This window comes from Saccoglossus kowalevskii, chromosome 3 (assembly GCF_978046115.1).
Source record: "Saccoglossus kowalevskii chromosome 3, keSacKowa6.1, whole genome shotgun sequence".
NCBI classification, from domain to species: domain Eukaryota; kingdom Metazoa; phylum Hemichordata; class Enteropneusta; family Harrimaniidae; genus Saccoglossus; species Saccoglossus kowalevskii.
The window spans coordinates 28,063,110-28,135,198 of NC_140643.1; the positions used below are offsets into that span (position 1 = coordinate 28,063,110).

Genomic DNA, 72,089 nt, shown 5'->3' on the forward strand with positions numbered 1-72,089 from the left:
ACACAGCTATTTGGGCAGAAAATCTGCAAACTAGATTGATTGATCTTGGTCATATAACAAACGCTCAAATAACCAAAAATGTATCAATTAATTGAAAATTTTTAATATAGAAAACATTAATATTTACTATACACTGACTAATTACTATGTAATATTCAGCATGTTTGCTCTAAGGACTCATTGATGCAAATTATCAGTCTCAAATAAAAATTGAAAATCCTTGAGTTCGCACAATTGTATCAAGGTAAAATATTGTGTATTGTCTACAATGTGCCAACATATTACATGCACAATATATTGTCACTAACAATTTAGTGAGTGTTATTTAAAAATAATTATGATTATTGTCTGTTTAGATGATTCCCATGTCAACTTTTAAACACAATTTAATTACAATTAAATCTTGCTCAACTTAACTACCAATAACATTAAAATTGTATTCTACATTATATTCATGAAGGAATCGGTGCATTCTAATCGTCTAAAACATCGATTTCACAGAGTATTCCAACCAGATGCATCATCATAGAGTGTGATCTGCATATTGAAATCCGATTGCCATCTTGTCTTTTATACGCCCATTGCTTACCGATCTCAAGAATGTTCATCATTTCTTACATGCATATTCAGTAGTATGTAAATAACTAAATCATGGTCAATATTCAGATTTTAAAAATTTCTATTTCATAAAAAAATAAGATAGTTTGAATTTTTCATATTCAGTACTTCCATAATGAATATGATCAATGTTTGAATTTCAGAAACGCGTGATTTTTTCCCAAAATGAACAGTGTTTTTTTTAGCTCCGCTGTCGACTTTGTCGAGCGGAGCTTATCATATGAGTGATTGAGCGTCGTCGTCCGTGTCAATGTTTTACTTTTTTCGACTTCTTCTTGAAAACTACAAGCCTGAATGCTTTGATACTTGGTGTATATGTACCTTGGGTAGACCTCTCTCAGATTTGTTCATTTCATGATCATATCTTCAATTCTGTAATTTTGGTGAATATTTTTGTCATTTTTGGTAAAAAGTGATATTTTCGACTTCTTGTTAAAAACCGCAAGTCCAATTGCTTTGATATTACATATATACATGTAGGTACTACATGTGGACCTCTCTCAGATTTGTTCATTTTGTAATGATATCTTTAATTCTCTAATTTTGGTGAATATTTTTGTCATTTTTGGTAAAAAGAGATATTTTCAACTTCTTGTTAAAAACCGCAAGTCCAATTGCTTTGATATTACATATATAGGTACTACATGTGGACCTCTCTCAGATTTGTTCATTTTGTAATGATATCTTCAATTCACTAATTTGGGTGAATATTTTTGTCAGTTTTGGTTAAAAGTGATATTTTCAACTTCTTGTTAAAAACCGCAAGTCGAAATGCTTTAATATTACATATATAGGTACTACATGTAGACCTTTCTCAGATTTGTTCATTTTGTAATGATATCTTTAATTCTCTAATTTTGGTGAATATTTTTGTCATTTTTGGTAAAAAGTGATATTTTCAACTTCTTGTTAAAAACCGCAAGTCCAATTGCTTTGATATTACATATATAGGTACTACCGGTACATGTGGACCTTTCTCAGATTTGTTCATTTTGTAATGATATCTTTAATTCTCTGATTTTGGTGAATATTTTTGTAATTTTTGGTAAAAAGTGACATTTTCAACTTCTTGTTAAAAACCACAAGTCCAATTGCTTTGATATTACGTATATAGCTACTACATGTGGACCACTCTCAAATTTGTTCATTTTGTAATGATATCGTCAATTCTCTAATTTGTCATTTTTGGTAAAAAGTGATATTTTCTTCTTGTTAAAAACCACAATTATTTATGGTGAAAAATGATATTTTTGAATTCTTGTTGAAAACAGCAAGTCTCATTGCATTGATACTATGCATATTGTTCATTTTCTAATGATATCTTCTGTTCTTTAATTGAAATGTGCATTGCTAACAGCGTAGCTTTCTCAGCCAGGAGGCCGCTTGTTATATTATTTATTCCAATAATATGTAAATTAATGAAATATGTTTCATGACAAACCAATATTTCCCCTAATGCTGATTCAGCAGCAGCTGACCCAAAAATGTCATTGGTCTGACCCTAATGCTAATTCAGCAGCTAACTCACTGAATTTATACATCATCTGACCCGAAAATGTCATTGGTCTGACCCTAATGCTAATTCAGCAGCTAACTCACTGAATTTATACATCATCTGACTCGAAAATGTCATTGGTCTGACCCTAATGCTAATTCAGCAGCTAACTCACTGAATTTATGCATCATCTGACCCGAAAATGTCATTGGTCTGACCCTAATGCTAATTCAGCAGCTAACTCACTGAATTTATACATCATCTGACCCGAAAATGTCATTGGTCTGACCCTAATGCTAATTCAGCAGCTAACTCACTGAATTTATGCATCATCTGATCCGAAAATGTCATTGGTCTGACCCTAATGCTAATTCAGCAGCTAACTCACTGAATTTATGCATCATCTGACCCGAAAATGTCATTGGTCTGACCCTAATGCTAATTCAGCAGCTAACTCACTGAATTTATGCATCATCTGACCCGAAAATGTCATTGGTCTGACCCTAATGCTAATTCAGCAGCCAACTCACTGAATTTATACATCATCTGACCCGAAAATGTCATTGGTCTGACCCTAATGCTAATTCAGCAGCTAAATCACTGAATTTATGCATCATCTGACCCGAAAATGTCATTGGTCTGACCCTAATGCTAATTCAGCAGCTAAATCACTGAATTTATGCATCATCTGACCCGAAAATGTCATTAGTCTGACGCTGATTCAGCAGTTAACTCTATTTATGCATCGTCTGACTCAAAAATGTCATTGGTCTGACCCTAATGCTAATTCAGCAGCTAACTCACTGAATTTATGCATCATCTGACCCGAAAATGTCATTGGTCTGACGCTGATTCAGCAGTTAACTCTATTTATGCATCGTCTGACCCGAAAATGTCATTGGTCTGACGCTGATTCAGCAGTTAACTCTATTTATGCATCATCTGACTCAAATGTCATTGGTCTGACCCTAATGCTAATTCAGCAGCTAAATCACTGAATTTATGCATCATCTGACCCGAAAATGTCATTGGTCTGACCCTAATGCTAATTCAGCAGCTAACTCACTGAATTTATGCATCATCTGACCCGAAAATGTCATTGGTCTGACCCTAATGCTAATTCAGCAGCTAACTCACTGAATTTATATGTCATTGGTCTGACCCTAATGCTAATTCAGCAGCTAACTCACTGAATTTATACATCATCTGACCCGAAAATGTCATTGGTCTGACCCTAATGCTAATTCAGCAGCTAACTCACTGAATTTATGCATCATCTGACCCGAAAATGTCATTGGTCTGACCCTAATGCTAATTCAGCAGCTAACTCACTGAATTTATACATCATCTGACTCGAAAATGTCATTGGTCTGACCCTAATGCTAATTCAGCAGCTAACTCACTGAATTTATGCATCATCTGACCCGAAAATGTCATTGGTCTGACCCTAATGCTAATTCAGCAGCTAACTCACTGAATTTATACATCATCTGACCCGAAAATGTCATTGGTCTGACCCTAATGCTAATTCAGCAGCTAACTCACTGAATTTATACATCATCTGACTCGAAAATGTCATTGGTCTGACCCTAATGCTAATTCAGCAGCTAACTCACTGAATTTATGCATTGTCATTGGTCTGACCCTAGTGCTAATTCAGCAGCTAACTCACTGAATTTATACATCATCTGACTCGAAAATGTCATTGGTCTGACCCTAATGCTAATTCAGCAGCTAACTCACTGAATTTATGCATCATCTGACCCGAAAATGTCATTGGTCTGACCCTAATGCTAATTCAGCAGCTAACTCACTGAATTTATACATCATCTGACCCGAAAATGTCATTGGTCTGACCCTAATGCTAATTCAGCAGCTAACTCACTGAATTTATGCATTGTCATTGGTCTGACCCTAATGCTTAATTCAGCAGCTAACTCACTGAATTTATACATCATCTGACCCGAAAATGTCATTGGTCTGACCCTAATGCTTAATTCAGCAGCTAACTCACTGAATTTATGCATTGTCATTGGTCTGACCCTAATGCTAATTCAGCAGCTAACTCACTGAATTTATACATCATCTGACTCGAAAATGTCATTGGTCTGACCCTAATGCTAATTCAGCAGCTAACTCACTGAATTTATGCATCATCTGACTCGAAAATGTCATTGGTCTGACCCTAATGCTAATTCAGCAGCTAACTCACTGAATTTATGCATCATCTGACCCGAAAATGTCATTGGTCTGACCCTAGTGCTAATTCAGCAGCTAACTCACTGAATTTATGCATCATCTGACCTGAAAATGTCATTGGTCTGACCCTAATGCTAATTCAGCAGCTAACTCACTGAATTTATGCATCATCTGACCCGAAAATGTCATTGGTCTGACCCTAATGCTAATTCAGCAGCTAACTCACTGAATTTATGCATCATCTGACCCGAAAATGTCATTGGTCTGACCCTAATGCTAATTCAGCAGCTAACTCACTGAATTTATGCATCATCTGACCCGAAAATGTCATTGGTCTGACCCTAATGCTAATTCAGCAGCTAACTCACTGAATTTATGCATCATCTGACCCGAAAATGTCATTGGTCTGACCCTAATGCTGACTCGCAGCAGCTAACAACATATGATTTAATATGCACATGAAATTGAAAATGTCCTCCCTGCAGCTGATCTACCTATATTCATTTGACTTGTAGTAATCAACAAACAGAATTTACAGACACCAGAATGTGAATGTCTACCTAAGAATTTCATTGGTTCATCCCTGACACCTACCTCTAAGCATGATGCGGTAATACTACGGTACATGCCATGATAGGCTCACTGTCTACAAATAAACAATCGGATGATCTTAAATAGAAATCTAAAATAGTTCCACATTTATTTATTGGGCATCAAATCTAAACTGAATTTAGAGATACAAAGGAAACCTACATTACATGTATGTACCCCGGTACTTCAAAAAGGGTCAAGATTTGTTTCTAATGTAATTTGTTACGTTGAACATAGGTCAAAGGTTACAAATTTAATTTTTAAATGCAGTTATTTGATATAAATCATTCATGTACGCGTCTTATTTATTATAACACAACTGTATCTGCGGTATATGTAACCAATATTATCTGCTTTGGGACCAACATTTATTAGACTAGAGTTCAAACTGAATTTTAATTCAAAGATTTAAAAAAAAACCATACAATGCTCCGAATGTAACAAAGTGATTGAAAAAACAGACAGATGTTCAGTGAAGGGATACATTTACTATATTGACAGGCATAACATCTATACATATCAAAGACCCTTTTATAGGGTTTATATGGACAGATATATGAATGTGATTTCTGATGTTGATACTTTCTGGCAGCTTAAGTCATGTGATTTCTAGTGTCATGATTGTCAGATTTTGATATCTCCTGTCAGTGTCAAGGTGGCTGATTAGCATAATAACCTGTTGTAAAATACTAGTACTTTATTTTAGCTGGAATTTGTTTTCACTGTTTTTTGTTTTTGGGTGTTTTGTATGGACTTTTTTTTCACTGATTATGCATGTGTTGAATGTAAAATATAGGAAAAAGGTAAATGCACTGTATTTTATTTCTACTAAATCATCCCTTTAGTGAAAATGAATTCTAAGCTAAAAATAAAGTATTTAAAAATACCACGTCAATTCCCCCTTTTATAATGGCCGTTGACAAAATAATAGTACTCGTAAGACAAAAAATTTGCTGTTGCATACATGTACATCGACTGAAGACATTATGGCTACACACCATTATACCTTGTATATCCATAACACTACAGTGGTGCATACTGCAATTGACCAATCACATAGGTTGGATACGCACATGTGACTTCATTTACATAATAAAGATTATTCATTCAGTCAGTCTTGTCACTCTTGCATTTTGATTTTCTCTTGTTGTTTCTTCCAGGTGCACAAACCTAATTGGATGATAAGTGAGTGCAGCTTTTTTTTCACTGACAGATCACCATGAATATAGCAGGAATGTGCACAGTGGTTGGGATGTTACTGGTCGCCCTGCTTCCGTATGCAAATTCCTGTATGCTGAACTGTACCTGTGGATCACGCCATACTATGACGTGTGACAATATGACAAGCATTCCAGAAACCATAACCAATGGAATTAAAACTCTGATATTCCGGGATATCCAATTGACACCTGCGGTGCATGCCAACTTGTTTTCTGATGCAAGCTATCAGGCGGTCGAAACGCTAAAGTTTATCGGGGGGCATTTTGATTTAATTGACGGCCTAGCTTTTCAGAAGTTGCAGGAACTTAAGACATTAACGCTAGAGAAAAGCTTTATTCGACAGCTGCAGCCTGATGCTTTTGATAACACTCCGAAAATGTCGCATCTGATTTTAGTGGGGAATAACTTTTATGAACTGACTCCTGGACTGTTCCAGGGACTAACTGATCTAACTTCTCTGGATTTCACGGACCACAATTCAATGGAGATCAAACCGAATGCTTTTCGTGGATTGAATAGCTTGAAAAATCTTAGGCTAGGAAGAAACCACTTAAGAAGTGTGACAGATGGGAATATCTGGAATGGATTAAATTCTCTGGTGCAACTGGATTTATCTAGTAATGAAATAGAGGAAATCGGTGATGAAGTCTTCAGTCAGCTTCAAACTCTTAAGTTTCTTGACCTTGGAAATAACAGCATGGAAAGTTTCACTCAGGCTAAACTTGCTGGTTTAAACAAACTTGAGCATCTGAGTTTACAAAGAAATCCACTGCAATTCATTCCTAAGTCTGCGCTGCGTGCACTTCCCCAACTCCTCATCCTAGAGTTACAACATTCAGACATCAAAATGATCAAACTTGATGATTTTCAGAATGTTCCAAATCTGAACGGATTGAATCTAGATTACAATGATTTGAATGAAATGCCGATTGAAGCATTGTCGATACTTAGTAATCTCAAATCTTTGCTCATGCGTGGTGTAAAAACGACAACTTTACAGAAGGATGCTTTCAAAAATCTCGGCAACTTGACTGAACTGATAATGTCCCATGGCGAGTGGTCAGAAATTCATGCAGAAGCATTTAATGGTTTGGTGAAACTGCAAAAGTTAGATATCTCGTACAACAAACTGGAGTATCTTCCATCTAAAGTATTTGACATGATTACCGTCAGTGACAAAACCGTGATCAATTTGTCTCACAATCCATGGATGTGTGACTGTCACTTTGGTGATTTCGCTCACTGGTCTTTATACTATTACTCAAATGCAACATTACACAACGTCTTCAAAGATTTGATCTGCGAGACTCCCCCTCAGTTAGAGGGCTACTACATATGGAATGTACCTGCCGACAATTTCACATGTCCACCACCGCGTCCAAAACCAGCAATGAGTCAGATGGAGATTGATGTCATCATTGGCAGCATCGTCGGATGTGTTTTAGTTGTCACCGTTCTAGCCATCGCTGGAACCAAATACTATAAAAGGCGAAGAACCAAAGTGAGGCGACAACGACAACGAAGTGTAAACCTTGTTGTGTGGGATGACAATTCTGAAGAACAAGACCAGGGTATGAACAACCACGATAATAGATCAACAACATCAGTTATCAGTCTATAGCATTATGCTAACACACTTGTGTTATATAAAATTTCCTCCCTGCTGTAAACCATTTATTTTTGTACAGTTTTCACAGAGCTTTGTATTATATTAAGTTTGGTACCTACAATGTACTACTACACCCATTTGCAGTATAAAGTACTTGTATACATCTGGGAACTAGGAACTGAAAATTATGATAATTCCAAATAAGAAATGATGATATTATCAAGATGGCAGATAGATATATCCTACCTTATTAGGAAATAAAAATTCCAAATAAGGAATACTTTAAGGAGTACTGTAAAATCTGTATTAGACACTGTGGCTTTTATTAAAATGGTAAAATGCAACAGAGGGGATGCGGCTTCTATTAAAACATCTACACATATGAGAAATGATGAATTTTTGGTTCTCAATTATTCAAAAATACTGGGTGTGACTTATATCAGAGATGTGGCTTCTAATACAGATTTTACAGTACATGTATGTCATATTGCCAATACAGTGGGACATATTTCAAAACAAAGCTCACGTTGAGAATTTTCCATCTCTTAAATCAGACTAAGACCACTACAGTTGTCACAAATTCTTTTTTAGTTAATTTTAAAGAAAATAAAAAAAAAAATCAGAATTGAAAAGTATTTTAGAAATAAAAAGCCCCCTGCGCGGGATTCTAAAAAAGAAATTGATCAGAAACATTTCTTTTTTTGTTCTTGTCCTGATATAAATAAGGTTTTTGTAAGGATATGGGATAATTGCCTTAACCTCTGCACTGTGCAGGTCAATACTCTTGTTGCAACATGTGCACTCTAATAATAACTTAATTAACAAATTATTGCATGTGGAACTACTCAAACTTTAACTCAATCAGTAGTTTTGTACTCTAAAATGACAAAACACTCAATTGTAACATGTCATACAGTAAAAATACTTTATCTTAGCTGGAATTAATTTTCGCTAAAAAGAGTTTTTGTGTGTTTTGTATGAATTTATTTTCATTGATTATTGATGAGTTGAAGTTAGGATCAATATAGGAAAAAAGGTTTATTCGCTAGATTTTATTTTCACTTCATCAACGAAAATTAATTCCAAGCAAAAATAAAGTATTTTTAATGTAGTAACTATTCGTGATTGAATGTTGGTATTGATTAGATTTATTCAAATAATACTTCAGGTATAAAATACCACCCATCCTACAGGAATAGCCTTATTTTTAAATGCATGTTCAGTTTTAGTTGATATTCAGGTCATTTTATTGATAGGATCGTAACAGATCTTTTTATGTTGTTACTAGCAACTATCAAAAAACAGGATTCTTATCGTCTTGGCTCATCAAATTCCAGGCATTTATATGGACTTTTTACAACTATTTGTTATTTGAATTTAAGATCTGTTTTAAGGTAGCTCGCTACCATTAAGTTAAATTACTCAGAAATCCTAGAAGAGCAAGAGTGGTTGGGTTACTGTAATGTTCATAATTCTGAAACATGTTCACTGAACTAAGTTTTCCACAAAACAACCTTGAAAATTGATAAAAAATGCGTGTTTTGAGTAGTTTACAATTGGTTCCTATGACAGAAACATTCCATCATACCTCAACTTTTTGTTCGGTTACCTATGCTGACAAATTATATGTAGCATTATGAGGGCTAGATATGGCGGTCACAAAAAATTAAGGAATTTTGAATATTAGTATAAATTATCAATGGAATACTATGATTACATGGCCATGGAAAATGTCCCAAAATGGACATTTTTGGATTATTTTTCTTGAAAACACGTCTATTTTTCCTCTATTAAAACTTTTAACTTGACTTGCATGTGTGTGAATTATCACACAACTATTTTTGGTTGATTGGTGTGATAAATTGTTGCTGTGTTTTAATGACAGTGAACTACCTTAACAATAAATTCACACAAATATTACAAGAAAAGGCCAGTAAATCACGAATATATCTCCTTGAATATATAATATATCACATCATTCATTACAAAGCACACTTGATGTCGTCGTTTTGTCGTGTTTAAAGTAAATAGAATGATCGTAGTAAAAATTTAGCACGACTGGTTTAAAATTTCAAATAGTAGGGATATAATTTTTGCTGACCTCATTAAAAAAAAAGTCTCTTATTTTGTATCCAAAGCAGGGTTAGGAACAATAAATAGGCACTGCTAAATTATGTGGTCCTTTAAGAATGCAGGAGTTTCTGGAAGTAAAATTCACACTAACTATTTTCATAAAAAACCCATATCAAACTATATTTCATGAAAGCTCATAATTCGCACTCATAAAAAAAATTGATGTTGCAACAACCTTCATGTGGTCATGTGACTTCTAAGAACATAAATGCTTTATTGAAGATGCATAGAAACTAAAAAGGATACCACAATTTTGTTTATAGAAAAATGTAGAATCATAAAAGTCGCAGCTTTTTTTGAAAAATTTCTAATTTTGCATTTTCACTAGAAAATTTGGTTTGCTTTTTTACATTTGGATAGGGAAATCTTTAGAATGCATAAATTTAACAAAAATTGCTACAAACATGTATGTTCATATATATTACAATCTCTGAAAAAACTGAAAGGGTCTGATGAGTGCTTGGTGGTTAGTACTCGTATGATTGATCATTTTGAAGTCAGAATTAAAACAAATATTCTAATTTGCATATGAATAGTGGAGTTGCTGCGTTACCGGTATTTCTATTAAATGGTCACAAATCGTCTGTAACTATAATGTTTTGACACCCAGTAAATTGTAGATGGTGGGGAAATATCAAAAGATGTTCTAAAATTATTTCATACTGTGCTTTATTTAAAATGCGTGGAAATATGCAAATCTAGTCAGCAAAACAATGTAGGTTGGCAATTTTGACTACTGTTTCAAAAAATGATCAATTTATGATAGAGCTCTGAAATTTTATGGAATAATTAGATATACCGGTACTTATAGATTCTATAAAATATAAAAAGTTCATTTTGACTATTATAATGTGCCAAAAAAAAAACCCTCTTACTACATACTTCAATTAAGGAAGGACCATTCGACATGCAAGTAGCCATGAATGAACAAAATGTGTAAATATTATTAAAATATCCTCACCGCTATCCTCAAAGTGTCCCTGCACAAAGAATAATTCTATGAAATGTCTTTGAAGATTTAAAGTAAAAGTAAATTCCATTCAGGCATGAATGTTTTTAATAGAAATTGATTAAATATTTATAAAACATTTCCCTTGGAAGACTCATTTACCGGTACTTCATTTAGATCCAGTGATTATGCTTTCATTGGCTACAGAAGCCATTAGGTAATGCCTGTTACCTGTGAGTCTCCTTCAATCATTGGCTGATTTTTTGCTAGGCTCATCGTGATTGGCCAAGATCTAATTTATAAATATTTTAATTGAAAAAAAACAACAGTCATGTCTTTATGAAATTAACTAGTGTTTTCTTTCATAATAAAAAAAGGGGGGTATAAATATGCCTTCATGAAATTAACTAGTGTTTTTTTCATTATAAAAAGAAAGTGGGGGTTTCAAATGGTAGACATGGATGCTTAATTAAAGGGACACAACCTGTATTTTTGATTCTATATACCCGGTAGTCAAAAAAATTAAAGAAAGACTGAGGCCAAGCTACTAGTCTTTCTTTTTTCTTTATAAATTCCCACCAAATATTTGCCAGACATAAATCATGCTCAGGACTCAAAATTGTTAGCTCTGATGATAGTGACAGGGGGCTTCATCAAAGTAAAGTTCAGGAATCACAGGAACTTGTAGTTCAATTATTCAATAGTAGTTCAATAAAAATTCAATTATTTTTATATATCTATATCGTCCATTCCATATTTTAAAGCGGGGCAGTCGTCACCTGCGCATGCGTCAGATGGCCATAACATGTCATTGTTTACAAACAAGCGTCTACCCATGAGCCTTTGCATTTTTAGCGTATGTTGTCATCGTCACTTGGGACTCAATTTCTGTGCATGTGCAGGTGACTACCCTCCTGCTTTAAGGTCCTTGGGCAATTCCACCATTATTACGATTATTATTTGACTTATTTGTCAAGTGCCAGAATTTTGTGTAAATGAACAAAGTATTTTACATGTTGAGTTTTACGTATTGTCGCATGGGACCCATATCGAACATGACGTATTGAGATGCTTTATAATGTTAACCATGTGACATGCATTTGTTGGAATATTTCATTCTTCCCATAATGCACTGCAGGGATATTGATCAGGGCTGCAACATTGCTGGGAAATCAAACGAAGGGTAGATGACTGCAAATTTTATTGTGAAACTCATTTATAAAAGCACATCACTTCTAGCTATGTATTATATATATATATTGAGTTTAGTCATCTGTAATTACTGAGTATTTTTTAGAGTACATGTACTTTTGTAATAAAAAAAAATTTTTTACATAGAAAATTGAATGTCATGCAATGTGACATACATCGCACAATATGCTGTAATAGACGCATATTTCGGGATAATTGTGTCTTCTGTGAAGATTTTATACTGACTTGGTTTTTACCTTGCCCATACCATCAAAGATGGAAGGGAAAGGTATATTAAGGGAAAGATTTTGTCCGGCGTTGTCGTCGTCGTCGTCGTTAATAATTGTTATTGTGTGCATGATAACTTTACTAATTCTATTCCGAACTTCATCAAACTTGGTCACCTTGTTCATCTGTGTAAAGTCTTCCCTGAGTTTGAACAACAGATGTCCTGTATGAAAATATCATGCAAAAATTGAGAAAAACTGATAAAATATTTCGACTGTTTCTACTTGACTGATCACTGGTGATACACATCAAAGGTCACTGATCTCAGTGGAAATATGCATTGTTGTATGTGTTCAATGAAGCAAATGATTTATCTTGTAATAATATCCTTGGTAATGTATCTCAGAATCCCTTACTGGGTTTCAAAACCAACTCATGGAGAGATTGCACAGTCTGATACACATTTGCAAACCTACCAATAAATCTTTACAGAAAACAAGATGTCAGAAAATCAATATAAGCACTCCTAAGAACTGGGTACCAAACTTTGATCAAGATCTGAAGCTAATAGAAAATCTGTTTAGTTCAAAGTTATCAAATCAAAAACAATACATAAAAAATACATAAAAAGCAAAACATTTCATCCACATTTTAAAAAGAAAATTGTTCAAAAATATATGTATTCTGTATTTGACAAACAGTTCATTCGACATATGAAAACTCACAGGAATATGTTTCAGCTATTAGAACAGAATGATAGAGTTTTTATAATACTAGTTTAAAAACTCACTTCAAACAAAGATTGCAGTGTTTGAAGATGTAGGTTCTCAGGAGGCAACAGTACTGTTGACTTCTCCCGCCACTGGACACCAACTAACTATTTAAAGCAGAGCTTGCAACATGATAGCTATTCATAAAAGGTGTTTTTTTTTTTTTTTACTTTTCATATAATACAGTAGTCACACAATGAGGCAGTTCATATTTGTCTCAGTGAATCATTAATTTTTGACAGACACCTGTACAAAATACTTGGACAAAAGCCAGCTAAGATTTTCTGTTATCTTGCATGTTTTATGAATCTATTCACGTCTAAATGCAGCACTTTTTTTTTGCAATGAGGCATTTGTTTTTATACTAAAATATCTGAATTACTTTGAATAAAGCTGAAAATTATGTCCCTTAAAATAATTAAACAAATAAGGCACCAATGTTTTTGTAAGATATTTACATCTTTAAAGGACATTCGGTAGACTGATTCCCCACTGTTAGTTCAACCCCAAAACTTTTTTGTATTCAAAATTAATTATGACAATGTATATTTATATTGAAACAAACTATGTTAAAGGGAATTATATTATATAACAAAGGGCAAGGTCACCAGAGTTCAACTATGTTTATGTAAAGCTAGCATGCGAATATTACATACACACTGTTCTATTGACACCTAAGGTTTGTTGCAGTTGTTACTCTTTAAACCATCTGGTATCAATTTGAGTGAAGAAATCTCAATATATGGGAAATTGATGCATTCCTCTAGAAATGCGAGAATATGGAATTATACAAACAAAAAAAATATGGTATTTATTGTACAATTTCACCTCAAGAGTTGATGTTATATGCAAATCTGAAATAAAGCATTTTTTTTTTTTTTACTAGAAAATTCTGGAGTATAGCCCCATGCATGATTTAGATCTAGAGAGCTGCAAGAAGGCTATTGTGTACAAGCTTCATTTGAATATGCCTTGGGTATATGCATGGGAAAAGAGTATGATGGATGGATGGATGGATGGATGAATGATGGATGGATGGATGGATGGATGGATGGATGGATTCCCTTGGATTGGTAGATATTATGCTTGGGTGTCTGCATTGAAAGGGTGATGGATGGATAAATGTTTGGGTGTCTGCATGGGGAGAGAAATGGGTGGATAAATGTCCTTGTTGTTGGTAGATGTGTCTGAATGGGTGTCTGCTTGGGGAGAGAAATGGGTGGATAAATGTCCTTGTTGTTGGTAGATGTGTCTGAATGGGTGTCTGCATGGGGAGAGAAATGGGTGGATAAATGTCCTTGTTGTTGGATGTGTCTGAATGGGTGTCTGCTTGGGGAGAGAAATGGGTGGATAAATGTCCTTGTTGTTGGTAGATGTGTCTGAATGGGTGTCTGCATGGGGAGAGAAATGGGTGGATAAATGTCCTTGTTGTTGGTAGATGTGTCTGAATGGGTGTCTGCATGGGGAGAGAAATGGGTGGATAAATGTCCCTGTTGTTGGTAGATGCGTATGCTTGGGCGTCTGCATGGGAAAAGTGATGGATGGATAAATGTTTGGGTGTCTGCATGGGGAGAGAAATGGGTAGATAAATGTCCTTGTGTTGGTAGATGTGTTTGAATGGGTGTCTGCATGGGGAGAGAAATGGGTGGATAAATGTCCTTGTTGTTGGTAGATGTGTCTGAATGGGTGTCTGCATGGGGAGAGAAATGGGTGGATAAATGTCCTTGTTGTTGGTAGATGTGTCTGAATGGGTGTCTGCATGGGGAGAGAAATGGGTGGATAAATGTCCCTGTTGGTAGATGCGTATGCTTGGGCGTCTGCATGGGAAAAGTGATGAATAGATTGATGAATGCTTGGGGAGAATAGTGAGCGTATAAATGCTTTTTGTGCTTGTGTTTACTCATTTCACACCATAAGGTAATTAATTTTAATAAACTCAGTATTGCATGAATTAACGAGATATTGTCAATGACATAGTCCCTGTATTGGACTGAATTGACACTTGATGACACATAATTATGTTTTTTCTTGTAATATCTTCCAACAACAGTTAAGACATGTATGTCCAAGAAGACTTTCAGCTAGGACAGATAAAAGTAAAACTAACACAGCCACCAGTTGAACATCATGAATAGAATGAAATCACTAAAACTAAGTGTGTGTTGTTCATATCACGTTTCAAATAAAATTACCCAAGGCATGGCTCAGAAACAGTTGATGACATACTAAAAGTTTGTAATTTGAGGTTTCGGGACAAAAATAATTATTTCATCAAAATCCAAAACAACAGAAGAGAGGATTCATACCATCATGTCTTTGTACCAAAATTCAAACATAATCAACTGAAGTATATCTGAGAAGTATATCTAGGATAGTATGCATGAGAAAAAAAAAATAGCTAGTGTCAATCATCAATCAAATTGCACAGCAAAACGACATGCTTAAGTATAACCCACCATGGGTTATGTCGTTACCAAGTTTGAATGAAATCTGCCAAGGCATACCTCAGAAATGGTTGATGACATGTTCAAATGTTGATTTTTGGTATTAGGTGGTACAAAAATATTAACAAATTACAAAGGCAGCTCTTAATTGACACAATAATTTATGCAGAAGATTCCAAACATTTCACCCTGTGACACTGCAAAACAATTACTAATTTAAAGAGTGCAGAATTGTTTTTTTTAACTTTTGAAAATTGTACTAATTTATCCTCTGATAAATTTGATATCAACATCAGTAAAAATTGAATTATAATGATCTGTATGCGCTTGAAACAAATATGAAAACAGCTAACGTCATAAAAATAAAGAGGTACAATAAAAATGCTTTTATTGAAATCATACCCTGTTCAGGATTTTTAAAATACAATAAAGTTTCAGATACATAAAAAAATGGCAAGAATCAGATCGTAAAGCAAAATGATGTACATCAAGGTCCTATAATGTCCAATGTATATACAAGGTTTGAACAAAATCCATCTGTAAACAACCGGGAAATGCTCGATTTTGATGATTTTGAAGGTAGTGTGAAATACTTTATTTTCGCTGGAATTAATTTTTGCTGAAAAGACATTTTGGGCGTTTTGTATAGAATTTATTTTTACTGATTTTTGATAAGTTTAATGTGAAATATAGGAAAAAAAGTATATTCGCTAGATTTTATTTTCACGTAATCATCCCTTCAGCGGAAATAACGAAAATAAATTCCAAGCGAAAATAAAGTATACACATGGCTTGGAGTGAAGTGAATATTTGTTTATTGTTGTGAGTTTTCATTAATATTCCAAATCCCAATGAGAATAACAATGTCAATATTGTTGGATTAATAATCAACCTTTAATCTAATGATTATAAACAAGGCGTTTAATTAAAAACAGCTGTCCAGAATTCAATTCTCCTTTGTGACACAGCGACCCCCAACAAAGAATACATAGAGGTCAACAAACATTTGCATTGACTTTCCATATGAATGAACAAAAGCGTGAAATCAGTCTACCTGAAAAGATTTCCTTTTAGATCTAGGGCAGCAAAGAAAAGCTGGCACTACTGACATCTGAGGTTGTCCTAAGCACTTACAGTAAGTAATAGATCAATTCAGTACATTTGTGAAGGGACATTGGACAATGAACTTTACATGGGTGTATGTCTTTATAAAGTTTAATAATAATATATTGTCTCTGTAGCATTCATAAAAAATTCACAGTTCACTACCTATCATTTGTTTCCCAGGTAAGATGGGAAAATAGTTTATAATTCGGACCATAGCAACTGCATTCTATCTTACATATTATAAAACTTGTTTTTATCTTTATGCTCTATAGCACAGGGAGCACTGTGGCACTCTGGCAATATGCATGCTTATACATAGAATTGGAAATCAGTTTTTTAGGAGCACTCAGTCCCAGGTTGAACAAAGAGAATGAAGCTCAGTAGTGATCAATACTTCCCGACTTCTCCTTTCGTTCAAATTGATCTAACTTAAATAGTGCATATGTTTATCTGGTACTTTAGGGGTGACCTTTATGCCATCCTGGGATCAAGATACAAAGAATTAAGGGTCAACTAAAAGTCAGTAAGTGAATTAAATCTTTCACTTAAAGCACAAAAGTCTTTTATTGAATGCTAAAAAAGAAAAAGTAACTCTATATGTAACCAGTATGAAAAGATGAGAATTACAATTGTGTAATCTATGCCATGTAGAGGTATACATGTACATGCATGTGACCTACAGTTGTTGTTTTCAATTGACTTGTCCACCACACTGAGGAGTAATCTAATATTGGAAAGTTATATTTTCCAGTGACTGCATGGGTGACTTAATTTGTATTGACTGTATTATGAACATTGCTATTTTATTCACATATTCCAATGGCCCATAAAACTCAAACATTCAGTGTGAAATTAACTTTAGGATTATACACTATACATGTCCCCGGACTATCCAATTAAATTTTGGAAATATTTCAATAAACTCAATAGAAACATGTCTTTGTAATTGGGAAAATTTCACCCAAAGCACTCAAATTACTTTAAATTAAAATCAATTACTGTAACTACTCTATTATAGTAATGCATGCTCTTACCTAAATGACAAAGGTATGTCTATAATTCATGTTTTTATGATTCAAGATACAATGCAAGCAATGTTTGGGTGCAGTTCTATTAGAGAAGTGTTTTTAATATGGTACTTGTAAATATTACCGTAATAAGAATCACAACAAAATGGGAATTGGTCAAGAATCTATTGAAACAATTTACCATATTTGCTTTATTAGAAGAGCATATTGACAAACTTACCATTTATTTTATACTGGATCATTAAAAAAATTACTTATTTTGACCACAGACACACCTTCTGTTACTTACATAAGCGAATGCGCTTATAATAGAACAAATATGGTACATGCAATACAATTGAAAGACTGAACATTTTTATTTTTTTTATTTATAATTATTTTTAGATCCTGAAAATTATTCTCATTTACAGAATGATGCCCACTGTTACTACAGCAACATAGCTGGCAAATATATCGAAGAAAAGAAAAACAAACAGACAGAATTGGGTCACCTAATCAAGACAATATGTCTGTGCAGGAAGAATAATTGGAAGAAAAAAATGATATTAATATAGATTTTAAGCCTAAAATAATATCTAACTTTGAAATAAGAATCATGATGGTTTTCATTAGCCTCATCATTATTGTCATCTTCACTCTGCATGAGGTAACTCCGGAGAGAAATAACAGAGACAGAGAGACCTTTAACGAATGTCCCGAAAATTGCACCTGCATGGCATATGAGATGAACTGTGTCAATTTCACATCTATACCACCATCACTGCCAATTTACACAAAAAAACTAGTGTTCCAAACCCCACGATTCTCTCTACCGATCCAGGTATTTCAAGACTATACAAAACTTGAATACTTGATGATCATAGATGGACATATCCAGACAATCAGCACCAGAGCTTTCGCCAATGCCCCGTTACTATTGCATCTTCACCTTGAGAACAACATTATTCGCATAATGCGCCAAGACGCTTTTGATGGTCTTGGAAATCTTTTAATTCTGAAGTTACTGAATAATAATATAAACAAGATAACAGCAAATTTGTTTGGGGAAATGAATTCGCTGAGCTGGCTTGAAATTGAGTCTGCTTCTTTGAAGTTGAATCTCGAGTCTGGTTCCTTCCAGGGTTTGGACAACTTATGGATGCTCTCGCTGGGGAATAACAACCTTGGGAGTTTAGAAAACCCAGAATACTTGGGAGGAATGCCATTACTGGAGCAATTAAAACTACACAGTAACAAACTTACATACATCGTGGATGCTGCTTTTACATACGTGAGAAACCTGAAATTTCTGGATCTGAGCTATAACAGTTTAGACAACTTGAGACCAGAAATATTTCAACCAAAACTGCCACTTCTAGAGACTCTTAAATTAAGGTACAATCCTTTAAATTCAGTACCGAGTACTATTTTCAAATTACTGCCATCTTTAAAAAATCTGGATCTTCAGTTTACAGGCATCCACCAAATTGACGCGACTGCGTTTCAAAGTGCTCCAAATCTACTCAGTCTGAGTCTGAATGACAATTATGGTATTGAGGCAGTGCCAAGCAGCGCCCTCGGTGTTCTGAGGCATCTCAAGGTTCTGCACCTCTGTGGAAACCACATAACAACAATCAAGTCTCAAGCCTTCGTCACGATGACGAATCTAACACACATGAGAATCACAAACACTGATCTGAAAAACATTGAAATTGATGCTTTTCTTGGGCTGTCCAAGTTACAGTTACTAGAACTGTCCAACAATCAGCTTAATAGACTGCCAGAAGAAGTATTTGTTCCACTGTCAATCACCAAGGAAACAGCCATCCTGCTGTCTCACAACCCATGGTCATGTGATTGTGTACTCAAAGGTTTTGTGGAAAGGTATCATGATGAGTACAACGACACAGCTACTCTCAAGGGAATGTTCGGCGATATGGAATGCAAGTCACCTCCCAATTTAACAGGGCAGTCTGTTTGGGATATCTCTACAGACAATATGACATGCTCAGATGACGCAATCCTCCCTAGTGCCGCCAATACAGAGACATCGCATTCACTCAAAATAACAATTGTTATCTGTTCAATTATTGGATGTGTCATAATTCTTGGAGTAGTTTTTATGATATTAGTGTACTCTTACAGAAGATGCTCCAAGAAACATGAACATGACGGTTTATCGGTCTCCGACAATCTCCGAATACCGATGAGGCTATGGGACGACAGTGAAGTGCTGTAGGGGGTGTGAATACAGTATAGCTTTCACCCAACTTACTTTTTTCGCACGATTTGCACAGTGCATTAATTGTTATTTGTCACTCATTCTTCAATATAATGATGCCCACTAATCACATTTGGGTCATCCATTTCTTGCTTTTCCATCACACATGCTTTTCATATTTACATTAAAGGGCGACAGTCGTCGTGTCGCGGCCTGTTCGATATGGGACTCATATCGACGTATACAACACGTTTAAAATTCATTGTTTATTTACATGAAAATCAAACATGCGCTGCGCGACGACCACCGTGCTTTTACTAATGCATAGACCTAAACGTACTCTGCGTTACCGGTATTTCTATGTTTGTCCATTTTGTGTTGCCGGTGGAACCAGAAATTTTTGGAAAATGAATGATCTAATTAGCAATAAAATTACCATGGCTGAGCTAATTTGTTTGATCCCTAGTGTAGTGCACTAAAATGCATGTTGAAAATATGCAATGTGAGAGAAAGTGATGAGAAGTGAATTGATGACATGGATGCCAAATCGGTACGACTAAGCAAGGTGAAAGTTGAACTGAGTATTGAAGGTCTCGGACAGCCTCAAACTTCTGTACACTGTAGGTAGTTCCCATTTAGGTTATAGTTGCTGATAACATCTACTACTATCATGGTATTCATATTCAGAAGCCATTTCAACTACTAGCATATGCTATTCATATTCAGGAGCCAATTTTACAATTACCATTATGCTATTCATATTCAGGGGCCAATTTTACAACTATCATTTTGATGTTCATATTCAGGAGCCAATTTTACAATTACCATTATGCTTATTCATATTCAGAGGCCAATTTTACAACTATCATGTTGATATTCATATTCAGGAGCCAATTTTTCCAATTACCATTATGCTATTCATATTCAGGGGTCAATTTTACAATTACCATTATGCTATTCATATTCAGGAGCCAATTTTACAACTATCATTTTGATGTTCATATTCAGGAGCCAATTTTACAATTACCATTATGCTATTCATATTCAGGAGCCAATTTTACAATTACCATTATGCTATTTATATTCAGGAGCCAATTTTACAACTATCATTTTGATAATCATGTTCAGGAGCCAATTTTACAACTATCATTATGGTATTTATATTCAAGGGCCCAATTTTGCAACTATCATTATGCTATTATTCACATTCAGGGGCCGATTATACAACTATTATGATATTTATATTCAGGAGCCAATTTGATAACTATCATTAGTTATTCATATTCAGGTGCTAATTTTACAACTATCATTATGCTATTCAGATTCAAGGGCAATGTTAAACCAAAGACATTAGAAAAATATGAGATATTTTCAGAATGTTTATTAAGATGCTTGCGATGAAATCTGGATTACAGTTCCTCTATATTATGACATGAAAGGAAATACCACAGTTGTGTGTCCCTCTTTTTCTAATGTCTTTGGTTAAACAAATCAAGCTATGAAATTTCACTATTCTAGATAGACTTGCAGTCAACACTGTGAATGTTTTAAATAGCTACCAGATTGAGCAATATAAAGCGAGCCATGATTCACAAAACTCTTTTGGTGGATTTGGTGCAATTTCAAAGTCTGCCAAAAATGCATAAATTATTACAATTTATGAAAACATTGGCTGATTACAACATAGTTGCAGATTACAAGATCATGGTCACTGATTATGATGTCATGGTCACTGATTATGATGTCATGGTTGCTGATTATGTCATGATTGCTAATTACAATATCATAGTTTACAAAACAGAATGTTTAGATATGATGAATTGCAAACAAAAACTTGAGTTTCAAAGATTTATTGACACATCAAAATAACGGCGAACACACTGCAGAACTTCAAAAGGTCAAGTCAAGGTTAATGTTATTCTCTAAGACGGACCGGAAACGGAAACGAGACAAAAACAAACGATTTTTCAAGTTATCATCAGGGACAGCTATTGTTTAAGCTAGTCTGTGATTGGTTGCTGGCAATGTTTGGGGGATTTTGACCAATTTGTGATGTAGGCTTGATTTAGAGAATTATAGCATAAATTTCCCATAGGTCATTTGGATGGTGATATGACATGATCATATCAATACAGATGTGTAACTTCAGCATTATTATAATAAATATTAATCTTGTTTGTTAAAATCTAGACAGGCGTTATATTTTTATTTGCATATTTTAAGGGTAACAATTTAAATGTAATAAAATCAAAGTTTTTACATGATGACATGCCATGGCAACACAATGGGCATGGAAATAAGCAGATATTTAACAGCAGACAGGCTACATATATCATGCTACAAAATGATTAGGCACAAAAGATCAGTTCAATTTGATTTGAATATGGATTATTTTCAACTGAAGAAAGGAAACTTTGTGACAGTGGCAAGACTTGACACAACAGAACAAGAAAATAATTGGACACAAATTGTTTTGATGACATGGGAAAACAATCGCAAGACTTTTTCTTTTTCCGCCACTATGATTGCCTCGCTTTAAAATTCACGGACAACTTTTTTTACTCACTTGTGCTTGCCATTCTCTTTATTTTTAATATCTTTTTATCTAATTCTTTGAGTTTGGTGCTCCTTCCATACAACAACCAATGATTTTGTTTCTTCACCAGTCCAATTGACTTCTATCACAGCTAACATTGTTGTGATTATGAGAAGATTTTGAGACTGCGTAACAAATGAACAATGCTCATGAACTTATAATAATAAACCTATTTGACAAAAAATATCACTTGCTGAACAGCATTGTACACACCACTACATTGCACAGGCTCTGCCAATGTGTTGACGACAGTGACGCTCACTGGAGCTTATAATTATACTGGTTTCCCTTTAATACTCTAATTTGGTAAAGTGACCTTTCCCCACAGTGAACTGTCTATATAGCATAATGTCACCATTTTGCCAGCATAAAACAGAATTAAAATAAATTTAAAATACTGATTTGGTATCTCACAATAGCACATTCACGGCACTGGTACGTACACTGGTTTAACACGGGATATATTTGCATTTTACCAAATTAAATCCATTTCTGGCTATCCGTGAACATTAAAAAAAAAATCGATACATCCAATTTGAATCATTCATGAATATAGCTGAGACGAAGAAATTATTATTCATATTCATGACTTTCTGTATAATAACAAATTAAAGTGACAATGGTTATGATTTGGAAATTTGTTTTTATTTAAATAAAACCACATAAAGATGACCAAATCTTACCTGAATATTGTTTTTACTAGTGCATGGGCAAAGTGACTCTTCACCATTTTGTTGAAAACAACCTAAATTATTCCAAATTAATCACAATACATTTATCAAATGTGAACAAAATACATTTGTTATTTAGATATTAACCTTTTACCCCTCACAAAATTAGATGCAACAATTTGACAAAAGTGGATTTTGGAATGTCAAAGAATTAAAGACATTGTTTTTCTATTCTAATAAAACTGTTTGAAATGACTGTGGTCCTGGCAACACCATGTGCAATATTAATAATCTTCTCATTGGTTTTGTTTATGAGAGGTATAAACGGTTTATGTACACATGGCTGTGACTGCACTGCTGAACGCAGTGTTATCTGAAAACTGCCTCGTACAATGGAATGACTCAATTCCCAATTCGTGATGACATGCTGAATGGGGGAGATATCTCTGCAAATCACAACATCAAAGCTAGCAGCCCTCAGAACCGCTGTTTAACAGCGATGTCTACAGCTCTACAACTAATCTCAGTATAGTTACATGCAGTATTGAAAGCACTGAATAGCGAGCATTTGCCAGTTTGCATTGGCTGCAAGTTCTACAGATACACAACAATAGTATAAAAATGTTCGATCTCGATGCACTGGATGGTCTATATAATTTGGTAAGTCCGTCCATGCAGTCAAACCATTTTTAATACCTGGTCCTAAATATGTTCGAAGATTTAAACAACCTGACAACTCTGGAAAAAAGCAGCGAGACATTACTGAAATCTCTTCATGTTTAGCTTTTGAGCACCATCACTTACCCTACTTAGCATATTTTTATGTTAAATTTTTAATTGAATAGACATCATTTCGTATTGACCGGGAAGCTTTACGCAGGTAAAAGGTGATAAACGTTGTAGGTATTTTCATCATACCATATTAGAAAATTCTGTTATCAACTTTTTGGATTTCGGCATTCCTATGGTGTATCCTTGGAAGGAAAAGATGTATAATACCGATAATAAGGTTATCACAAGAATACCTCAAAGTATGCACTCAGACAGTAAACCATGCATCGACCTCTGCTGCGCGACGGTCGATACTCAAGCTGTACTGCCTTTGTGCATATTTTGAGGTATCCTCGTAATAACCTCATATTATATAGGGATACCAACATATCTGTTTTCATTAGAAGTCCATATAAAACAAAGATTGCATTGGCTGTATATTAAAACATTTAAATATTACTTATTTTACCAATAGATAAATTTGGAATTTACATATTAAAGCACATGAGCCACTAATATAGCAAATATGGCATCTCTGCTTTTTACAGAACTCAGATTTCTGGATATATGAACAGATAGCATGAATCTCAGTTAGTGCTTGTTTTTAACAATTACCAGTCCACAATTACCTGACACAATATCTCAATGTATTCCCTACACTTAAACATTTGTCAAACTTAATTATTTTCAAAATATTATCGTAATATTGGTCAAGATGTAAAACGTCTGACAAATTTATATTTTCAGAAAACAAATTTTTGTTTGTAATTCTCTCTTAAATATTTTAAATAATTTTTTATAAAATTATTGTTTTGGTTGTTTTTATGAATAAGTGCCAAATGTGAAAACTATATCTGTAGTAAAAAGCAGGAAAACTTAAATGGATTTATAGTGGTTATACTATTTTCTGGCTGCATCCCCTACAAGTTTTAATTTCTATTCTAATTAAAGTATTTGTTGTACTCATTTTATTTTCATTTATGAGAAAAAAAATCAAAGAAAGCTTAGAAAGAACTCCCATGTGCTGAGAGTATTGGAGACACATTAAATATAATTCGAAATTACTTAGCTGAAAAGTAATTATGCTAATCAGAAAATTAATATGACCAGATTTGAGTGTAAAACTAATGAGGTCTGCGCAATGTAACAGAAAATCTATGTCTCCAAGTTTAATTGAAATGTGATTAGAACCAAAAAATTATGAATTATTATGCTTATTAGGGAATTAATATGAACAGATTTTTACCCCAAACTATTTAGGTTTGTACATTGTCCTAGAGCATCTTTGTACTAGGTTTCATTGAAATGGAATAATTAGTACCGTGAAAACTCCAAAATTTCGACCCCTCTAAAAAATTCGAACGCCTATTTATTTGCCGGGTTTCGGTGTTTTATTTACCTCCAAATTTTCGACTCCACTAAAAATTGCCGACTCATTCTTATTCGAAAATTGCGACCAGTTTTAGTTTTTCCCCAAACGAAAAAAAACCCGATGTGAGCGTTCAAACGGGACCTTCCTCAAAGGAATGAATCCGGGTTTCTGATTAACTGAGAGATTTTTATTTTATTGGTAACGAAAATATATTCTAAATAAACGAAGTTTCAAATAAAAACGAACACAAAAACCTCGGCATGCTGCGTTTCTGAATTGTTGATTATTACTGTACTCAGTAGTGATTATAATAATGTACACAAAATAAATTTGTTGAATGGTTATGAAATACAAATAAAAGTCAACTTAGTTTCATCGTAAGCGAATGATTCCGGTCTCGTATAAACATTTGATGCTGTAGGATATCCGCCATGTTCTCTTAGGTCAAATAGGTCAAATCGCTAATTAACCAATCAGAAAGCTGGATGATGCCAACGTGTTCAAATTACCATAGCTTATTTAAATATGTTAATGTTATTGAACGCAATGCGGAAGAGATTGGTGTTGTAGTACGATGTTTTGGCTTGGATTTTGATGCGAAAACGGCATGATTTTTTTTAAATAAAAAAATTAGTTGTTTTTAAAAAATAAACTGGTCATCTGAAGAATAATTTAACATTGTTCACAGTGATAACAGCTCATTCTCGAAAGGAAGCTTACCCGCTCACGCTAGTCACGATAAAAATCATACACGTGTACTCTTGAATAGACAGACGTCAATGACTACGGTAAAACTTAGACTATTTTAGCCGGCAGGATTGATTGAAATGTCCGAAAAATGACGCCAAAATACACCTTAAAAGTCCCATTTTATTTTCTTAAATCCCATTTTATTTTTTAATCCAAGGGCGAATTTACGGCAGAATTTGGTCCCTCAAATAAGGGACACGTGAGCTTTGATTCTAACCGGATACATTGCACTGGGTCGGGGAGATCGTTTGCTAAACTTCCATGTATCTTTTGTCCAATGGGTACCTGTACTTCGAACATTCGCAAGTTTTCCTAGGTAGTGCGAGACAGCTTTGTCTTTTGACCTATTAGTTTTGTGCTGACCTCTTCTCCGCGTCTTGATGTTTTGTTTTGCTTGTCATAATACTCACTGATTGATGACTTTGTTTAGATTTTGAGTTATAACTCGGCCACGACCTTTGCTTTTACCGTGAAACATGAGGAAGTTTACGTTAATTGACGGACATTGCATTTTTTAAAAACTAATGAAGCACACTGTCTATCATCCCCATTTTTTTTTGCTGATTTCTATTCTGAAAAATTCGACCGTCCGAAAATGCACCTTAATTTTGACTCTAAAAACACGTCACATTTCTAACACCAATTATTTAAAACCGGTCAAAATTTTGGAGTTTTTACGGTACTTTAGATATCAGTGTGAAAGCTTAAAATTGGTTAATTATGCAAATTAGGTAATTAATATGTACAGATTTTAACCCACAATTATTCAGGTCTGTCTATTGTCCTACAGCATCCATGTACATTCATTGATATGTGATGTATAGTACCTGAGATATCAGTGTGAAAGTTGGTTAATTATGCAAATTAGGTGATTAATATGCACAAATATTTACCGGAAACTAATTGGGTCTGCATAATTCTAGATTCATTGAAATGTGATGATTAGTACTTTAGATATCAGTAGAAAAGCTGAAAATTAATTATGCAAATTAGGTAATTAATATGCACAATTATTTACCCTAAAACTAATCAGGTCTCTGCATAGTCCTAAAGGATCTATGTACCAAGTTTCATTGAAATGCGATGATTAGTACTTGAGATACCCGTGGAAAAGCTGAAAATTATGCAAATTAGGTGATTAATATGCACAAATATTTATCGAAAACAATCAATCTCTGCATAGTCCTTGAGTATGTAAGTACCAAGTTTCATTGAAATGTAATGCTAACTACTTATATCAAATGCTGAAAATTAATTAATTATGCAAATTAGGTAATTAATATGTACTGATATTACCATAAAAACTATCAGGTCTGTGCAGTGTCGTATGACATCTATGTACCAAATTTCATTGAAATGTGATGATTAGTACAGTGGAAAAACCGAAAATTTACTAATAATTATGCAAATTAGGTAATTAATATGCACGGATTTTTACCAAAAATTAATCAAATCTGCGCATATGTTCAGAGCATCTATGTACCAAGTTTCATCAAAATCCAATGAGTGGTTCTTTAGATATCAGTGGAACAGTCATAGAACAGCTAAAAATTAGCTAATTATCATGCAAATTAGGTAATTAACGAGCATGGATTTTTACCAAAACCTAATCAAATCTGCGCATTGGCCCAGAGCATCTATGCACCAAGTTTCATCAAAAACCGATGTATGGTTCTTGAGATAGCAGTGGAACAGTCGGACACACATACACACACACACACACACACATACACACATACACACACACAGACACACTAACTGCAAAGACTCCCATTTTGTGCTTCGCACATGGGAGTCAAAAAGGAAGAAAAAAAATTAATGACTTGTAAAATGGAAATGGAAGCTAAAAATAAAAGCAACCATTTTTATTGTTGTCATAAACAACTTTGAACATTTCACATTTAGTGTGGTTACGAATTAAACATTTACTGTAACATTTTTTAATAATTTATAAAAAAATCACTGGACATCCTGGAGGGTAGGCACATCCCATGGAAGGGATAAATGATGGTTGGAGTTATTACAATAATACAAAAATTGCAGTTGCATTCTTATTTACACTACAAGGAGCATATTATCACAGAGTAATAAGCAGTTCTGTGTTGACAGAGTCTGAGACGGAAAGCCAAATGTTCCAATCATATATTACAACCATACATTGGAAGAAAAATTCATCCGCAAATAAATAAATTTTAAATTAATTATATATGCAATATTTAGGCTCATCAGAGCCTTGTGTGAGAAAGTATATGGAGGAAGGAAGCTACACATTATTAGAATTACCTTAACTGGACAAACGGTAAGTAATGGACAAAGCTTACAACAATGTAAAGCAACATTGTGAAAAACCCAATAAAACAATTAAAGGATTTAACATCTTAAATGCGATTATCAGTACCGTAAAATCTGTATTAGAAGCCGCATCCCTAATAGAAGTCGCACCCATTCTTTTTGAATAATTGCGAACCAAAAATTCATCATTTCTCATATGTGTAGATGCTCTAATAGAAGCCGCATTCCCTCTGTTGCATTGTACCATTTTAATAGAAGCCACGGTTTCTAATACAGATTTTACAGTACTTCAATGATCTCATGATTTGACTTTTGAAAATAGTAGACTTTGTTACCATGACAGTACAAGACCTTATGCACATTTTATACATCTTCTTGATTTTCAGTTATTAATAATTTTGAATGTTAACATGTTTTGATGAGAACGTTTTCAAAACAAGTCAATAAAAGTTTACAGTGGGTTCAATTTTTCTGCCACTAGATGGCGCTATATATACAGCTAAATAAACAGTTACGATCACAACAAAGATGGATCACACTACAATGGTTAGGCAGCAGTAATTTTTAAAAGCACCCCCCCCCCCAAAAAAAAAACACACACATTTGTGTTGAAAAGATATCACCAAATGTAATAACAAAAGTTTTTACAATTACCCCAACAAGAAAATGCAAATTAAAATTCAAAGACGAATAAAATCTTTATCCACAAGTTGGATGTTACCAAGACAAAATTCACCAAAAGGTCAAAGTTCAGGAGACAGCATAATCTTTTTTGAAGTAGACACTTTAGGGATAACACCACTGAATGTATTGTTCTCAAATTCCGATATAAACACGTCACCAGAATTTTCTTTCACTGAATATGTTTACAAAATTATCAAAAGGAATTTTGACCCCAAAATTTGGAGATTTAACATAGAAACAGCAGTCAGGAAATTTTAGGTGATCTCAATATATAAAACAATATTTCAAATGTGTATGAAAATAACATAAAAGAGAAGAAATATTAACAGTACTAAATTTATGATTAATCAAGATTTAAAGCCAAAGTAATATGTTATAATAATTTTATTATAATCAGCTAATAATTTTGCAGTTGCTAATAATTTTGCAATTTTTAAAAGGAGTGAGTGAGTGAGTGTGTGTGATGGCTACTTGTAGTCTTTGAAAATTTCTTCCGTTGAGAAAGTACAAAAAAAGCATGACTCATGTCTTAAACTGTCCTGTGCCCATCACAGACACCGGTACCAAGTATCCATCAGCGGACTCCAGTTGATTGTCTGATCGCAGTGAATGGTATGTGTGCTCGGGGAAGTTATCAGCCTCGTCATAGTCACGAGCGTTCTCAGGAGAGTCAGAAGACACACCAGTATATGCATACTCATACTCCCTAGGCAATTCTGGTGGTCGAACTCGATCTTGTTTTGAGCCATTAAAGTCAACGTACGTTACTCGCTCACTGCTATACTGAACATAACGTTCCTGCAATGATTCAACCATCTTTACACGTCGCCGCCATAGTACAACCATCACTATAGTAGAGGCAACAGCGAGCACAGTGATCGGCAGACAAATACCTAATACTATAGGTAAATCTTCACAGTAAGTGGGTGTGTCCATCACAGTGGGTTTGACGGTAATCAACTCTAAAGATGTTGCACTGATGTTGCACTTCATGCTGTGACCCCCTAAGTTAGTCAACGGAGTGAGGCGCAGTTCCACTGGGAATACACATCGGCCAGGAACGTCATCGGTGATTTCAATTAAAGCAGAACGCTGAATATAATCAACTGTTTCTAAGAAAGAGCAGTTACAATTCCAGATGTTATTTGACAGTCTGATGTCAGACAGTAGTGGCATGGATTTTAGGCTGTGAGTAAAAAGCATGGACAATTGGTTGTCATCTAACCAAAGAAGCTCTAGATTATACAGTCTAACAAACACGTCAGGGTGAATATAGGTCAGTCGATTTGAATCCAATTTGAGTTCTTTTAAGTTGTGTAAATCATAAAACGCCAGCGTATCAACAGAACTGATCAAGTTGTCCGAGAGATGCAGTGAATATAGTTTTCTTAAACCAACAAAATTATCACTACTGACGGTCCCCATGAGATTATCGTCAATTCGCAGTTCAATTAAGTTACGAAGCTGACCAACATCGGGCGGTATTTCTCGGAGTCTGTTGTGGCTTAACTGCAATGTTCCTAAATTTACAAGCGAGGACAACGTACCCGTAGGTATGACCTCGAGGTCATTGTAGTTCATATCTAAATTATCTAAGGCTGCCAACCCATCAAAACACCCTTCACGCAGATCGAACAAGTCATTATCGGAGAGCTCCAGGTAGGACAGTTTAATCAGTCCTTGAAAGGTACTAGATTGAAGCGTTCCAATAGAATTGTCAAATAAATCAAGGTTATACAAATTGGACAAATCAGCAAATATTCCTGGTGACAGCTGGGAGATGACATTCCGTCGTAGGACCAACTCTCGTAGTTTTGACAAACCGCTGAACACACCATCTGGGAGAAACGTCAGTTCAATTGAAGAGAGCTTCAAGGTCTCCAGATTCTGGAGAGGTTGCAGTAATGCTGGCGACAGCTCTCTAAGTGGATTATCCGACAAACGCAAATGAGTAAGCGAAAGGAGTCTGGAGAAAGAGTCATCATCAATGTGGCTAATCTTATTAGAGTCCAGGAAGAGCGTCTTTAAATTTGGTAAATCTTGAAAGTCGTTGGATGATACAGATTGAATCAGGTTATTATTTAGGAATAATTTCACAGTATCACTGCTATGATTGTGTGGTATACTGTGCAGTTGACGATGACTGCAGTCAAATAGTTTTGCACTGTTGTCCCAGTTGCAAGCACCTCCAGTGAGAGAGTATTCAATCTGGCCTTCAAGGCCCTGTGTTGCATAACACAACAGTGATGTACTCCACACAGCAGCCAAGTAGACATTCATCATGGGCATCCTACTTACTTGCCACATCTGAACTGATGTTGGAGATTAATAATAACACAGAATAGACAGTTCCCAGCAAAATAGAAAGTTGTGAAGATGCTCACAGTTGGACAGGAAATGTATGTCAATTGCATGCTGGACTACACCATTAAATCATGGGGATCAAAGGGTAACAGTGGAGGGGCATTGTAATCTTATAGTGAAATCTGTATGTTTATAAATTGACAAGTACTCATATAACACTAATTTCACAGTACCCCTTGTCATATGCAAGCATTAAAATATTATATTTAGAGAAAAATGAGACTGACAAGGAATTTTCTACCCTACAAAATTAGTGGTACATGATAATGAATATTCATGAGACATGTGATAACCATCTTTGGTGAAGTGGGTTTCCCCCTGTCTGTGTCATGGCTGGACAATATTTTGAGAGGATGACATCATACTTTTCATAGAATAATCAAATTAGAAAAAACAGGGGGGGGGGGGCAAACAAAATTAATTGAGAAATTCTATTGACTAGATTTTAAAATAATTAATATGACAGAGAGTCACAGCAAAAGTTTTAACATAATACATTTTGTTTCAATTAAATTCAGAAAAGTGAGTGTTGAAAGCATTTTTTGAGATGAAACAGACAGGAAATGACATCATAGGCCTGTCTTGAAGTGCTGGTTGTGTTTGTAATGTTTGGAGGAGGTCGTCCCTCAAGGCTTCAGTATAGGTTGGAGGTTAAACAATGCTATCAAATTCAATCTTTACTCAATTTAAGAGAAAATCCTTGATACATTTGAGGTTAATTTCCTCATGATTAAAATGTAAATAAATCTTGATGTCCAGTTTTATTAAGGGTGAGCCATTTTAATCTTAAGGAGGGTTGCAGATGGAGTGTGTGCGTGTGTGGAAGGCGATTGTTCTTGCTTCCTAGGATGTGTTATTTTTAAGTTTTTCAAGTTTTTAAGAACTTAATGAATACATACATACATTTTTTCTTCTTTGAGTAAACATTTGAAAGACCACCCCCAAAATGTGGAATGGTGCGCCCCTTAGATTGAGGAATGTAAATCCACTGGCTGTGTTAGTATCAGTTTACATTACAGATAGGTGTAGTCACTGACTCAAAAGATCACTTACTGAAAAGGTCACAAGTTTAACAGTAAAGTGAAGTTATTATAAACATTATGGCAGTTTCTCCACTTTACACAAGGGCATTGGAATGATAGTGGAGGTAAATTTGTATGTCACAGGTTCAATTCCAGCCATCCATAACCATTTGAGGCTAAAGTCAACTTTTCTCAAGTTTCACCAAAAAAAAAAAAAAACATGCTTTTTTTTTTCCCATTTGGTCCTTAATTATTAGGTCCATCTGACCCAAAATTAATTATGTTCATTTGGGTCCTAGATTATTATGTCATTTTGACCCAGAATTACAAATGAATTACAAAGATAAGGGAAAATGTGGCACCAAATGTTGGCAGTCAAAGGTTGAAAATTGTGGTATCAAAAGTGTAATAAAATGAGGCAGTTAGAATTTTTCTGATAACTTTTGCAAAAAAAAAAATGTCTTCACAAATTCCATAAAATCATGAAATTTCTAGCAACAATACTGTAACACTACATGCCATTTTAGCGAATTTGACTCCATGCATGAATTAACTGAATCTTAATTTAGCTAAAGTGTCAACAATCTCATTGTGAGAATACACTTTATTTTTAAATTAGTGAAATTTGAATTAGCGAAATTACAGATTAGCTAAAATAACATGCCAGCTAAAAAGACATGTTTTACAGTAATTAAATGGTTGATAGTACAGGTATGATGACTACAAGTGTCTGTGTTGCATGTCTTTCTATTAAAACTCAACAATTTTAATAGTATAATCTTTCCATAGTCTGGTGAATATATGACCCACTATGAGTTTTAATTGACTCGGGTTCATTGCATTTTTAACCATACTCATTTCTATATTAGTTAAGCATGGAATTCTGAGCCCAGCAAACCATAAAAAAACAAAACATATCTTTTTTAAATATCTCCATGTACATTGATAAAACATACCAAAATAGTATGCATGTATATTATAATTAGTTTTCTAGCCATATCAGGATTTTATCTCGTATGTCAGATCATATTATTACACATTATGGGTTTGTGAGACACACATTAGTATGTATTCTTTCAGCACCATGCACACATGATCTTGAAATTAAGTTTAAATACATAACATGGCATTCAGTACCTGACAGACTGAATCAGTGTTCTCAATCAGTGAACCATGACCTTGCACATGTACAACTCTAACTTATTTTAACTGAGAGCCATGCATGGACACATTAGGCCAAGTAGAAAAAAAAATGTATGATTTTTTTTAATTGATGTATACAAGTGTTTTATTTTGTGCTTTACTTTTCTGAAAAGTTAATTACTTTTAAATTACCCCCCCCCCCCAAAAAAAAAGCTGTGACATACACATTTTTAATTTTTAACTGACGTGTGCAGTAACCAGAAATTTTTTAATTTTTTAATAATTACGAATACATGTGACAGACAAAAATTGTAGTCATCATGGCCACTTTAATTAAATCAGCATTAACCAAACACATCCAATTACAAAGAAGTTGACAGAAAACAAATATACTATTTTTTTTTTTAATTTAATTTACCGGGTACTTTTTTTTTTTTAGTATCCTCTTAACTGCAAACATGTAATCCCAACAAAATAAAAAAAAAAATTAATGTATTTTTGAAAGGACACAATATATATAAAAGGATTCTTTTCTATCAATGTATCTGATTTTCACTGATTTGTTATAAATTACATTCAAAATTATATCCTTATCTTTTCTAGGAATTTTTTATGTGAAATAAACCATCTCATAGATTTTTTTTATTATTTCAATATTTGGGAAATCTAGATGACTACTACTTATTAAATTTTAGTGTGGAATATACATTCAATAAATCATAAAAAAAAGTACCTTATACAGATTTGATTTACCAAAAGATACATGATGAAGATATCTCATAATCTTTAGTTAGTTCCACGTGCACATCCAAAGGTTTAATCATTTGAAATTTAAGACTTTTTTCAAGACTTATCCCAACCATATTTTTGGAAATTAAAGACCTATTTTTGAAAAAAACAGAAGAGTCAAGCTCCAAGCTAGTCAAGCTAGTAAAAACTGTTACTGCTAAACAGAACAACAAAAATACAGTGTTTTCCAGTTATCTTCAAGGTCTTAAAAATATGAAAATAAAATATTGTGAAACTTTTTAAAAAAAACATATTCTTTATTTTAACCAATGGCATCACAGAATGAAGAGACCACTTTAAATAGTTTGAATGTGTAAATAGACGCTAACAAGATTTTCACTGTAACACACATGCTTTGCAAATACAAGAAAACTACCTAAAACACGCCCAACACTAGTCAGTATATTTTTCCACAGACTCCCTTATATACATTTAAAGTTTCTAAAAATGTATGTTTGTAGGGCAGTTTTGAGTTTCACACACTCTTCATTGAATGTCACATAATATATATATAGAAATTTCACAACATCTTACATTCCTAAACCGTGATGTACAACTGTCAATATTTTATTGTGTTATAAATTAACATACAAACACAGGTTGATTTGTCATGCTGGTGAATATATCGCCAATACTTACCAAGTTTCCTTCGTCCCCATGTTGTTTTCTGTTTTTTCAAAGCACCCAGAGGCTTGTATTCAACCAGCTTATTCTTTTTGTTTACTCCTCTAAGTAGATCCTTCAATCTGCAGAACAATTTTTTTTCTTATGACAATAGATGGGCAATACCAATATACAACTTTTTTACCCATGTCAACAGGCAAGCATTTTGAAATATAAACAAAAACTCTACCATGCAATACAATCACAAAAATGTAAGTAAAAATTTGACATTTTCCTGGACATTTCGGACTCTTCTTTTTTCATGAAAAATTGTCAGATGACCCAAATTTGTTTGGACATTTTTGGTACCCCACTGTTTTCTACCCATAATATTGCATGAAGCAGAAAGAAAATGTATGACTTTTCTCAATTCAGTGCAGATACAAATGTATGTAGGTGGAATTTATGCAAGCCACATTCAGATCTTGCAGGACTTACCAATCAGAACTCATGTTACTGGTCTCTTACCAATCAGAACTCATGTTACAGGTCTCTTACCAATCAGAACTCATGTTACTGGTCTCTTACCAATCAGAACTCATGCTACAGGTCTCTTACCAATCAGAACTCATGTTACAGGTCACTTACCAATCAGAACTCATGTTACAGGTATCTTACCAATCAGAACTCATGTTACAGGTCTCTTACCAATCAAAACTCATGTTACAGGTCTCTTACCAATCAAAACTCATGTTATAGGTCTCTTACTAATCAGAACTCATATTAAAGGTCTCTTACCAATCAGAACTCATATTAAAGGTCTCTTACCAATCAGAACTTTTGTTACAGGTCACTTACCGATCAGAACTCATGTTACAGGTCACTTACCGATCAGAACTCATGTTACAGGTCTCTTACCAATCAGAACTCATATTAAAGGTCTCTTACCAATCAGAACTTTTGTTACAGGTCACTTACCGATCAGAACTCATGTTACATGTCTCTTACCAATCAGAACTCATGTTACAGGTCTCGTACCAATCAGAACTCATATAAGAACTCTCTTACCAATCAGAACTCGTATTAAAGGTCTCTTACCAATCATAACTTTCTTACAGGTCACTTACCGATCAGAACTCATGTTATAGGTCTCTTACCAATCAGAACTCATGTTATAGGTCTCTTACCAATCAGAACTCATGTTATAGGTCTCTTACCAATCAGAACTCATGTTATAGGTCTCTTACCAATCAGAACTCATGTTATAGGTCTCTTACCAATCAGAACTCATGTTATAGGTCTCTTACCAATCAGAACTCATGTTACAGGTCTCTTACCAATCAGAACTCATGTTACAGGTCTCTTACCAATCAGAACTTATGTTACAGGTCTCTTACCAATCAAAACTCATGTTACAGGTCTCTTACCAATCAAAACTCGTGTTACAGGTCTCTTTCCAATCAAAACTCGTGTTACAGGTCTCTTACAAATCAGAACTCATATTAGAGGTCTCTTACCAAGCAAAACTCATGTTACAGGTCTCTTACAAATCAGAACTCATATTAAAGGTCTCTTACCAATCAGAACTCATGCTACAGGTCTCTTACCAATTAAAATGCATGTTACAGGTCTCTTACCAATAAGAACTCATGTTACAGGTCTCTTACCAACCAAAACTCGTATTACAGGTCACTTACCAATCAGAACTCATGTTACAGGTCTCTTACCAACCAAAACTCATGTTACAGGTCTCTTACCAATCAGAAGTCATGTTACAGGTCACTCACCGATCAGAACTCATTTTACAGGTCTCTTACCAATCAGAACTTGTGTTACAGGTCTCTTACCAATCAGAACTCATGTTACAGGTCTCTTACCAATCAAAACTCATGTTACAGGTCTCTTACCAATCAGAACTCATATTAGAGGTCTTTTACCAATCAGAACTCATGTTACAGGTCTCTTACCAATCAGAACTCATGTTACAGGTCACTTACCAATCAGAACTCATACTAGAGGTCTTTTACCAATCAGAACTCATGTTACAGGTCTCTTACCAACCAAAACTCATGTTACAGGTCACTCACCGATCAGAACTCATTTTACAGGTCTCTTACCAATCAGAACTCGTGTTACAGGTCTCTTACTAATCAGAACTCATATTAGAGGTCTTTTACCAATCAGAACTCATGTTACAGGTTTCTTACCAATCTGAACTCATATTTGAGGTCTTTTACCAATCAGAACTCATGTTAAAGGTCACTCACCGATCAGAACTCATTTTACAGGTCTCTTACCAATCAGAACTCATGTTACAGGTCTCTTACCAATCAGAACTCATATTAGAGGTCTTTTACCAATCAGAACTCATGTTACAGGTCTCTTACCAATCAGAACTTATGTTACAGGTCTCTTACCAATCAGAACTCATTTTACAGGTCTCTTACCAATCAGAACTCATGTTACAGGTCTCTTACCAATCAGAACTCATATTAGAGGTCTTTTACCAATCAGAACTCATGTTACAGGTTTCTTACCAATCAGAACTCATGTTACAGGTCTCTTACCAATCAGAACTCATGTTACAGGTCACTCACCGATCAGAACTCATTTTACAGGTCTCTTACCAATCAGACCTCATGTTACAGGTCTCTTACCAATCAGAACTCATATTAGAGGTCTTTTACCAATCAGAACTCATGTTACAGCTCTCTTACCAAACAGAACTCATGTTACAGGTCTCTTACCAATCCGAACTCCTGTTACAGGTCTCTTACCGATCAGAACTAATATTAGAGGTCTCTTACCAATCAGAACTCATGTCACAGGTCTCTTACCAATCAGAACTCATGTTACAGGTCTCTTACCAATCAGAACTCATATTAGAGGTCTTTTACCAATCAGAACTCATGTTACAGGTCTCTTACCAATCAGAACTTATGTTACAGGTCTCTTACCAATCAGAACTCATTTTACAGGTCTCTTACCAATCAGAACTCGTGTTACAGGTCTCTTACCAATCAGAACTCATATTAGAGGTCTTTTACCAATCAGAACTCATGTTACAGGTTTCTTACCAATCAGAACTCATGTTACAGGTCTCTTACCAATCAGAACTCATGTTACAGGTCACTCACCGATCAGAACTCATTTTACAGGTCTCTTACCAATCAGAACTCATGTTACAGGTCTCTTTCCAATCAGAACTCATATTAGAGGTCTTTTACCAATCAGAACTCATGTTACAGGTCTTTTACCAAACAGAACTCATGTTACAGGTCTCTTACCAATCAGAACTCATGTTACAGGTCTCTTACCGATCAGAACTAATATTAGAGGTTTCTTACCAATCAGAACTCATGTCACAGGTCTCTTACCAATCAGAACTCATGTTACAGGTCTCTTACCAATCAGAACTCATATTAGAGGTCTTTTACCAATCAGAACTCATATTAGAGGTCTCTTACCAATCAGAACTCATGTTACAGGGTTCTTACCAATCAGAACTCATGTTACAGGTCTCTTACCAATCAGAACTCATGTTACAGGTCACTCACCGATCAGAACTCATTTTACAGGTCTCTTACCAATCAGAACTCGTGTTACAGGTCTCTTACGAATCAGAACTCATATTAGAGGTCTTTTACCAATCAGAACTCATGTTACAGGTTTCTTACCAATCAGAACTCATGTTACAGGTCTCTTACCAATCAGAACTCATGTTACAGGTCACTCACCGATCAGAACTCATTTTACAGGTCTCTTACCAATCAGAACTCATGTTACAGGTCTCTTACCAATCAGAACTCATATTAGAGGTCTCTTACCAATCAGAACTTTTGTTACAGGTCACTTACCGATCAGAACTCATGTTACAGGTCTCTTACCAATCAGAACTCATGTTACAGGTCTCGTACCAATCAGAACTCATATAAGAACTCTCTTACCAATCAGAACTCATATTAAAGGTCTCTTACCAATCATAACTCATGTTACAGGGTTCTTACCAATCAGAACTCATGTTACAGGTCTCTTACCAGTCAGAACTCATGTTACAGGTCACTCACCGATCAGAACTTTTGTTACAGGTCACTTACCGATCAGAACTCATGTTACAGGTCTCTTACCAATCAGAACTCATGTTACAGGTCTCGTACCAATCAGAACTCATATAAGAACTCTCTTACCAATCAGAACTCATATTAAAGGTCTCTTACCGATCAGAACTCATGTTACAGGTCACTTACCAATCAGAACTCATGTTACTGGTCTCTTACCAATCAGAACTCATGTTACAGGTTTCTTACCAATCAGAACTCATGTTACAGGTCACTTACCAATCAGAACTCATGTTACAGGTCTCTTACCAATCAGAACTCATGTTACAGGTCTCTTACCAATCAGAACTCATGTTACAGGTCTCTTACCGATCAGAACTCATATTAGAGGTCTCTTACCAATCAGAACTCATGTTACAGGTCTCTTACCAATCAGAACTCATATTAGAGGTCTTTTACCAATCAGAACTCATGTTACAGGTCTCTTACTGATCAGAACTCATGTTACAGGTCACTTACCAATCAGAACTCATGTTGCAGGTCTCTTATCAATCAGAACTCATGTTACAGGTCTCTTACCAATCAGAACTCATGTTACAGGTCTCTTACCAATCAGAACGCATGTTACAGGTGTCTTACCAATCAGAACTCATGTTACAGGTCTCTTACCAATCAGAACTCATATTAGAGGTCTTTTACCAATCAGAACTCATGTTAAAGGTCTCTTACCAATCATAACTCATGTTACAGGTCTTTTACCAATCAGCACTCATGTTACAGGTCTCTTACCGATCAGAACTCATGTTACAGGTCACTTACCAATCACAACTCATGTTGCAGGTCTCTTACCAATCAGAACTCATGTTACAGGTCTCTTACCAATCAGAACTCATGTTACAGGTCTCTTACCAATCAGAACTCATGTTACAGGTGTCTTACCAATCAGAACTCATGTTACAGGTCTCTTACCAATCAGAACTCATATTAGAGGTCTCTTACCAATCAGAACTTATGTTACAGGTCTCTTACCAATCAGAACTCATTTTACAGGTCTCTTACCAATCAGAACTCGTGTTACAGGTCTCTTACCAATCAGAACTCATATTAGAGGTCTTTTACCAATCAGAACTCATGTTACAGGTCTCTTACCGTTCAGAACTCATGTTACAGGTCACTTACCAATCAGAACTCATGTTACAGGTCTCTTACCAATCAGAACTCATATTAGAGGTCTTTTACCAATCAGAACTCATGTTACAGGTCTCTTACCAATCAGAACTCATGTTACAGGTCTCGTACCAATCAGAACACATATAAGAACTCTCTTACCAATCAGAACTCATATTAAAGGTCTCTTACCAATCATAACTCATGTTACAGGGTTCTTACCAATCAGAACTCATGTTACAGGTCTCTTACCAATCAGAACTCATGTTACAGGTCACTTACCGATCAGAACTCATGTTACAGGTCTCTTACCAATCAGAACTCATGTTACAGGTCTCGTACCAATCAGAACTCATATAAGAACTCTCTTACCAATCAGAACTCATATTAAAGGTCTCTTACCGATCAGAACTCATGTTACAGGTCACTTACCAATCAGAACTCATGTTACTGGTCTCTTACCAATCAGAACTCATGTTACAGGTCTCTTACCAATCAGAACTCATGTTACAGGTCACTTACCAATCAGAACTCATGTTACAGGTCTCTTACCGATCAGAACTCATGTTACAGGTCTCTTACCGATCAGAACTCATATTAGAGGTCTCTTACCAATCAGAACTCATGTTACAGGTCTCTTACCAATCAGAACTCATATTAGAGGTCTTTTACCAATCAGAACTCATGTTACAGGTCTCTTACCGATCAGAACTCATGTTACAGGTCACTTACCAATCAGAACTCATGTTGCAGGTCTCTTATCAATCAGAACTCATGTTACAGGTCTCTTGCCAATCAGAACTCATATTAGAGGTCTCTTACCAATCAGAACTCATGTTACAGGTCTCTTACCAATCAGAACTCATGTTACAGGTCTCTTACCAATCAGAACTCATGTTACAGGTGTCTTACCAATCAGAACTCATGTTACAGGTCTCTTACCAATCAGAACTCATATTAGAGGTCTTTTACCAATCAGAACTCATGTTAAAGGTCTCTTACCAATCAGAACTCATGTTACAGGTCTTTTACCAATCAGCACTCATGTTACAGGTCTCTTACCGATCAGAACTCATGTTACAGGTCACTTACCAATCACAACTCATGTTGCAGGTCTCTTACCAATCAGAACTCATGTTACAGGTCTCTTACCAATCAGAACTCATATTAGAGGTCTTTTACCAATCAGAACTCATGTTACAGGTCTCTTACCGTTCAGAACTCATGTTACAGGTCACTTACCAATCAGAACTCATGTTACAGGTCTCTTACCAATCAGAACTCATATTAGAGGTCTTTTACCAATCAGAACTCATGTTACAGGTCTCTTACCAATCAGAACTCATGTTACAGGTCTCTTACCAATCAGAACTCATGTTACAGGTCTCTTACCGATCAGAACTCATGTTACAGGTCACTTACCAATCACAACTCATGTTACAGGTCTCTTACCAACCAAAACTCATGTTACAGGTCTCTTACCAATCAGAACTTGTGTTACAGGTCACTTACCAATCACAACTCATGTTACAGGTCTCTTACCAGCCCAAACTCATGTTACAGGTCTCTTACCAATCAGAACTTGTGTTACAGGTCACTTACCAATCAGAACTCATATTAGAGGTCTCTTACCAATCAGAACTCATGTTACAGGTCACTTACCAATCAGAACTCATATTAGAGGTCTCTTACCAATCAGAATTTGTGTTACACTTCACCAGAATTAAAAGTGTCTGGTGCCACTGATATCAATTAGACTAGCCAATGTCAATATGGAGACATCAAAACAAGTGACCTGATGGTCAAAGAAGCAATCTGATTAAAATAAGATCTTAGTTGGCTTAATTTTTTTTTTAAATTTAAGCCAACCAGGATCAAAGAAGCTATACGGCTGAGTAAACAGTTTGCCATTTGGATTAATGTAACATTGCCTCTGACTACTAAACCCTACTGAACTAGGCAACCAGAAATATTGTTGTTGTTGGCCTTACCTGTTGACGACCACCTCTTCGCTACAACCAACAGGAATGACATTAGGGTATACATTCTCAGGACAAAGGTACCCAACAAAATCTCTGATCTGAAATGCAGATTTTTTGATGTCATTTCAATTCCTGATCAGTGAATAGTTCTAAAAGATATCAATCTGTGAGAGTGAACACATTCAAAGAAATAATATGGCAAAGTGTCTCAAAATATGAACTTAGTTTTCGAGATGCTTAATGTGAAGTTATGAGGTAATTTTCAAACTAGTGGTACATGACGAAATGTTAACACACATTTGTGTTACTGTTTTCATGAAGAAAAAAGTACATAAGTTATCTAGATATGTGATCCTTTCGAGATATCACAAATACAATAGATTTAAGCAACATACTCTATACTTGTGCGAAAACACCTAATATATGCTCCGGTATACTGTGCTTACCTCACTACATGACGAATGAAATGAAAAACATACTCTATACTTGTGTGTATCCAGCCTACATGAAGTAAACAGAAAACAGACACATCAGAACATGTGAAATAAGAATGCTTTAATCTGCAATTGAAGCTACAGGATTATGATGGTAGATGGTATATTTACCAGGAATGCAGTCAGCTTATTGGATACTAGAAAGTAGAAATTTTCTACATGTACTTGGGAATCACTTAATTATTGAATGGTTCTATTATTTTGAGTAATTTGTTATTATTGTTTTAGATTTCTTTTGCTGTTTTTAATGTAGTACCATGTATCAACTTCCTATATTGGAATAATGATCTCAGACTCTGATCAGACAATTGCTGGTATGTGGTTGGTGCTGGCAATGTGTTTGGGAGGGAAAAACACAGGTCTTCTCAGAAAATATCAACATGTATTTGAAGCTATAATCATCAGGGACCATTGATAAAAAAAAAAAAAAATGGTTTGGTGATTTGCAGCCACTCATTAAACAAACCACTTTGCATTGTGTACATCGGAGGTTATTTCTAATTGGATGTGATAGCAAAGTTACTGACCAATCAGATTAATTGTTACAAATATTAAAAATTGTTATTTCGAGGTGTGTCCGACCTATACTTTTACCATCTTTGAGAGTTGGGAGATATAACTTTTTAATTATGTCGATTATTACTGTGTTATTGTATTTGATCTACACCAACCAGGATCCGTGGATGGTCCAACGATCAGTGGGTCCCAAATTCTAGTTATAGCCAATATATGAGTACACATTTTTTTAGTAACCGTTGTAAAGTTTGATTCAATATAGATTCAATGCGGCAGTCAAAACCACTAGTCAAGTTCTGGGCTGATTTTTAATTCACTGTATGCAAGCAATGTGTTTTTGTTGACATCGCACTGGGATATGTACTTGTAACATCATGCTTGGCACTTGCAGAGACAATATCGATATTGAGCATTGGGAACTGAAGCTTAAACCATACATATCATTTGTGAAGAGAAATGTGTACAAATTCATTTTTGTCATTGTAAAAGTCATTTTATACAGTAATTTTTAATTAGTACTCAGTCAATAAATTAAGGTTGCCTATTATTAAAATGAACTGAAAAAACACCTCCAACATTGTTCATAGACTTATGCCTGAGATTCTTCTCACTTCAAAATAAAAATGTAGTTAATATAATCCCTATACTAGATATAAAAGGCAGTCTGATTGGCTGAACATTTCTCTATATCAACTGTGGTGGCGCAACTAACATACCCCACTTTCTTATCCTCGGGAGCGGAGCTACGTCACAAGACGTTCCATGTTGCTAAGACGCGCACCACTGTTCATGCATTTCTATGGGCTCTGTGCGCGCAGCCGGGGAACATGGAACGCCGAGCGAAGAGCCGGTGAAAATTTGAGAAAACAACACAAACTCAACTTTGAAATAATTCTGAACAATCAAATTTATATATGTTACACACGTAGGGCTAATGTTGTTATACTGTTCAGGGGAGTCTCAATAACCATCCCAAAGTATCATTTTCTGAGAGTTTTCGGCCTTTGTTTTCACCGTGATGGTTCCCATGAAATGAAAATGCCCGGATGTCCGCCCCCAGACACATATTTTTCTGGTCAGAATTCAATTACATACATGCGGTTTCAGCAAATTAAAACAATATTTTAATTTTTGAAACCTGTTTTTTGTTGTTGAAAAACTCACACAAACGCTAACATTGTCATCTATGGAATTGTAATTTGTGGTATGAGCCCTGTACAATGTAAGTGGCACTACCTGGTAAATTCAAACAGCACCACCTAGAGCCCAAAAAACAAAATACTTACTTTTTTACAACTCCTGGCTTTGCGTTATAAATAAACCACATTGTTGAGGGCTGTATAACAAGAACTGAAGCAGTTTCTTCCAGTTTACAATCCTACCAACAAAGTAGCAACACGAACATCAACAGTCTAAACAATAATACTACAATGTGACTAAAGGTAAGACCATATACTGTTTATATAAGGTCTTCGATAATGTCAGAATTTATGACCTTTTCACCACCAGACTTTCTTGTCAAAATTTTTTGCACTTTTATCTTATATTCTTTAATATTTCAGGAATGAACCCTAATTTTGAATCCAATAGACAAAATGTGAGACAATTTTCAATTTTTACAAAAATTGGCTATATTTGTCCCAATCTTCTGAACCAGTCAGCAACTTAGCTGGCAATGTTGCTGTTTTGGTATTCAAAACAATATGGCGATGAGAGTAAATGAGTTCATGAAATTTATAGTAATTATATTGTATAATCTAAAGATTTGTAGTATGACATAATTGTAAAGATGATTAATGAATAAAACGTATTTGAAACTTTGGTATCAAATAATTTGGTTACCGGTAGTTACGTTATGAAGAAAATTTCCTACCTCCCATTTACAAGCATGGATCTGTGTTGTTTTGCCTTCTGTCGTCAGATATTGCGAAACATCAGGAACTTTGTTGTAATACGAGAAGTGATTGACAGAAACATGAATCTACAAGTAAGACAAAAGGCTATCAATACAATGTAGTTCAACATAGCCTAGACCAATACACAGAAAGATAACACACCAGGATCACAATTAACGAAACACATTGTGAATGAGCACAGTATTATAACTAGCAGTCTGTCGGCTGATATATGCTCTGAAAGCAATTTAAACTTAATGCTAGCTGCTTTAATATCGCAAGACACCAACTTTCTTGATTTTGTTGCAGAGAATAAATCACTAAAAGTAGAGAATTGAAGATATCTTTACGAAATGGACAAATCTAATAGAGGTCTACCCAAGCTGCATGTGTACAAGTATCAAAGAATTTGGACTACTGGTTTTGAAGGACAAGTCAAAAATATGTTTTTTGATGAAAAATGAAGAAAATATTTGCTAAAAATAGAGAATTGAAGATGGTGACAGGAAGTGAACAAATCTGACAGAGGTCCACCCAAAGTGCCTACAAATAAAGTTATAAAGCAATCAGTTTTATAGAGGTTTTCAAGAACAAGTTGAAAATAACATTTTTTACCAAAAATGACAAAAATATTCACTAAAATTAGAGAATTGAAGATAGCATCATGAAATTAACAAATCTGACTAAGATCCACCAAAGGTACCTACAAATAAATTTACAAAGCAATCAGGTTAGAGGTTTTCAACAAGAAGTTGAAAATAAAATTTTTTACGAAAAATGTCACAAATGTTCACAAAAATTAGAGATTTGAAGATATCGTCAGGAAATTACCAAATCTGACAGAAATTCACCCAAGGTACCTACAAATAAAGTTACAAAGCAATCGGATTAGCAGTTGTCAAGAAGAAGTTGAAAATATAATTTTTTACCAAAAATGACAAAAATATTCATCAAAATTAGAGAATTGAAGATGTCATGACAAAATCAACAAATCAGGTGCACCTGATGTACCTACATATACAATATCAAAGCAATCAGACTACCGTTAAAGTCCTATTATAAACCGCGGTTTATATTACAATGTATCAATTTAAAAATTGGGATCAAAAGCTCAAGTTCGGGGTGCGGTTTCTATTATGTACATATTGCAATCACTAAATGGGCGTGGTCATTTTTTGTCCACAACACATGCACAAAACAAACAATACACCGTACAAACTCTTGAATAGGCGTCGGGGAAGAGTGAAAGGCCTTATTTTGGGTCTAAAATAGGCGTTACGAAATGTTGAAAAATTACAGTCAATCAAAAAAAAATTCCACATGATACAAAAAATACTTAGTATTTTTAATGTAATATGCATTTATTTTTTTTATTTTCTTGGTAACGAAAAGTATATTCTAACAGAAGTTTCCAATAAAAACACGAATGCACTGCTTAGTAGCAAATGATCACATAACGGTAGCTCGATCCAGCCATGCTGCGGGTCACAAGTGAATAACTTACTTTGTTTCGAAGTGTTGATATTAGTGATTATTATTTAGTAGTGATTACAATAACGCACGAAAAATAAATTCGTTGAATTGTTATAAAATGCAAGTGAAATTCAACTTAGTTTCCCCGTAAGCGAATGATTTCAGTCACATGTAAACAGCCGATACGTTATCTGCCATGTTTTTGAATGCTCACGTGACGTATCATTGACTGGATAGGTCAAGTCGCTAATTAACCAATCAAAATGCTGGATGGTGCCCACGTGTCTAAATTACATAGCTCATTTAAATATGTTAATGACAGTTCAGCGACCTCATGGTGAACGCAACACAGAAGAGATTTACCGATAATGTAGTGCGATCTTTTGCTTTTGATTTCTATGGAAAACGGCATGATTTTTTTTTTTAATCAAGAAATTATTTGTTTTCGAAAGATAAATTATTCTTCAATGCTCAGTTTAACACTTTTACGGTGATAAAAGCTCATTGTCTAAAACTTACGAAACACAGACGTATTCAGAAAGAGTATTGACAGAGGTCGCCGCCAGAACAAAAGCAGTTTCATTGCCTGTCTGACATCTTATCACCGCTGAACAATAAATAGGTGTGAATATTTTTAGGCATGTTGTCGAAACAAATGAATAGGATTAGGAACAATGCCGTTTTGGAACAGCTGGTTGAAACAATGAAGTCAGTCACGGTCTTGTTGAATTGGGGGTGCGGTTAGTAATAGGTACTTTTCAATTTTTCAATTTTTGTTAAGAACTCTTTAACCCCGAAGCCGGAATTGGGGGTGCGGTTACTATTACGTATGCGGTTTATATTAGGACTTTAACGGTAGCAGTTTTCAAGGAGAAGTCGAAAATATAATTTTTTACCAAAAATGACAAAAATATTCATCAAAATTAGAGAAATGAAGATATCACCACGAAATGAACAAATCTGAGAAAGGTCCACCCAAAGCACCTACATACCAAGTATCAAAGCATTTGGGCTAGCGGTTTTCAAGAAGAAGTCGAAAATAGAATTTTTGACCAAAAATGACAAAAATATTCGCTATAAATAAGACAATTGAACATATCCACACGAAATGAACAAATCTGAGAGAGAACCACTCAAGGTACCTTCCTGGAAAGTTTCACAGCTATACAGTTTGTGGTTTTTAAGAAGAAGTCGAAAATGTAAAGTTGACGACAACGACGCCGACGGACGCTGATGGACAATCAATAATACTATAAGCTCCGCTCGACTTCGTCGACAGTGGAGCTAAAAAGGTAAATGCACTTTAATGTATTCTCAACATGTGTACAATTTTTTTTTAGACATGTACACATATTTCAGTGAAAATCTGCAAACAAAATAACAAGAGATGTTTATCAGTCTCAGCAGTTTTTAAAGTTTTTTACAACAACCATAATAACAATTTAACTTGGAACTAACCTGCATATTGAAATGTTTACTGAGTTCAACAAATAGATACTCGTATCCATACTTGGCTTTACAAGTCAATCTCACCATGTGTTTAGGGCTTTGATAAATCCATCTGTCGGTTTAAATCACAGTCTGAGATTACAAGAAATCACGATTCATATTTGAATAGTTGAATAAAACTTAAAATTTTATTTCGTGCCAAAATTCTTATGCAACATTTGTTTGTAATTTTCAAAAAATATTTTAATTTGAAATAAATAAACATAATCTCCTATTGTCCTTTTTGGAAAAATGTCTGCAAAATCTGTAGTTCTCATATAATTATTCAAATTAAAATATCTGTTCGAGCATCCTGCCTGATTGTCTTAGATAAGGTAAAAACTTGGATTAATTCGAAGGAATGAATACTGAATATATACAAAAAATGAATATAATTCATAAAAAGCGTTTTTTTTCAAAACATGAAACTTACCCTTTCACAACTTTTCAAATTATGTCATTTTGGACATCATAAACATGTGTTATTTCATCATGTTTAAATCAGTATACTCAAACAATATAATTACTCACCCATCAACTAGTTCTATGAGGGCTTGAAGACACTCTACCTGAAAGCAATACATTACGCAAGCTTTAAGACAATATATAATTTGATGTCTGGAAATGAATATTGTGGGTAATAACAGAAATGGAATCTCTGTATATTGGTCTAACTGTGTGGTACTCACCCTAGAAGGTAAATGCATGACGTCGGGTGAACAGAAAGTTGTATCTAAGTAGATACTTTTAATATCTTTAACTCTGAAATATAACACCACTTGTTATTGGTTGCTGTTCAATGGTGACACACTGTGTAGTGCAAACTGATAGCCAATCAGGTGAGAGATTAAATAGTGGAGTGTGATTGCCTGAAATACATGAATCAGTTTGAAGTGGAGTAGTATATGACTAGTAATGGTTCAAAGGTTGTCATCACTAATATCAGAATTTAGTAAACTTTTTATATTCTTATAAATGTTAAGAGTCAGGAAATACAGATCATAATAGCTAAACATTTACCATCTACTGAGATATTTACAAATAGGCCCTCATCTTAGAGGAAGATTATTTAACTCATTGCTTACTGGTACTTTAATTAATAACACCTTCACAGACAGTCAAAATGAATGGTCAGCTGGCGACGTGCTATTAAAACTCATGGGGTAGGGTATGGTTTAGTGACCGTTTCAGTTTTTTTAAGAATTTAATTTATTTTATTTTAGCTAGAAATAATTTTGGCAGTTTTGTATGAAGTTTATTTTCACTGATATCTGATGAGTTGCATGTAAAGTATACAGAAAACGATATTTTCACTGAATTATTAAATCTAAAGTGAAAATAAACTAATCTTACATTTAAAAATATATTTGTCTCCCTCCAGGATTTCAGATTGTCCAGCACTTACCTTGATCCAGAATGTAAAAGATGCATTCTTTTTGCTTCTCCTTTAGCCAATCTGAAATCACCTGTATACAACACATTGCCATGACTACCTTCAAACAGAAACCTGCAATAAATACAGAATTTGATAATCTTTGTCAATCACCAACAAAAATGTAATTGATGATTGCAACTGTTGTCATTTTTTATGGAATACAGTGTCGCTATGTAGTATGAAGGACTACTTCCGGTGGTGTCAAATCAATTGTCACGAGAAGCATGGGGGAATATTCAAAGATGCAAATTAAACTTTTATTGTTAGTCCAATTTTTAAATCCACTGCAATAGATTAATTGTAGTGAAACTTTTTATGTTTTTATATTAGTATTTAGTATATATCAGTGGCGGATCCAGAGGGGGGGCCATGGCCCCCCCAAACGCATGACGATTTGTATTATCTGGATTACGCATAGCTTCTCTGCAATTTACACTCTGTATATCTTAAGCGTAGCTTGGATCCCCCCCCCCCCATACATTTTGCTGGATCCGCCACTGGTATATATAGCACCAATGTCAAGCTGATTTGATTTGTTTTATTATTTTCTCTTTGTTAAATTTGCTTTAATGTTTTGTTTGTTCTAACTTTATTATACGTTTTTTTTTATCTATATCCCAAATAAGGATATGGTTTCAATAAAGTATTTATTATTATATTTGTGACCTCTGTGATTTGTACCTGAATGCAAATCATGGTATTTCAATTTTCTAACTAAGGTGAGAGCGTTTACAGAACAGGAAGTAGTTGTGACAGATCAAGTGATTACAGTTTACAGACACCGTAACTCAGATGTAGGTATAGTGATATGGTTATGGGTACTTACATAACTGAACCAGGACAATGACCAGCAGCAAACATTGTGACGAGTAACTTATCATCCTATAAATAAGAGAATCAATTTTGACAATAATAATGTAACACAAGCAAGCCCTAAAATAAAGGTAACTTTGCAACAATCAAACAAATCAGGGTACACACATCAGGTATACAGACAATTAGGTACACTCGCAGGGTACATGCTAGACTGGTTAAGACATGGTAATTTTGTAATCTTTTTTCCCCATAAATCGTGGTTTGACACAAAACTACCCTGACTGGTCTATTCTGAGGCATATTACTTGCTATTAATTATTTATAACATGCAGTAATATTTTGAAACCCAGGAGTAGAACACTTCAAAAAGGAGAAAGTAGATTATACATGTCAGGTCACATGTGCAGTAGACCAGTGTAGTAACTATAGAGTGTGCGGCAGAAAAGACCAGTCGTGGTAATTTTGCATCAACGTGGAAGATTCTACAAACTTGTTCATTACGGAATTATCATATAAAACAATAAAATTCCATGACTGGGCCAGTCTAGGTACATGCTTAGGTACATGCCTATGTACATGCTTTTGTACACACACTGGGTACATACATCTGGGCATATGTAGGGTACCAACATCAAGGTACATTTACTGTTACTTCAAAAGCAGTGGTAAGCATGAACGACTGTATATAATTGCCATATAAGGTCATTTACTTACCTTTCCTTGTTTCTCATCCTTCAAAGTTATTGAGGTTGGGTTCTCTAGCGACAATGTTATGATATACTCTTTCAGATAAGTATACTTGGAGTTGGCAATCAGTAACTCTTTGGTTACATCAGAACAGTAGAATTTCACATGCAAGCTGGAAATTAAAATACAGCAAAAAACTATAAATACTGACATAGAGATCTTTTTGTATAAAGACTGCAGGAAAAACCATATAAATTACAGAATAAATATGAAATGAGAAAAATTTAACAACATTTAAACACAAATTAGAACCTGAATGGGGAATCAAGCACTTAACCTTTTCGCAACCCTCTTTTCAGCTAAAATTCACAAAATAGTCCCGTTTATAGTCTGCACCTTCATAGGATTGTGTCAAATCAGCCACATTTTTTTAGTAAAATCTGAAAATTGACTCAAATATTGTCTGTTGGCTTCAAAATTGGGGTTCATTTCCAGAAATATTGAAGAATAGAGAAAAAAAGTGCAGACACATTTTGGCGAGAAAGTCTGGTAGGGAAAAAGTTAAGTAAACAGATACAAAAATTCCAGCTAATGTTAGTATTAAAAATTAGTGCTTAAATTATGAAAAACCAACTGCCACATATCTGTTCATTATGATCATATGCCCAGCGATGAGGGAATCATTAATGTGCCCTCTAAACGAAAATGACATGGTTTATGATGCAACTAGCTATGTTAATTTCCTGGCGCACCAATGACACAACAGAATATCATTCATTAATATAGTAGTTACGTATGTATGCAGTTATGGAATTTGTGATTTGATAAATTGAACTTTGTAAACAAACTATGTGTACAAAAAGAAGAATCAGGGCCCACAATAGTTTAGTTGTGCTTTCAGAAGACCCTACGGCCATATACAATCTTTCTTTTTTTCTTGAATACCTCTCTCCCTCAGTAGTAATATTAAGCTGACAAAACTTAATATTTAAGATTTCATTTTCACTCAAGATGCCTACAAAATCAGTTCTGTTTGAGCACACTGGGAAAAATACACACCTAGATTTGAACTTTTCTTGCATCAGCATTGAACTTAGTCCTACCATGTGATCTGTAAGAGACGATAATAATATTTCAATCCCCTGGTGTATGATATGATATGATTATGACATCATGGTGGACAAATGACTCTCACTGTAGCGATCGTAACCTCTCGAACTGCAGGCTATACAGGAAGTCACGAGTCCAAGATGACATCACATGAGAGAAGTATACCGAGGAATTATATATATTTTTCATTTTCGTAGACAGTCACTGAATTAGGAATTGTTAGAATTTTATCAAATAAATTATTGGACTATTTGACTAACTCTGGGCCAAAAATGTTATGACATCCAAATGCGAACAAGTCTTGCACCATCAATTGAGTCGAATGCCACTGTTGAAAATCCCCTAGATTTATTGTATTTGACAGAGATTTCTTAATATTTAACATTCTGAAATTTTTGAGGTTTTGCTTACACAGGCTAAAATGAAAAAATACCGGTATGCAAATTAGCTAATTAATAGCAATTTTATGTCGATACCAATCAAATTGCAGGAACGTCAGATAGTAACAGCCATCAAAGAGTAACCATTCACGGCAGAGTTTATTTGTTGACATAATTTGTGATAAGGTGCTGGCAAATTTTCGGCCAATGTTACCATGGTGTTACCTTGACCCACTAAAATGAATATTCACTGAACTCATTGCAAGAAGGCACGAACTTTGCGAATTCGCAGTATTGATCTTGCCGACAAGACATACAATATTCTGTCAGGTGATAGTGAGGTCTGATGCCGTTCGGCCAGCGAGGGCGCCACTCACGCCTACATGTTAGGCTAATTCAATTTATACTCAAATCAAAACACCACAATATTAGAGTTGCATTATCATACTACCTGAAAACTTGTAGCAGGATTTAAACAAAATAATTATTATTATCTTGTCAATTATCTAATTTTATATTTTATTATTGAACCTTTTATTGTATAATACATAGTTAAAATTAGACCAATCGGACCTGCTAAAACAATAGCCATCATGTGTGACATTTTTTGTACAGGACTCTCAACCCTAAAAAAGTTTTCCCACAAAGTACTTATTTACATCTAGGTCTTGCTAAGCTGGGTCGAAATTACTGCCCAGGAATGTCCGGGACTGCCCAGGGCGTAATGGGACTATTCAGGGCGTAATGGGACTGGGTATGCTGTCAATCATGAAAAACTAAAGTACTAGTATACCACTATTAATTAATGGACGTCTGTTCTAGTGTCAATCATGGAAAGCTAAAGTTACATGAGGTTTTGGCAAAATTACACATATTTTATTCACTGCAAAGATTTTGACGCAATGTTACACAATATAATATCTGGCAAATAAATGTTCCTTCTTAATTCACTCAAAAATAATTCCCCATACACAGGTATGTCGCCACTGCGTATAATAAGTAAAGCTTTGGGCCAGTCAATCATGTTGCGATGATTGACTCACTCTCGTCCGTAGCTTTGACACTGAATTGTACAGTTTATTTATTATGACTATATAATGACTTGCTGCAGTTTATGCAGCTCTCTTGGTCGTGGTATACGTTGCGGGGCGACCAGAGAGCTGCAGTTCCCTTCCCTAAAGAAATGCACAGACTTTTAATTATGCCAGTTATGTATCATTAAAATTGTGATTGTAATAAAATTACCTCGACTTGCAGGAAAAAATAGACAAATATGTTCTCACAAATATATCTGTTACTGATTACAGCAAGCTTTAAGCAAATTTGCCCGTGTAAATGAGACTATTTTACGTTAAAACTGTGCCGAAGTGAAACCTCCGATTGAATGCCGCCATTTTGAAGCCGACCTCTATCACGTGACTTGGCTCTTTTAGTGACGAGTGTAATCACGTGACTACAGCAGACGGCCATCGGCGCCTGTCTGGGACAGCGCTTCATGTGACCAAACATCGGCAGACGGCTTTTTATAATTTTAATTTCATTTCACCATTAAGTGGCTCATCTTTTTTTGAAAAAATCAAATAAAGTACATGTATTATTAAAAATATTTTTTTCAAGCAGTTTTATTTATATATTGTGAAAAATCTAAAAATAATCTTGTAACTTGCCAAAGAGTGTTACAAGTGACAGGAGCAGACAGCAGACAGCATGGAATTCACAAAGGACAAAATTGTTGAGTCTTTTGACCAGAATCTGAAAGATATTTTTAAATTTGACCTAAAAGCTCAACAAGTAGAAGGTACTACTTGTATTTTAAATAATATACACACATTGGCCATATTACCAACAGGGTATGGCAAAAGTATGATGTATATTTTACCACCAATGCTCCTCAATATTATGCGGAAAGAGACAACAAGCCAACGGGGTAATGGGTTTCAGCTTTAGAACATTCACTAATGCATTGTCAACAGTTTCCGAGGTTTTAAGTCTAGATGCAATGGATTGCCTGCGATACCCTTTAACTTTCTTCTGGAACTCATCTCCACAATGAATGCAAGAACCTGCCATTCTCAATTTTCAGTTAAAATGTCAACTGCGCATGTTTCGTCATTGTCATGTGATCAGGTCACATGACAGAGGTCATCTTGAAATCCGTCGTTCAATCGATTAAATTACGTTCGGTCTAATTATACACAGAAATATATACTTTTCAAGAAGAAATAGTCCTTCATTTTCGGTCAGTAGATACCTAAGATGTTTGTGTTTGCAAGGATAACTTTTATTCGTTTTAAATTTCATTGAAATCGTTCGATAACATCAAAAATAGCGTGCGCCCCGGGATCCCGGGGCGGCGAACTGTGCGGTTCTCAATGGACGCGATCTGCAGCTCTATGGCCGCAACGTAATATCAAAATAGCTTAAGCGGCCAATAAGAGCTGCTAAACTGCAGCAATATAATGACGTGCTTCATACCCCTGGCAAAGTTTCCGCAAAACAGAAATCAGGTATATGAAAGCTATCACCTCGAAGCTTTTAACATCTTTTAATTTTAATTTTATCTTATAGTTTAGCTACTGTATTTTTTATGATTTGTATTTTATTTACCATACTGCACCCTCTGATGGCATAGTAGTGTAATAAAGTTATTATTATTATTATATGCAATCGAAGCTAAAGTACCATTGTACGAAGCCTTATCTACTAGTAGTACTATTATTTTTGTTGTTAATTGCTATTTTAATATATCTTTATAACAGTGTATAAGTGAGTATTTTCGCCCGGGCAGTTCCATTTCGTCCCGGGCAGTCCCCGGGCAGTTATTAGTAGGACCCGTCGAAAGTGATGTTTCATACCTGTGTGAGCGTGACTCAAGAAGTAAGCTTTCGAGTTGAGATTCGGTCCATCGAATCGATCAATACTGATATCTGGATACTCCAAAGTTCTCCCACAGAAAGTACTCATTTTTAAAGCACTAGACGGAGATGTATGTCCTAGTAGACAGCAACAGAAGAAACTTGCTGATCAGAAAAATGAACAACCCTGTGCGAAATTTTGATCGCCATTTTGAATTTACCTCTGTGAACTGAACTTTCACCCCGAATAGCGCCCCCTCACAAGAAAAGATGAACTTCAACATATTTTGTTTTCATAGGCTGAGTAAGGTTTGCAAGTTTATTATTAAAGTGCCTGTGCAATGCCCACCCTCACGTTTCCCATTTTAGATCTGTGTCCCACTGAAATGGGCAGTTATTGTCACCAAATGACAAAAATGTGAGAGGAAGTCATACCTCAGCGATCTTTCTTCAGTTGGTGTGTGCTTTACTGTAATTATCCACCATCAGAACTTATCGCCAGATATCCTTGACCATATGGCTTTATTTTATGATTTTATCAACAACAACAAATGCTTAATTTATTAAACATAAATTGAAAGTAATCGAAAGTATCACAGATTAAATATTCTCTGATTCATTCTGTCATATGATCTTATTTTAAAGACACACTCTTCCGAAGTTATAGCAATTATATAAATGAAATACTTAGTTCTGTTGCATAGCTCATTGTATGATTTCTCAGTCTCAATTTATTGATAGATTGTATATAAGATTGTTTTATGCAAATAGGAAGTAAAACTGTGTTTGTGTAATGTTCTCTGTGCTTGACATAAAGCCGGAATCTTAGTTACCACAGTCAACTATGAACACAGTGCTGTATGCACTACGACTTCTTAACGCAAATGTAGTCTTACACAGTGGCAAAAAAAAAAGACCAGCCGCTGCACACATTTGTGTGGGTTTAATCAATTCGTTAACAGAGAACGCTGTACAGTGGGGATTGATTGGTCCACACTTTTTGGCATGCTGACCAGAAAAAATATTTTTAGGTTTTAACTGGACGATGCAACTTGAGACAAAATCAAGACTGACTTATTCGCTGTGCATGCTGGTACATTGGAACAACAAACGTCATCTCAATATATTACAGATGGATTTGAAGATTTGTAGTACAACCATTGAAGCGGGAGGGTCGTCACCTGCGTACGCACCCGTCCTAAGCGATGATAACACACGCTAGAAACGCATGGGTAGACACTTGTTTCTAAACAATGGCACGCTATGGCAATCTGATGCATGCGCAGGTGACGACTCCCCCGCTTTAAGAATACCTGTGGTTATATAACCTGATTATGGCATGGTAATTGAGGTCAAAGCATCACAACTCAGAATATGCTCAATTTACAACTTTATTCAGTATATTCTGGGCGTATTCTTGTCCTCAGTATCGGATTAGTTGAAAACACTAAAATTCGTGACGACAACAGATAGTCAAATGAAATTGGTTTATTTAATACCTCTTCAATATGTTGTTTTAATATATACTCTCAATGGAAACGTTGCTGTACTCTGATTGCATTCATCCACCTCTTATGTCATGGATTTGTCAAATGTCAGATTATTCAATGAAGTTGGACACTGAAGCTTGAGCTAAATCAGTTTCAGGGAAATAGCTATTTGCATATATTTTGCATATTCATATTAACATACCATGTAATGTACAGTCTAGCTACAACGCCCTCGCCGACGAACTCACTCAGTCACAAACTACGATCTACGTGTGTTAACTTTTCAGAATTATTAACGATGCATTGCACTAGATCGGAGAGCATATTTGTTGCCAGAACATTAAGCTAATGTACTACACACGTCATGTCGCATGAAACACCGTGTCAATTACACACATTATGTCTTATGAAACACCACACCACCAACAAATATAAACCTCATAAATGAAATACTACGCCGCCACCACACGTCACATAGGCATTTCTAACATACCGGTATATTTATTTACAATTATTTTTTTTTCTGAACTGAACATGCTGATACTATACACACAATTGTAAATCATATGATATCGCTTTCATTGCGAAAATTTGTTTCTCTTCTTAAACATTATTATTATTTTTGCCATCGATCACTGCTTTGATTTCATCGTAAATAGCACTAACACGAGTATAAACGTCAGGAACGCCCATCAAGCCGCATTCAGCACCCCAACTTGTGATGCCAGCCAGGAACCACTCTCCATTGTCACGACAAATTAACGGTCCACCACTGTCTCCCTATAAAACATCAACAAAATAATAATTTAAACACTTCAAATAAACAAGATTACAGTAATAAACAGCTGAGTGGCCATGGACAGTCGATCGGGTCAGTGGTACGTGGGGCCACAGGGTTCATTACTATACTAGTTAGTATAGTATACGGGGCCAAAATAAAAAGCACGTAGTGCGAGAAGGAATGACACCTTTGGGGACTAGTGACGTCACTGAGTTAGATTAGTTCAATTTTTGATAATAAAATAACATTTACTATGGTAAATATAACACACATTTAAATATAGCTCACCAATGAAATTCGCTGACGCGATTAAATTAAAAAATAGAGCTGACATTTGACGAATCACGTTTTAAAATCCTCGATAAGAAATATTATTTTTGCAAGGCTTGGCAATAAAATCCTGAAATACTAGAACACCAGTCTGCACTAAAGGTTGTGATGACTAATTACTGAATCAAACATACTTTTTTATTATTACTCTTATTTAATTTAATTTAATTTAATTTAATTTAATTTAATTTAATTTAATTTAATTTAATTTAATTTAATTTAATTTAATTTAATTTAATTTAATTTAATTTAATTTAATTTAATTTAATTTAATTTAATTTAGAAAGTCGATTTCAAGATTCTCTCGGATAAAATTTCTCATAAACTTTAAAGAATTTAGAGTCCTTATGATGAACTGGGAATGTGTTCTGCCATGAATATTACCACATGCACTCATGGCCTAGCATTTGTTCCCGGTCATAAAAAAACACACTGACAGTTACCACTAACGCATTGTTAGCCACAAGAAAAATAGTTCACTGTTCCGATAAGATGAAATTTGATTTAACCAGTTTAAGATTAATGTTTGTTTCTTCCATAACAGTTAGAGTGCAAGTTCTTCATCAATTTTCAAAACTGGATGCAAGACTAGGAGTCGATCTCAGAACAATGAAGTCCCGGTATGAACATTTAACTGACTTACCTAGCTGTTAATTGGTGAAAGCATGAAACAAGTGGCCAAGACATATATTACATAAATAAACAAGTATCAATTTTTTTTAAACAAAACTTTGAGGGAAGTTTTGGCAATGATGAGTTATTGATACAGAGGAGCATCACGTGGTGCGTTTGGTTTAATTCAGATAAGTACTGTCTCCATGGAGATTCTGATCGCCTCGAGCGTTACCTTAGAGAGTCTTCACCATAAACATTCCGGAGTTGGTTATATATTACTTACCGAGCACGAACCAGAAATCCCGGTGCCAGCACACAGCATACTTGGTAGTATGTCTATAACGTTGCTCCAAACATATTGACATATATCCTGGGGTAACACATCTACGGTTGCTTCCTCTAGAATGTTGTTCACCGATCCTGTTTGTATTACAGTAAAAAACAAGATAAATGTTTATGAAATGCATTAAATATAGTTCGAAAACCCAGAAATTCACGAGGAAATATATTATTTAATGAACTAGTTGCCTTCCATGCAATGTATACGATAACAAAAACAGAAGAAAAAGATGTCTATTACGTCACGTGTATCAGTGTGTCCAGTGTGATTTTTTATGGATTCTGATTTTTAGGAATCTCTCAACACCAAGTAAAGACAGATTTTTGACTGCTGGGATAGTCAGACCTCACAAACCAAATCGATATGGCCCCTGATTTACTAGTTTTCACACACATTTAATTTATAAAATTTGAATTTCATTTCAACAACGCTACTCACCATTTTCGTCTTCAGTTCCCCATCCAGTGACAATACAATCACCCGAAGAAACAAATTCTTTCCCAAGAGGGATCACATTAACATACTCGTTGAGTATCGCGGGTTTATCTAATTTAAGTAAAGCATAGTCCTTGTCCATTGTGCAGTTCTTGTATACAGGACTTCGGATTATCTTGCTTACATGGCGCACTTGCTCTACACCTTCCTCTTCATTCAATAAATGATCGCCAAGTATAACTGTAGCTTCGTCTTTGGTTACACTACAATGAAAAGTGAATACGGTAGACGATGTTATATCACAATAGTAGACTTCAAATATGAATAAAAAACATAAATAAAGAAGGATTGTACACAATAGTGTTATTTCATTTGTTAACTACTATCCTGTGTTTTTCCCATTGTGGGTCTGTATATTCAGTAAAGTTTTCTTTCAGAAACAGGCTCTTCTTTTTAGTATAGTCACAACTAGGAAAATCATTCAGGAAATCCCGAAAAAACACCAAAATTGATTTTGGACTAAGACCAAAAATATCGTGTTAGAAGTTTCATCATGATTATTCAGTAATTGTCCAATTTAATGAGGTCCGCCTGCACGATTTCATTATGCAAATTTGGTCATTTACGCAAACAACCTACCAACAAACAAAAATGTCAATAGCCATGCACACATGTTCTACAATTTGCGCGTTACGTAATAAATATTATATTAGTGCGGAATTATTTACAGGACTCCCGAATGTCTTCAAAATTATAAGGCCTTCTCCAAAGTGTATATTATATATGGTTTGAGGTGTTAGATTACAAATCAATAAATCTCGATTACTCGAACTCTCCTGGGATATACACTCCCCCTCCCCCACGATAAAATGCTTGTGAATGCAGACTTTAAATCTTAGAAGTGGCTTTGTAATCAGACTTTATCCTATACTTGGTGGGCGAGTCTATGTCACGTACATGATCATAGAAATCCATGCAAAATCACACATGCATTGTGTGAATAAAGTCTGACAACGCGAGTACAAAGCATAAAACATTCAGGCGTCTAGTGAGAGAAAAATAAGAGAAATCGAATATAATATCATGTGTTTTAGCTCACCAAAAAATTCGATATCGCGTTGATCCTAGTATCATTAAAATTGTTAATTGCAAAAAACGAGGAAAAATATCAAAACCCAAAACTGAAATACTGTAGTTTTATAGTAATTCTGTATATGTGCCAAGTGTGTCTAATTGTTTCGTTTCATACAAGCACGGTCGTGGCATAATTCGCTACATAGTATTGGACAGCAGATACGATTGTTTCAATACATACCCAGCAACACAATGTGCAGCTGTCAACACGTAATGTTTATCGATCAACGAACCACCACAAAACATAATCTTTTCTTGATCTCCTTCTTCTTCTTCTTCAGATACCAGCGCTGCTTGCCATGGGTATGAATGGGCAATCGCGTCTTCGCCATTAACAATGCGAGGTTCTAATTTCAGACTAGGCTTGACTAAAAAATAAAGTTTAAAATTGGTCGTCACATCATACAGTGAAACACATGACACTAGTACTAAGAGAACACAATATTTAATGAAAATGTATTGTTGTAATTTAAAGCGGAATTAACTTACCAGATAACAATGTTTCGCCAGTAATCTACAAATTAAAACAGATAAAAAACAGCCAAATCAAAAAGATAAATAAATAGATAAACAGATAAACAGATAAACAGATAAATAAATAAATAAATAAATAAATAAATAAATAAATAAATAAATAAATAAATAAATAAATAAATAAATAAATAAATAAATAAATAAATAAATAAATAAATAATTTTTCTCTGCATGCACACTTATATTATATATATTCACATGTACATACCCGATGTCGGGACTTGGCAGAAATTCCAATAAATAACGCAGTTAAATACAAGAGACACACATATCGTTTGTCCATCTTCATACTATATATTAATATGTCAGCCTGTTTAAATAAAACAATTACATAATTACGGATATTATGTCGTATTTATTGTGTTCATGGCCACATATTATTTTTCCCCCAGAAATAATATACATACCTAACATATGTTACATTCTGGACAGTTCACATACTATCTGCGTAGTTCACAGATAAAAACTTATGGATGTGGTATTATGACTAATTATTATTTCATTGTGTATGACATACTAGTAGATCAGATTCCATCGAACAAAGATAATTTTTTTTTTTTACTTTATGAAGGCGTTAGATCATAATTTATTATTGTATAAACTCTGTTTGGAGGTTATTAATGGACAAATGCTGATTAATTAAAGAGACCTATATAGTGATGTCATGTGTTAAAAGACTACACATTATTGCATTTTTTTTATGTAATGCCGGGGAAGACAAATGTTCAAGCAAAGTCCCTTTTTATTTTGAATTTAATAATTGTATTAAACAGTATATTTAAAAAAAAATTATCGCGGAATACAACAGCTGTTAATTTTCAGTTTTATACGCAGATATTGCATATTGAAATAAGGTCGTTCAAACAAAATTCAGACAGGCAGGGACTCTTTCGTGTGTGAGATGCACAAGCCATAGGGTGGCAATAAAAGAAGAATGGGCACAGAGTGATTCCTTAAAAAATGTAAGAATGTTTTACACTTCGTGCTTGCTTAAACCCTAAGTAAAATATATATATTGTCTGGTCAAAGATTAGAGATATTCCATCCACTCAACTCAAGTAACAAATATACTGTCACATATAACCTTCTATTTTTGTATTAATTTTCAATTTCAGACATGCTTCAATGTGAACTTTGACCCAATGAATAAGTTTATTTATTTATTTATTTATTTATTTATTTATTTATTTATTTATTTGAGATGGGTCACAGTAGCATTTAAGAACAACAGAAGAATCGATAATACGTTTTTTTCTTTTCAATAGTATTTTTAATCAGTCCAATAACATTTCCTGTGTCGCGGTTTAGCTTATAACAGCATGCCCCATGTAGAGTGGTTCTCAGTTTCTCATGTTATCAGTAAAATACATTGGACGTAAACGACTGCCAAATTCACGTTGTTCGCGAGTGCCACGAGACTTGTGCTTATTGCCCCTAAATCACTTTCAAACTCATTTCCGTCAACACGTCCACAGTTGCCATTTAACCGTGGTATTACATTCCTACTTTTACTTCTATACATTTCACATAGTTGATTTAGAAACATTAGAATTATACATATTTAGACCGACTTTTCATGTCCGAGAAGTTCGAGCCATGGCCTCCATTTTGGCCGCTATATACGGAAACAAGTTTGGTGGCCCATTCTTAATTTGCTAATTTTCAAAATGGCCTCCATTTTGGCCGTAATATATGAAAACTAGGTTAGTGATCTTTCTAATTCATTCATGCTAATTTTTTGACCGACTTGTGGTGAAAAAAGCTAAATATAAAATAACTAAATATTAAGATAAGTGATTTTTTCCATCGATTTTCGAGTATTGCTTTACAAATAATGTATGACGTAGATCGATATGTTGTCTGTAGCGATCAGCTGTGATTTAATATCATATTTGCATAGCAATATAACAAGCAACACAGCTGTTGAAATTATAACCCTTTTTTGATTTGAATGGAATAAACACTAAAAATTAAATGCGTTGTCATATTAACATAAAATGACCTCTATTACTTTGCATGATAAAACAATAACATTGAAATTGAATAAATCTACTTGTTATACACAATAGTTGAAGATGATTGTTGTTTAGCGTAACATTGGAATTTGATTGAAATTGACACCTGAACGATACAACCCCCAATTTTGAAGCGACATTTTGTACATTGATACGTATTAGTATTTTTTGTAACTTCCTCGATATTTTTGTTAAAAAATGCATCAAACACGTAAAATTCAAAAGCTAACACATACAGGAGCAATAGAAAATCGACAAAGAACAGTTTTACCAGGAACGGTGACAATATATTGTGTCAGCTTGTAATAGGAGAGGTGGTAATATTTATTTAAAGAACATATTCCATTAAATCACGCAACGATAGCCAGCAGTTATGTGTACTACCAATTCGATTCAAAAACTGATATGAAATTCTTTCAATTTTTTTTCAGCTCAATTGAAATAACGTCAGGGTATACTGTATAGCGGCAGTGTGGTAGCAATGTTGGTGCACACGGTTTACAACAACGTTCTTTTTAAATATGAGAAATATAATGAAACTGAATTTGTAACAAACCTACCTGTTATGAATACCTTCTATGATATGAACTGCTCTCTGGTCACCACAGACATACACGACATATTAGCAATATATTAATCACCCCACAACAGTCAACACTTAACCGGAATACTACGTGATGATGTAAATAATGCACTGACAGCAGCTGGCTCACATACTGGGTCGGTTTGCAATTCAGAATTTAAAATCCTTGAAATCACATGCCTTTGATAGAACAACATTCAATTTATTACAAAATAACTTAACAATTGTTATAGGATTATGGGGCGTACATATGTTCAGACGGGACGACAACGATTGCTTCATTACATGTATTTGCATAGATTGCGTGAGAAGTTTTCATACTAACAAATTATAGTATAACTTATTTTTGACCTCCAGTCAAACAACGGTATGACATGTATTAAACTCGGAAAAAAATCTGATATATTGTACGGTGGGTATTTTATTTTATTTTCACTATATTTTTATTATTTTGTAAAATACATGATTAAATACGTATTTAACACACTGAGTAGCCCTGGAACGTATCTGTGAGTGAGCGGCACTATGACATACACGCATACACAATGCATATAACATATGAGCATATTCTAAAAATAAAGACGGCTTGATTTATTATTCCCCGATGTCGTTTTTTAAACGCTTATGAATTGCATATTCGTTGTCGAGTTCAGCTTCGTACTATACATGTACCGGGCTACTACAACGTGATTGGGCATCTTCCACGTATCATTAGATAAATGCAAATCAATTACGTCATATTCGAATTGTAAATACAATAAAACGTATCAAAATAAATACAATAATTTAGTTTTTGATTCAAAGGTTTGAAAGAAACATAACAATTTAGTTATCAGGAATCAGTCTGAATCGTGGTACATCTTTAATTTGCATATGCGTCATTCAAAGTTGAAAATGATGGCGCTCTCTTTTACAACCGTCTACTTGGTTTATCGGAGTTTTATTCCGTCAGATTTCCCAGTGTTATAACCTGTTGTTTATCAGACATTCTTTTAAAGCGGGGGAGTCGTCCCTTGCGCATGCGTCAAATGGCCATAGCGTGTCATTGTTTACACACATTGTTTATAACATGTGTTGTTATCGTCGCCTGGGACTCAATTCCCGCGCGTGCGCTGGTGACGACCTAGACTGGCGCAGTTGGGCGATTAATTTGTTTTTGTAGTTTAAATAAAATAAAAAAAAATCGCGAAATGGAGGTGTTAGCGCGAAATCACCCCGACTGGTTTATTCAGCAGGAAATTCGTTGCTATTAAATATTCATGAATGCACATATTATAATGAGGGGGCGCGGAAATACGTGCATAATATAGTAACATAGTCAACATAGTAAAGGTCACACTGCAGAGCCAACATGGCGGCACGTTGAAATTCGAGTTTGTCGTAGTCGTCGTTTCTAATTCATCCCAATGTGTAAAAAAGTAATTCGTACTAGTCGTAGAATTAAAAAAAAATCGGCTGCTGCAACCAGCCAACGTCTTCTCGGTCAGAGGTCAGTTGAAGAGACGTTGTGATTGGCTGAGATTGTCAATTACATCATTACTTGTTAATTACTACTTAACATAATTACCCGTTGAAAAATCGCCGGGTTCCTGCAGTGTCGATAGAGGGACATGCAGAATAAACCAGTCGGGGTGATTTCGCAGTTACACCTCCATTTCGCGAAATTTGTTATTTTATTTAATTTACATAAACAAATTAATCGCCCCGACTGCGCCAGCCTAGTGACGACCCTCCGCTTTGAAGAAATAGAGATATTAACCTTATAATTTGTACCGAATTTTGTCAGGTGATTTTATTATATAACCACTTACGCATAATAAGGCCTAGATACTTTACAACTACGAGGACGGACGACCGACATCGAAAACAATTTCAGCCAGCCACACGCCCAGGGTCAATTCTCCGATGCGGAATATACTAGTATGGGTGTATCTGCACAACACCACGCCCTCACAGTCGTCAATACATATGTAGAACCTGTGTCATATCCAATCATTCAGCTATATTTCACCCACCGGCAACGAATTAGAGTAATTCATGAATCAATGATTCGCGAATCACGATTCAAAAAATCCACAATAAAACACATGTCATGGACACTAGTGAATATATTTGTAAATACTTATTTAATTAATATTTGCGTTGGTGTTGTATCGTGACTTTAATTTAATAAATTATTGAAATTAATTTATTTCACTGGGATAATGAGTATTGTGATGTTAATATTCAATTGCATTGTGTGAGGTTACAACCATCTGTGTGAGCTTTTGGCGTGACTACCCGTTCATCATCAGGAAACACCTGTGCTATTTATCATTACATTATACATTTTCACGGCAGTAGAACAGGATTGCGGAAATGTTTCGTCATTTTGACTGTGCCACTGGTAAATAATTATTACAATAACAACCAACTATTATTATTCGTGATTCACGTATAGCCTAAGATTCGTTGATTCGTGAATGATTGTCACTCGCCGACAACAGCACATCAGTAACAATTTATCGCAATATAAAACAGTATGGTGTTGCAGCCATTTTGATCACATAACATACTGACGTGACCAATCCACGTGGGAATATATGGTTGAGAGGGTGACGATAATCAAACACTGCAGCGATGTCAACAAAGTGGTGGGGAGACTCCCATTGTTGTAGCAGACCGGTAGCGCCTATTTTGAACCCCCTTATTCACGGTCGAGTCTAGTTTTTTTACCCTAAATTTCAAGATTTTCGGTTATTTTAGCAAACTTTAGGTAATTTGTTATTAAAAACGCCAAGCTTTGAGCGATGGGACGCCCTCAATGTCGATTATTTCCCCAACTGGTTGCGGAGCACTTCCCCCCAAAAAATCCAGGTGAGTAATCTTCAAAAACGAAGTAAACACACAATATTAGCTGCTAATAAAATTTATCTCAGTGGACGTGCTTGAGCATTAGTGAACATAATACGCTATTCCTATAGGTCGCGCCATCTAGTGACGAAAGGCTTCTATGACGTAGGCGGGTGAGACTAAGGCCATTCAAAGCGCCGATTTCATTCCGATCATTTAGTCGTTCATCAATGGAGATTACAATTTTGTCAGATTTTACTATATTTTCTAGATAACGAACGACTACACAACCCGTGTACGCCATTATAACAACACAGAAGGGTTCCATCACTAGAGGGCGCGATGTATAGGAATGATTGTCGTACGAACTTTCCAACCACAAAAATATATGATGATAGAAGCTTTTGGGGGAAAGAAGTAATTTTCCACTACAGTTACATAGCGATCAAGTAAGATTTTTCAAATAATGCTATCAATGACATGTGACGACTGCAGGGTATTCTAGAATCGAATGGTATTACTAGAGGTATAAATAAACAGACACTTAGTAGGTGAAGTGTCTCATTTGAAACCGTGACGTCCGCATACAGATGGATACTTGTTTTCAGCCTTTATTTATTATGTAGAACAAATGCATCTATGTAAATACTGTCTTAATTAATTAATTCTACTGAAATTGCGAGTTTTAAACACAAAATGTCAACAATGGTGTTTCTTATTCTTACATGGCGACCAATTACTGGTTGAATGCTGTGTCAAAAATATATTTGTTATTTAACAAGAATGGAATAATCCACAAATCATCTGCATATAAAATGTCAATGCAATCCGGGTATGTCGAAAATGAAATAGGATTGTTGAAACATAATGAAATACAGCGATATTTGAAAACAAATTACACCCATTCCAAACATCAAACCAATCAAGAAACAGAAACTCTACATGATTGAATATAATATTTGAATTCATATATTTGATTAAAATTTAAAAAGTAGAAATGTTGTATCATATTCTCTCTCTTTAGTTAACTTATAAATGACGTTGGTGTCGTTTGACTGCTGGTAAACATATCGCTCCAATCCTGCAGCGAGTTTCAGGAATCAACTTATGGAGACAATTCTATGTCTGTTACGTAATTGTTGCCCGCCATGTGCTATTGCATTACTATATATTTAATCTTGTAATATTAAATTATGCTTATTTAGATATTTGTTCAGTTGTGTTACTTTGTTTGACCATTTTATATAGTTTTGTTCACATATGGTCACATAGTACCCTTGTTGAAATAGAGATAAAACTACTAAAGACATCTACAAGAGCATTACATACACTCCTCATTAGTTTTGTCACGTTTGTTTGAAGGCTGATTTTAAATGTCTTTGAACATTCAGGCGTTAAAAAAACAATGTCACACCCAAAACAATAATTATTACAGGTTTGGTATTTTGGGCACCCGATCTTTTGCTTTGATTGTGAAATTCGAAAGACGAATGTAAAATCAGCTTCTCCTGGCCATGAATGAATTTATTTAGAGATAATGCTTCTAAAGCATTGAGTTATTTCAGAAAATAATGCATGACACAACCTACTTATAAAAAACACACAACTATAATTGTTCTTTATAAGCTTCATTTACAAGTCCGCTAGCTGTTGGATGAATGTCTTTATCGAAGCCATCGACGGTGTTTAGTACATCTTCAGCAACATTAATGTCTACTTGAACACTAACGGATCGTACACTTCCTTTAGCCGTTTCGCGATTCTCTTCCTTATATGATTTCCTGTAACGATCATCGAACGAAAAAATAAATCAATGACGTAATCGAATAATTTCATATCACAAAATTTAACTAAAAATAAAGTATGTCGTTGAACTAACTTACTTTCCGAATGTTCTCCCGTCCTCAATCGTCTCTGGAAGTCTGTGGTTGCGTGTTTCTGGAAGGAAAAGCGCAAGAAAACCAGCCACAACAGAGGTTGCCCCCATGATAATATACGGCATTGGCTCCCACACATCAGCCAGTAGAAAGACGTAAGGTGATATAATACTGCCAACACGTGCACACATCGACGATACTCCCGTTCCCGCATTCCTTATGCAAATAATAGAAAAATATTAATATACTACATTTTCATATTCATTTCTCTGTATATATTGTCGAGCTCGCGGACGTATGGAATACTATTTCTAAAATCATAGCTATCGAGTTCTTACCTAACTGTAGTTGGATAGAGTTCAAGAGCATACACGTAAACAATGGTGAACGTTCCTGCAATACACATCTTTGCTATCATAGCAAGGGTTACAGAAACATTAACATTTTCTACAACAAAACAAAAAAAGAGAAAATTTGCAGAGCACTAATTCTTAGAGAAATCGACAATCTCTTGAACATGGAAAGCTGTGTCCTTGTACAGTTTCTTTTGGTATTTGATACCGCCACATTATGTGTCAATTAATACTACAGAGAATCACGTGAGGCGGAGTGTGTAATTAGTCAGCATTTTATCACATAGAACAACTAATATTTATATGTTGATGTTTATGTAGACTGTTGGTCTTCATATGAATTCAGTAGTGTGGTATTTACAATCAGCATACAGACATTGTCAAGTGGAAATTTGCAAAAATAACAAATGGTCAGATCAACATGACCAAGTGAGATATAAATCATAAATTATTCTTTTACCTGGTGGTACACTTATTATCAAGCATAGACCACCAATAACGGCCGTGCTACACAAAGCCCATCTTCGACCGACAGTTCTCATTAACCACCAACCAAGAAAACGTCCCGGAATTTCAACAGCTCCTGCGATTACAAATGTGATATACGGGTTTTCACCAATCTGGTCTGTATTCAGTGAGATTCCATAATAGACAAAACTGCACGAAAACCTACAACAAAGAAAAAATTACGAGTGCAGTAACTTTTCAAAATCAACATACCATTACCACTACCATCGTTCTATGCACTCATAAATTGTCAGCATGTACAATATGAGTGACGTAATGCACGCCGCCTACTCACCAGTTGAAAGACATCAAAACTGCACTGATCCGCAAATTCGGAGTTTTAAAAATATCAACAGCTGTATATTTTTTGGGCTGTAAAATTGAAAGCGTTTAAGTGTATTATTTACACGAGTTGTTGGGGCAAACTTCACTTCTACCGTTGTAAAATGATCGGTATAACACACAACATATGCAAAAATGATTGATATAGAACAGACAAATCACTTAATTATGCAGTCGAGATATACACTGAACAAACAATCATACTAAAATATTTGATTGTAGAATGTTTCTACCCTACCTTTTCCTCAATTTCTTCACCCTTTTTTATCTTCTCTGCCATCTTCTTTTCATCTTTGAACAAATTGTCTGGTACTTTTGTTTTGTTCATTTTAGCCCATTTATTCAGCACTTTCGTCGCTTTAGCATACTTCGATTTTTGTATAAGCCACATTGCTGACTCGGTAACTAACCTAAAATCAATTTGATACTAGTTTTGTTACTTGATAGTGACTTAATTTCAGAATTTTTATTGATTTCATTTAACTCGTACGGATTTGGTTTTGATATAGAACTCGTGACAACGCCAAATTTCTGTAAATTTCTCCAGAAAATACAACTGTTGACTTGTTTTGAAGAACATTTCACTGTTTATAACTCCTGGCGCATGACGCTAGTGATTGGCATACAGCAGACAAGTTGCACCAGCAGACAAGAAAATAGCCCAATACTAAAATAATCATAGTTTGTTGTTATTGCACCCCATTCTTATCTCACTTCTATTCAACAGTAATCGTAAAATACGGCAACTTTATATGCCATATTGTGAACTTGAACACCACTGTTAGCAAAGATTACCACTCCTAAATGTTTGGAGGGAGGGGAAAACGTATTTTTCCCAACGCCAATGTTCGTTCAATGTTGGTACTGTCCCTGATAACATGATTTGATATATATTATAGATATGGTGTCACTATCAGTATATACATTGATAACGTTTACAAATCGTGCCACTTATCAAATACTAGACTTTGCAGTCTGAAATCAACTTACCAAATAGAGGGAAGAAAAAGTATCCAGACGAGACCTGAAAACAGTTGAATTTTGCGCCAATTTCCAGACAAGCCATATGCAATAATGCCAAATAACATGTAGAACACACTGAATGAAACATGGATAAGAGAAGAGAGTATTGTTCTGTATTTGAACCCAATCATTTCCATTACTGAAACGAGAAATGAACTTGATTAACTTTATTTTCCAACAGGCCTGGATGTTTGATCTGTAAGAATAATCTTTATAATAGAACGATGCATTATTAATGATTGTGTTAACTTACCTATCACATTTCCAGTGACATACACACTATGTGCAAATGCTCCAAGAAGAAACTGGCATACGACAAAAAAATAATATGTTGGTGAGAATGCCGCTGCAATGGCCACCACTATCGGTGACAACAAACATATATCATATACTATTTTCCTTCCATATCTGCAATAGAGAAAACGGGTAATCACTATATAAGATTTTGTATGTATACATATACAATGTTAAATTGTATGTATTCTTGGAAATTAAGTCTTGCAATCAAGGACAAACTTCTGGCTTATAGTTAGTTAAGTTTTCCCCCAGAATTCCACACCTGAAGCTTGAAAACATGGCTGCTCTTCCTTGGTTAGGGACTCGTCATAGGTGACACTGTAATATCAGAATTCAAGCCTATGATGACTTGTGGATAGGGTACGGTGTGGTAGTGTTGACAAAGGATAACAATGGTGTGACTTGTGGTGTCTGTGAAGACCAGATACACCAATCACTGTCTAAGTGCTAAAGGGTACAACACTCTCCTTCAATAGACCATTTTCCGTTCACTGCGAGAATCACGCGTTATGTGTGAAATCGAACGTAAAAACAGGACAAACAAAGGTCATAGCGTCGTAGTGGCGTCAAACATCGCGTGGGATTCGATAAACGCGAAAATATTTTGGGGGCATTTCCATGCTTAATAATGTGCTGTATACATTTGATGATAGACAATTTCGATTAAGTGAGGGTATTCGGAAGCAATATTCCTCTGTCAAAGATCGGTCGGTCAATGTAAGCTACGAAATAAGAGAAATTCTAGTTCAAAATCAAATCGTTCGATTTTTGCGGCAGACGTTCGACGCGCGTCTTTCATGCATCTCGCGAGATCTCACAATTGTACGGAAAATCACCTATTACAGTCTGAGTCTCTTGCTAGCAAGACCCCCTCCAAGCAGCAGTTCCTGGATGAAGCTGGCATGAATTTGACGCTGACGTCAAGGGTACCTTACTTATCCTGGAACTGTCATCTGTTAGTTGAAATAGTCAATTAGCCTATGTTGAACAGCACTGTAATCACCAACTTGACGCAGTCCATCATTGACAAATTTACCCATGACATCTCTACCATATCAGAAAATAATCTACTAGCAAGGGAAAGCATCACAAGCATTTTTCTGACGACAACCAGTTGTCAAGGGCTTTGAAAGTACATGCTGTCCACTCAATGTTGGCCGAGCAGAATTTTCACTGGTGTTTAAGTACATGTAGTTCCAACTCCAACTCACTGATTTCAGCGGCGAGTATAATGGCATTGAGTTTTATCCAGTTTACCCCTCCTTACCCTTGAAGGCAACAATGTACTACATGTTTGCCATACCTTTCTCTATCTTCATGAACACCACATCACATTGCGGGTATCATTTGTCCAAACTAAGAATTTGTCCAAACTAAGCATTAGTGTACAAGTCTAAAGCACTGA

General features: G+C 35.0%; 4 protein-coding genes and 1 long non-coding RNA gene across 5 annotated transcripts in view; 2 read left to right on the forward strand and 3 right to left on the reverse strand.

The window, feature by feature from the left end:
* Positions 1 to 12,864, forward strand: part of LOC144351888 (uncharacterized) — a 19,650-nt gene extending 6,786 nt beyond the window's left edge. The window contains exon 2 of the mRNA XM_085497427.1: positions 6,064 to 12,864. Within this exon, the coding sequence (XP_085353553.1) occupies positions 6,123 to 7,745 (1,623 nt within the window). The 5' untranslated portion in view covers positions 6,064 to 6,122 and the 3' untranslated portion in view covers positions 7,746 to 12,864. The remainder of the gene's footprint in view (positions 1 to 6,063) is intronic.
* A 3,579-nt stretch (positions 12,865 to 16,443) lies between these two features.
* Positions 16,444 to 18,200, forward strand: LOC144351887 (uncharacterized). Its single transcript, XR_013420474.1, has 3 exons — positions 16,444 to 16,583; positions 17,018 to 17,078; positions 17,994 to 18,200. It is a non-coding gene; the product is annotated as an uncharacterized LOC144351887 (long non-coding RNA).
* A 13,320-nt stretch (positions 18,201 to 31,520) lies between these two features.
* Positions 31,521 to 55,381, reverse strand: LOC102804331 (protein artemis-like). The gene is made up of 14 exons (XM_085497428.1): positions 55,197 to 55,381; positions 51,911 to 51,962; positions 50,879 to 51,023; positions 50,175 to 50,230; positions 49,319 to 49,420; positions 48,603 to 48,675; positions 48,445 to 48,482; positions 47,884 to 47,986; positions 44,931 to 45,038; positions 44,344 to 44,435; positions 42,494 to 42,548; positions 42,057 to 42,145; positions 34,877 to 34,983; positions 31,521 to 31,525 (listed from the first exon to the last, which is right to left on the reverse strand). Exons 1-14 carry the CDS (start codon positions 55,303 to 55,305, stop codon positions 31,521 to 31,523), a joined length of 1,134 nt encoding a protein of 377 aa, XP_085353554.1. The 5' UTR covers positions 55,306 to 55,381.
* Positions 55,382 to 57,156: 1,775 nt separating this feature from the next.
* On the reverse strand, positions 57,157 to 63,612 carry LOC100377421 (chymotrypsinogen A-like). Its single transcript, XM_002734607.3, has 7 exons — positions 63,431 to 63,612; positions 61,064 to 61,165; positions 60,811 to 60,835; positions 60,503 to 60,689; positions 59,191 to 59,450; positions 58,696 to 58,832; positions 57,157 to 57,466 (listed from the first exon to the last, which is right to left on the reverse strand). Exons 2-7 carry the CDS (start codon positions 61,142 to 61,144, stop codon positions 57,290 to 57,292), a joined length of 867 nt encoding a protein of 288 aa, XP_002734653.1. The 5' UTR covers positions 61,145 to 61,165; positions 63,431 to 63,612; the 3' UTR covers positions 57,157 to 57,289.
* A 4,279-nt stretch (positions 63,613 to 67,891) lies between these two features.
* The window catches only part of LOC100378016 (organic cation transporter protein-like), a 13,348-nt gene continuing 9,150 nt past the window's right edge, over positions 67,892 to 72,089 (reverse strand). The window contains exons 3-10 of the mRNA XM_006816319.3: positions 70,641 to 70,795; positions 70,355 to 70,526; positions 69,603 to 69,774; positions 69,318 to 69,394; positions 68,976 to 69,184; positions 68,501 to 68,609; positions 68,169 to 68,378; positions 67,892 to 68,066 (exon numbers count right to left, since the gene is read on the reverse strand). Coding sequence (XP_006816382.3) covers positions 67,892 to 68,066; positions 68,169 to 68,378; positions 68,501 to 68,609; positions 68,976 to 69,184; positions 69,318 to 69,394; positions 69,603 to 69,774; positions 70,355 to 70,526; positions 70,641 to 70,795 — 1,279 coding nt within the window. The remainder of the gene's footprint in view (positions 68,067 to 68,168; positions 68,379 to 68,500; positions 68,610 to 68,975; positions 69,185 to 69,317; positions 69,395 to 69,602; positions 69,775 to 70,354; positions 70,527 to 70,640; positions 70,796 to 72,089) is intronic.

Bases quoted from the DNA above. Each gene is read 5' to 3' on its own strand.
- LOC102804331 (XM_085497428.1), bottom strand. From the start codon at position 55,305: ATGAGTACTTTCTGTGGGAGAACTTTGGAGTATCCAGATATCAGTATT. The intron at 50,231-50,878 runs GTAAGTAAATGA...TCTTATTTATAG, and splicing joins AGGATGAGAAACAAGGAAAG to GATGATAAGTTACTCGTCAC. The intron at 48,483-48,602 runs GTGAGTACCACA...TATTGCTTTCAG, and splicing joins TCATGCATTTACCTTCTAGG to GTAGAGTGTCTTCAAGCCCT.
- LOC100377421 (XM_002734607.3), bottom strand. From the start codon at position 61,144: ATGAAGATGGACAAACGATATGTGTGTCTCTTGTATTTAACTGCGTTA. The intron at 59,451-60,502 runs GTATGTATTGAA...TTTTCATTGTAG, and splicing joins GCTGCACATTGTGTTGCTGG to TGTAACCAAAGACGAAGCTA. The intron at 57,467-58,695 runs GTAAGTAATATA...GATGTTTTATAG, and splicing joins GGATTTCTGGTTCGTGCTCG to GGAGACAGTGGTGGACCGTT.